General features: G+C 52.4%; 3 protein-coding genes across 8 annotated transcripts; 2 read left to right on the forward strand and 1 right to left on the reverse strand.

The window, feature by feature from the left end:
- The first annotated feature begins 5,485 nt into the window (after nucleotides 1-5,485).
- Nucleotides 5,486-11,349, forward strand: ASB6 (ankyrin repeat and SOCS box containing 6). Its single transcript, XM_037797907.1, has 6 exons — nucleotides 5,486-5,741; nucleotides 7,395-7,576; nucleotides 8,643-8,749; nucleotides 8,848-8,956; nucleotides 9,476-9,562; nucleotides 9,733-11,349. Exons 1-6 carry the CDS (start codon nucleotides 5,629-5,631, stop codon nucleotides 10,398-10,400), a joined length of 1,266 nt encoding a protein of 421 aa, XP_037653835.1. The 5' UTR covers nucleotides 5,486-5,628; the 3' UTR covers nucleotides 10,401-11,349.
- Nucleotides 11,350-12,072: 723 nt separating this feature from the next.
- On the reverse strand, nucleotides 12,073-21,009 carry NTMT1 (N-terminal Xaa-Pro-Lys N-methyltransferase 1). 6 transcript variants are annotated; one of them, XM_037797910.1, is made up of 5 exons: nucleotides 20,638-21,008; nucleotides 19,465-19,552; nucleotides 14,557-14,772; nucleotides 13,425-13,677; nucleotides 12,073-12,463 (listed from the first exon to the last, which is right to left on the reverse strand). In XM_037797910.1, exons 3-5 carry the CDS (start codon nucleotides 14,716-14,718, stop codon nucleotides 12,207-12,209), a joined length of 672 nt encoding a protein of 223 aa, XP_037653838.1. In that variant the 5' UTR covers nucleotides 14,719-14,772; nucleotides 19,465-19,552; nucleotides 20,638-21,008; the 3' UTR covers nucleotides 12,073-12,206. The 6 variants fall into 6 exon arrangements, with proteins under 6 accessions (XP_037653838.1, XP_037653836.1, XP_037653837.1 ...); XM_037797908.1 differs by having other exon boundaries at nucleotides 19,465-19,555; XM_037797909.1 differs by having other exon boundaries at nucleotides 19,465-19,555; nucleotides 20,533-21,008.
- A 3,405-nt stretch (nucleotides 21,010-24,414) lies between these two features.
- On the forward strand, nucleotides 24,415-31,906 carry C10H9orf50 (chromosome 10 C9orf50 homolog). The gene is made up of 6 exons (XM_037850787.1): nucleotides 24,415-24,943; nucleotides 25,231-25,321; nucleotides 28,947-29,110; nucleotides 30,785-30,953; nucleotides 31,145-31,319; nucleotides 31,680-31,906. Exons 1-6 carry the CDS (start codon nucleotides 24,415-24,417, stop codon nucleotides 31,785-31,787), a joined length of 1,236 nt encoding a protein of 411 aa, XP_037706715.1. The 3' UTR covers nucleotides 31,788-31,906.
- The last annotated feature ends 19,031 nt before the right edge of the window (nucleotides 31,907-50,937 follow it).

Raw genomic sequence — 50,937 nt, forward strand, 5'->3', positions numbered from 1 at the left:
CGGGAGGAGGCTGGCCCCAGGAGACTCTGCTCAGTAGGGGCAGGTGGGCACGGGAGGAGCAGGGCAGGCAGTGGGAGCACTGGGGCCCCTGAGGCTTGTCTTCTCTAGGCATGGGGGTCTCCAAAGTGCTCCTTTGTGCTTCTTGGGAGGACAAACAGAGTAAGGGAGGGGACAGGAGTCTTCCCCTGGCCCAGCCAGTGTCCTGCCATCGGGCTCCTGCTCCCAGCCTCCCCCATCCCAGTGGGCTTCTCTCGCATCCCACCCCCACTTCCGCTGCAGGGCCCAGCCTGCCCCCTCCATGTCCGTCCTGGGCCTTGCCTGGCATCTCAGTTTTCCCCTGGAGCCAAGAGAGCACTGGGCTTCTGGGATCCTGAGAGTCTGGGCCCTGCCCTGTGAGCATGAGGACTGTGGCCAAAGAGGACCAAACAGACTGGGTCATGAGGGTCGGGGGTCAGGGTGGGGTCATGGGGTGGGGAGGGAAGAAATGGGGAGCCGGGGCCGGGACAGACGTGTGGACAAGAGGGAAGCCAGACGGCGGGAGTTCCATGACCGCACCTAAGAGATATGCACAGCCCCTCAGTCTCTGCGCCGCCGTGCCCCTGGGACCTGCCCCTGGGCTGAAGCTGGAGGCTCTCCATGGAGCAGAGAAGCAATATTCCTTTTGGTGGCTTGCTAAGTTTTACAACTATCTTATTTTATGAAAGCTCTGCCAAATCGAAAAAGGAAAAATAAAAAGAGGGCCTCTCCTCCACTTTCCCCCTCAAGGGCATTATAAGGGACAGACCTGGCTGCTGACAGCCCCTCCTGGGGAGAGTGGGCATGGGGAGGGTGCAGGTGCTGGGACGGGCCAGGGACACTGCCCACCCCTGGAGCAGCCCTCCCCGGGCATGTGTGTGTGCGTGTGTGTGTGTATAAGTGTTGAGAGGGTGTGTGAGAGGATGTATGTGCCCATGTGTGTGTGAGAATGGGTGTGAGTGTGTATGAATGTGTGTGTTATGAGAGTGTGAGTGTGTGTAAGAGTGCTAATGTGTGGGGGGTGAGTATATTATGAGTGTGTGAGTGTGAGAGAGGGAGAGAGTTAGAGGGCAGTGGTCAGGGAGGTGGTGAATCTTTTGAAGTGAGTCTCCAAGGGGAGATGAAAAGCCAGGCTCTGTGTTCGAATCCCAGCTGGGCCCCTTAATAGTTCCCTGACTTTGAGCTGGTCGGTTACCTCTCTGAGCCTCAGTCTCCCCAACTGTACCCTGGGAGTGCCAATATTGCTTACTTCCTGGAGTGTTATGATGAGTCAATGAGATGATGCATGACAAGCTTCTAACCTAACTCACAGGACACACTCAACGAATAGCCACTGTCATCAATTTGATCACTCAAACAACCAGGCCAGCACTGTGGTACCCCAGAGGACTCAATGCTGCTGGGGAGGGATGTGAGTGACGCACTAATTAGGGCTGGGAGGTCCCAGGGAGAAGGATTCAGGAGGGCCTCCTGGGGGAGGCCTGTGTGCTGGGGAGGATGTCTCTAGATGAGGTTGGGGAAGAAGAAAAGATTTTGGACATACCTAGACCCTGCGCAAGTGTTCAGCTTGGGGCCTTCAAGAATTATCCCTGCATGCTCATGTGCTCACACACACGTTTACTAAAATGGGTTCATGCATTGCGTATTGTGTAACTCACTTAGTTGAATTGCTACAGAACTTGCATTTAGCAAGCTCCATGAGTTAGCTTTGATCGTTGTAGTTACCAAGCACAACTTTTTTTATATCAGTAAATAGTAGAGTGACCCACCATCCTGGTTTGCCTGGGGCCAGGGGTTTCCCAGGAAGTGGGACTTATAGGGCTAAAACCAGAACAGAGAGAGAGACAGTGTCCTGGGCAAATCAGGATGGTTGGTCACCCTGGACATAGGTCTAAACCATTACATTCAATTATTGGTGTGGTAGACAGAATAACGGCCCCCTGGAGAGGTCTGCACCCTAATCCCTAGAACTGTAAATGCATTACATGGCAAAAGGGACTTTGCAAATAGGATTAAGGATGCTATGGACTGAAAAATAGGAAAATGATGCTGGATTATCTGGATGAGCCCAATCTAATAACATGAGCCCTTCAAAGCAGAGAACTTTCTTTTGCTGGAAGCAGAAGGAGAAGTCAGAGAGATTCCAAGCATGAGAACGATTTGATGTGCCTTTGAGTTTTGAAATGTAGGGGCCCACATGAAGGACCAGAGAAAGTCCTCTAGGAGCCAAGGGTGACCCTCGGCTGACAGCCAGCAAGGAGACAGGGACCTCAGTCCTACAACCATAAGGAACCGGATTCCGCCAACAACATGAATGAACTTGGAGGCGGATTCTTCTCAGAGCTTGGTGATAAGAGCCCAGCCAGCCCACACCTTGAATTAGGCCTTCAGAAACCAGGAGCAGAGAAACCAGTTTAGCCAAACCGGACTTCTGATTTACAGAACCGTGAGATAATAAATTGGCGTTAAGGCACTACATTGTGGTCATTTGTTATGGCAGCATTCCTCTGCATGGATGTCCCTTAATTTATTGACACATCCCTTGTGATAGATATTTGGGGTATTTCCACCTTTAGTCATTGTAACCATCCATAATTATTCCCTTGGATAAGTTAAATTGTTAACACAAAATGGTTTTTTTTGAAGCTTTAGTAGCTATTGTGAAATTGCTCTCTGGAGAGGTGTAGCCACTTTATCTACCATCCCATTTTCCCACCACCCCATGTGTGGATATATGTATAGCGTCCCTTCACCCACACTGAATTCCATTATTCTTTTTAAATGTTTGTCATTTAGAAAGGGAAAACTTTCATGTTTTATTTGGATAGCTAGATATGGTAAATAGCTCTCCTTTTGTTTGTTGACAACTTTTCTTCTTCTTGTGACTTGCCCTTGCCCATTTTGTATTGGTGTTTTTGCCTTCTTGTTGATTTTTAACAGTTCTTTATATGTTGAGGTTATTGCCTCTCTGCACATGGGAATAGTCAGAGTGACTCCCAAACTCCCTAGGCAGTAGGAGGCAGGGACAGACCCTGCCAGGACTCACTGAGCCCAACTGGGTGTTTGGCCCCAGGACCCACGTCTTGCTGAGGAATGCTGGGAGTTAGATGGCAGGAAGGGGCTAGGCTGGCCGGGCAGTGAGGAGCAGTGACAAGGAAGGCAGAGTAAAGGTTCAGAGCTGAAATCAGAGGCTCTAAGTGACAGAGAGACTCTTAACGGGAGGCCGATGGAGGAAACAAAGTTGCCTTTGGTGACAGGATGGAGGTCAGGGGGCATGGAGTTTTCCAAAGCTCCTGGGTGAGGTCAGGGGTCAGATCTTCTCTCCTGCACGCCCAGACCCTCCTGGGCCCAGGACTGGAGGAGCTGTGAGGACAGTAGACCCCTGGGGGCCAGTTGTATGAAAGAGTCCCACAGACCTGGGTTGAGGTCCCGACCTAGCTGTGTGACCTTGAACAAGCCTGTAAACCTATCTGAGCCTGTTTTCTCATTTGTTAAAATGGGGTAATAATATCACCCTCTATAATGAGATCAATATTTCAAGCATTTAGCATACTGCCTGGCACATAAGAAAGGGCTCAGTAAATAAAAATTCTCCTCCTCTCCTTTGGCACAGCAATCAGCAGCATCAAGGAGCTCTTCATTGAATCTAAGACTGACCGAGCTGGAAGGGCCCTCAGATAAGGAAACTGAGCCTCAGAGATGGGAAGGGCCATACCTGAGGTCACCTCTGGCCTCCAACCCATGTTATCCCACCTCGCTCTGCCTGTGATGCTGTTCTGGACCCCCCTCTAGAGGTGCTGCCTCTAGCTACTTGCTGTGTACCCTTGGGCAAGTCAGGGCCCTCTGGGAACCTCGGTCTCCACACCTGTGTGATGGAGCAAGCATCCCCGGATCGAAAGAGAGAGAGGCTGTGACCCGCTGTACCATTCTGGGCCTTGGAATCAACTTGGGGGAAATGGGCTACAGGGGGTGGGGTAGGGGTGGATAAACCTTAAAGCAGAGGCAGACATTCTAACCTCCTCCAGGGTAATGTCTGGGGAAACTGAGGCAAACCAAGAACAAGTACCCTGTCCAGATGCTCACTGTTGCTCAGTTTCTGAGCTTCTGATTTTACAAGGCAAGCTGAAAATCCCCATTTCTGTGTGAGCAAAATTTCCTGATTTCGTTCAAAAAGAAGATAGTTCTTTCCTGAACCAAGGTAGACGTGCTGATAGCTGTGGACCTTGTAGTACAGACTTGGTTCTGGGAAGCCCACGCTGGCACTGCCCTAAAGGGGCTTAAAGCCCAGCTGCCCACCCCCCACCCCTCATTACTGCTCCTTTAGGCAACAGAGGTAAAGGCAAACCATGGTGTTTTGAGTGCTTGATGGGGTTTTGATAGCTAGTCATTTACTCTGCACAACAACCTTGTAAAGGTAACAATAATAATGGCCAGCAATTATATACCCCCTACTGCATACTGGACCCTGCTGGGTTGCCATAGCTGTATCCAAGCAGCTTTGGATTGATTTTTCTTGTAAAGTTTGTTTTGCTTCTGGTGGTGCGGACTTACTCTGCCCATTTAAAATGGTTAATCATAAGACTCATGGGGTTGCCTTTAAATGTGTCTTCCCCTCCCCCCAGGCTCCACAACTCTTTCATCTGGCAGGTACAAGGCCAGAGAGACTCCCAACCCAGCATGGTGGGTGCTCATGGCCAAGGCTTGATGTGAACTGCTGGGACGGAAACACCAATCTCCAGACTCTCAAAGACATCAGGGCTCCGCTGTGGGACCGAGGTTGTAGAGACTCAAGTTCGTGGCCTCAGAAAAGTGGTTCCAAGGCTTGGGTTCCTTCCTGCTAAACTCGACTTCAATCGACATTTACAGAGCTCTTGACCCTGGCTCTTAAGTGAGTGCGATTATCCCTATTTTACCGACGAGGAAATTAAAGTTCATTGAGTGCATCCAGGCAGCAAGTGGCAGGAGCCGACAGCCGGCATGGGCCAGGTTCTCCCAGGGTCCGAGGATAAGGAATAAGGAATTGTCCCCACCGCGGTGGACGTGACCGCAGACCCTCCTCGGGGGCAGGTGAGCGCTAGACCAAGCAGGAAGGATCCGTGGTCTGATTCAAGTCCAGTGAGGATCGGGGGCATCAGGGACTCGAGTCACCTCCCCCGCCCCGGGCGCGTTGGGCAGTGGCCGGGCCGAGGCTCGCAATGGGAGGAACTCGGACGCCGCCCAGCGGCCGCGGACGGGATCGCAGGGCCAGACTGGGACAAAAAGGGGCGGGCCCGCCCGGGAGTTGGGCTCGCGCGGGGCTCCGGGTCCACGCCCCTGCCCTGTCGCGGCCTCTCGGCTGGGTCAGCCCCGCCAGTCGCGTTTCCGGACGTGCCGCGGTCCTCCGAGTGCGCAGGGGGCGCTGTCACCGCCCCGCTCTCTTTCCTGGGCGGGCGCGGGCCGGAAGCGCTAGGATCATTTCCGGTGCCGAGCAGCGGGCTGGGCGGTAGACCCTGCCGGGCGCGGGGGCTAGTCTAGCAGAGGCCAGGCCAGACTCGCGGCTACTGGAACGCCCTAGTCAGCATCTCGGCCTTGGGGAAAAGGGCGGCCGCCTTGCTGCGCCCGGGAGCGGCCAGGATGCCATTCCTGCACGGCTTCCGGAGGATCATCTTCGAGTACCAGCCGCTGGTCGATGCGATTCTTGGCTCCCTGGGGATCCAGGACCTCGAGCGACAGGATCCCCTGGACGGGTAATTTGCTCCTTTCCCGCCAGCGGGCGGGGCCGCTCTTACCTGCTGCTGCTTTTCACTTTAGTTGTCACTACAAGGTGGCGAGGTCGGGGCTGGAGAAGGTGTGATGCCCCACTTTAGAGATAAAAAGATTGAGGCGACAGGCCGAAGTTGCGTGGCTTCGAGCTCGAGCTTATCTGCACCGACCCATAGTCTGCTCCTTGAAGGGTGGAGGCTGCTCCAGGCCAGTGCCGGTGAATGGGCAGGGAGGACCGCAGGGTGGGGTGTCTGCAGGGCCTCCGCCTCAGGGCCCCCACCCTGTGCCCTCCCTATCCCATGTCCTCCACCCGGAGGCTGACCTTCATGATGTTTGTGTTCCAGAGGAGAGAATGACAACAGTCATGAGTAAATAGTATAGTGTATTAGGTGTAAAGGAAAAAAGGGAGATTAGGTGTTTGGTTGTTGGGGATCAGTTGGAATTGCAAACACAGTAATTATTATGAGTCTCTCCAGGAGGTTTGGTGGAAACAAGGTTTTCTTCATCGATGCATCAGTACTGCTCACATTGAGGCTTGCTCTGAAAATGCAGTGCAAGGTGTTTCTTTGACTCTGAAGCCATTCTGGGGTGGGGGGTAGGGCAACAAAAGAGGGAACTGCATGGCCTTTTAGCGGGCATCATGCAAGATCTCTGTCCACAGCGTTTGCTTTCCATCCATGGGCACTTGCCAGGGCTGGGGTGGGTGCAGTGGGGATGAGATGGAATCCTGCCCAGTTGGTAAGGATCAAACCTTGAACCAGCCAATGAAGGGGTACAGATGGGTGAGATTGTGAAGAGGAAAGGAGGGGTGGGAGCACCAGTGGAGAAGGAAAGCCTCACCAAGAGGAAGAGGTGGCAGCCTATGAGGATCCTGGGGTGTTGTCAGAGCTGCATGCAAAGGCATGGAGCCAACCACAGGCTTGAGCTTTGGGGGAAAGCCACAGCAGTTCTTAGTAGTTAGTGCTGGCTAGGAGCAGAGAGGAGGATTTGGGGGAGGTGAGGCTGACAGGTAAGCGGGTTGCAGCTGGGATGTGAAGGGCCTTGGGTGTACATACCTTCAGAGGACTGGCAGGCTAAATGTCTCTGTATGAAAGGGGAATGAGAGAGGGCTGAAGGAGGGCCACTGCTCTCCTGGTTGGAGGAAGAGGAAAGATTGCCCAGGCTACTCTGATATCCTCTGCAGCTTGGGGAGAGTACATGACTTTTGAGTTTGAAGGGCTTTCTGAGGAAAGAGCCTCAGTGTCTGTTTCCTGCTTATAGCTCCAAGGGTTTCTTTCAGTCCCTACAGCCCAGGTGTGTAGGGCTTTGTACCCACACCAGGGACCAGATTCTCTGGGCAAGTTGGGGACCAGCCTGGGAGGAGCCTGAAGACAAAACCAGTTCTTTGTCAACAAAGCCAAGGACTCTGCTCCAGTTTGAGAGATCTAGCATGGCCCTCCCTCACCACAGACCTTGGAATGACCCTTCTTCTAAGAGAAACTTTCTGCACCACAGGGCCTAGGCCCTGACTTTGGTGGGTGGTTATGGCAGGAGAGTAGGGGGAGCCTGATGGTGGGGCTCCATGCCACAGGGTGCCCATGCCCACTTGTCTCACAGCTCTTCCCACTCTCAGTTGGTTGGCCTCTCTCCTGCCCCAGACCCAGTCATGTTGCCAGTGAGGAGAGCCGCATCCTTGTTCTCACCGAGCTGCTGGAGAGGAAGGCCCACTGTCCATTTTATCAGGAAGGTGTGAGCAATGCTTTGCTGAAGATGGCTGAGCTGGGGCTGATGCAAGCAGCTGATGTTCTCCTGCAGAACGGGGCCAATCTCAACTTTGAAGGTCAGCTGGGGCCTAGCGGGGGATAGGGGTGGGCAGGTAACTGAAGCGTGATCCTGTCCTGGCTGCATGGCCAGGCCCTCGGCCCTGGTTTTACTGTTCTCTTAGGAGCTACTTTACTTATTTATTTCATGGGGTGATGACTAAAGAGGCCCACACTGGGCTGCCTCCCACCTCCCCTCCCAGCTTTCAGAAGACCCTTACCACCTCTCTTCCTAGACCAAATTTGTGGCTGCTTCTACCATGTGACTGATTTAGCAAACTCTCCCCAAATCCCAGATAAATCCCTGCATCCGTTAATGTGAAAATGTGGCTGCTGGCACTGTGCCCAGAGCTAAGGGAAGGTAATTTTCCACCACTTATTCTGAGCCATCTTGCATTTTTGTTCTTGCCATAGGGAGAGGAGAAAATAAATAAGCTGTATTGGGCATAAGTTAAGGCAGGACTGCGTTGATTTCTAGCTTTTAAGTGCTGGGGGATGGTGATGGAGTCATTCTTTCTTCTCTGGCTTTTTCTTGGGAAGTGCATGGTTGGCCAACAGACAGGGTCTTTCTGCTGACGCAGGATGCAGTCAGGCATGCTTCCCCTCCCCATTTGAGGACAGGCTCCAAGGTTGCTGGGCTCCTGGAGAGTCAAGGAGCTGAGAGAGGGCCTGGTTTTTGAGACCTGGTTTCAAAATCGTGGCTATTATTGCCAGACTCAAGGAACAGAGCAGCCAAAGAGCTGCTACTCCAAGTGCTCCTCCCAATAGTGTTGAGAAGAGATGCCTACATTTTGTGTCCGCATTTTACAGAAGAGGAAACTAGGGCCCAAACAGGTTAAGTACTAGGCCCATTAGAACTCTCCCAGGTCCTGAACCCCTGAACCTAGATCTGACTCCTAGAGTCCTTCTCTAGCATCTGGTGAGCACAGTTCTGGCCTGACCCCTCACAGTGACTGCAGCCTGGGCCTGCAGCTTCTGGAGACTTCGGGTATGAGTGCTACAGCTGGGTTCTGAGGCCAGGAACTGGGCCTCTGCAAGAATGTGCTGATAGGCAGGACTGTCCATAAGCTGTGTCTCTGCCTTCAGACCCGGTCACCTACTACACAGCTCTGCACATCGCCGTCCTGCGAAACCAGCCCGACATGGTGGAACTGCTGGTGCGCCATGGGGCTGACATTAACCGGAGGGACCGGGTAAGAGAGCCAAGTCCAGCCTACTCAGAAGGGGTGGGAGTACCCCAAGTAGTCTCACAGGCCCCCAGGCCAACCCAGCTTGTGCTGTCTTGGCTCAGATCCATGAGAGCAGCCCCTTGGACCTGGCCAGCGAAGAGCCAGAGCGCCTGCCCTGCCTGCAGCGCCTCCTGGACCTTGGTGCAGATGTCAATGCAGCTGACAAGCACGGTGGGTACCTCGCATAGAAAAGCAGAACAGCCCTGAGCCTCAGGTGCCTTGTGAGGGGAAACCCAGGGTCTGGTAGCTAGGTAGGCAGGCTGGAGGCTGGCCTCATCTGACAGGCACAGCATGGCTGGGTGCGCAGATATTTTGCTGTCTTCCCTCTGAGTTCCAGAATTCAGAGGCTTTAGAGAGGCATTGCTGTCATTATTCTCCAGGCTGACCCCTCAAGGGCTCCCTTGGTAGGTGGAGGTGTGATAAGTGTGCACACTTGACTTCTGAGGGAATGAAGCCTTCCTGTCAGTGGAGGAAGAGTCTCAAGTAGCATTTCAGGGTCTATAAAATTCCTACTTCTGGCCCTTCTTCCAGTTTTGTGCAGATGGAAAGAGAATAATCAGAAACCTGTCACCCTCAGCCCTAGCTGAGAAGTTGGTCCTTTTTAAAGTTCATCTTCTGCTTCTCTGGGGTTACCCTGACCTCAGCTTCCCAGCCTCCCACTCAACCTTATTCCTCTCACTCCTTCTCTAGGGAAGACTGCTTTGCTCCATGCTTTGGCCAGCAGTGACGGGGTGCAGATCCACAACACTGAGAACATCCGGCTCTTACTGGAAGGAGGTAAGGCTTGTCCTCTCCTGGAAGAGTAATCCCCAGGCTGGTTCCAAACCTCAGCCTGCCACATAGCACTTGTCTAGTTTCTACAGGCTCCCCACCTGCTTTAAAGTGTTAATTTCTAATGGTTTAAGGCCTTCTCTCACTTGCTATTGTTTTTCTATTGGCTCTTCTAGGGGCAGACGTGAAGGCTACCACCAAAGACGGGGACACAGTGTTCACGTGCATCATCTTCCTGCTTGGTGAAACTGTGGGAGGGGACAAAGAGGAGGCCCAGATGATCAACCGCTTCTGCTTCCAAGTAACGCAGCTGCTGTTGGCTCACGGGGCAGACCCCAGCGAATGCCCAGCCCACGAATCCCTCACCCACATCTGCCTCAAGAGCTTTAAGCTGCATTTCCCTCTCCTCCGCTTCCTGCTAGAATCTGGAGCTGCCTATAACTGTTCCCTCCATGGTGCATCCTGCTGGTCTGGCTTTCACATCATCTTCGAGCGGCTCTGTTCTCATCCAGGCTGCACTGAAGATGAGAGTCACGTGGACCTCCTGCGCAAGGCTGAGACCATCCTTGACCTCATGGTGACTAATTCCCAGAAACTCCAACTGCCTGAGAACTTTGACATCCACCCTGTGGGCAGCCTAGCAGAAAAAATCCAAGCCCTTCACTTCTCCTTGAGGCAGCTGGAGAGCTATCCCCCACCCCTCAAGCACCTGTGTCGAGTTTACATCCGGCTCTACCTTCAGCCTTGGCCTGTGGATGTGAAGGTCAAAGCCCTTCCTCTGCCTGACAGGCTGAAGTGGTACCTCCTCAGTGAGCACAGTGGTACCCTCGAAGATGATATCTGACAGGTCCCAGGCAACCCTATAGCTTTCTTCAAGCCCCCAGACTAAAGGGAACAGTGGTCTGGGAAACTTAATTCAACCTGTTGGTGGATTTTAGTAACTATCACAGGCTTAGTAGAGGGTTTTTTGATCCCATCTAGCAAAACAGTGCAGTCTGGAGATGAGACCTGGTCCTTCTTGAGTAGAGAGACAAAGTCGAGCAGCATAATCATTCCAGTGGTGACAGGCATGGTTCTTCATCTTCCAGGAGGCTGCCCTCCCTTCCCTCTGGCAGCACCCCAAGCTTCAACCCATGTTGGGAAAAAGAACAGAGTGTAGATTTGGGGACAGTTTACTCCCTCTTAATTTGAAGGGGACTCCAGGGCATTTACAGAAGCAGGGAAGCACTAAGTCTAAGTATTCCTGAGAGCTGCAGGAAACTGGTTCTTCCTGCTTGGAGGAGACACAACCAAAGCTAGAAGGCAGGGTTAGGTCCTATTTCAGAGCATGCAGCAGGGTAAAATCAAGCTGAGGCCCTTTATCCTGCCTCTTTCACTCCAGATTCAGAGCTGGGGTGGGTGGACATTTAAAGACCACTACAGACTCATCTTCCTGGTGTTGAAAGCTGAGCTGACCCTTGCCCACCAAGGCTCCACTGCAGGTACCAACTCATGCCTGGGGGCAGTGCTACTTGCTGTGGTGGCAGCTCTGCTTCTGCAAAACCTGGGGCAATCATGAGGGCAGACAGGGGACAGCTGTTTCTGAAGTCTTGTTTTGTGAGGGGCTCACCTAAGGGAGAAAGCTGCCAGGACTGGAAGCTTACTGTACTGCCAAAACTGAACTCTCATAAAGTCATTTCAGTCCCATTGGTCATTGTGAAATATGTAAACCTACATGCCTTTGGGAAGAGGCTAAGGCAACTAAATGCTTTATTTATATTATAAAATTAAACTGATTTCTCTTGGCCTTAAAATTACTTGTGTAACCTCCACTCCTTCCCTGGTTTAGAATAAAGGCGCCACCAGGATCCCACAGCAGCCAGGAAGGAGAGGTGGTAGGCAGGGGGAGGGGCATTTAAGTAGCAAAAGTCCATTGTCCCATAAAGAAAAGCAGCACCCAGACGGCTAGGGCCTTCACAGCACAAGGAGTCACCCTTTTATTTTTGACTGAAAATGCCTGCCAAGGATCCAGAAGGCACAGCAAAGAGGCCACAGACATCTCCCCTGGTACAGGCTGTTGTGACTGTCACCTGCCTTAAGGAAACCAAGGCCCTGTCACCAAACAGGACTTGGAGACATGAATATTCCCACAAACAGCACAATATAGCAGACTCCATGCTGGATTCTTGAAGGCCCCCACCAGCCCCACCAGCCCCAATCATTTCTCTCAAGGAGGCTGCTCCTCTCCTCCCTTGGTAAAGACCGTATTTCTTCATGTTCAAAACAAAGTTAAGGTTATTCTCTTCCTCTTAGGGCAGCCAGGCCTATGGTTGAATGGCCAGTTGGCGTTACTGAGACCCAAGGAATTTCAGCTTCAGATTGATCACCACATTCCCACACAGCACCAGGCACCAGTCCTGTGCTGCCCAATCCCTGCCTTTCAAAGCAGGCAGAACCAGCTCCTTGCCTCACTGCCTAATTCATTAGCACCCATGCCCACTTGGTTCAATTTTGCATTTTTAAAGAGAGACTGTATAGTGAGTGGATGGCAGACAGGTATATTTAGCAGCCTCTTTCAACACTTGTGAACTATCAACATGGAGCCTCTGGATCTCAACCAGCTGCCAGCTCCCTCCCCACCAGTCCCTGGGTTTTTCCTGCCAGCCCAGGTTCATCTCAGGGCAAAGCTGTAAACATGATAAATCTCTTCAGGGAGGTTCTCCTGCCTCTCCTCGGCCAGAAGGCTGAGGCCTGCACTGCGGATGATCCTGTGGACAACCTCGAGGTCCCGGCACACGCTGCTGTCCACATCATCCAGGATCACGCCCTCCTGGGCCATGTTGTCTTTGATGACGATGATGCCATTGGGGCGAAGGGCCCGCTTGCAGCGCCGCAGGAACTCAGCCAGGTGCTGATCGGTTAGGTGGCCTGGGGAAGGCAGAGGCCTTGGTTACCAGGGGAAAGATGCAAGCATGTACATGCCCCTGGATGTTTAATCAGCCACCACTTACTGAGCACTTAATCTGTGCAGAGTACTTCGTTAGGTGCTTAACGCCCAGTACCTCACTGGCTTTCACAACAGTCCTGACATTTTTTGCTAAACCTCATCTTGCATAAGAGTAAACTGCAGCTCGGAAGTAAATGCCCCAAGAGCAGGTAGCCAGTAAGTGTAAAGCTAGGACTGAACCCTGATTGGCTGACTTCCAAGTCCTGTCCTTAACCCACACACTATGCCACCCACCCTTTGTAGGCCGGGATCAGGGGAGAGTACCTGATCCCGTTTTGGCATTACAGGGGCTCCCAGATTTCCTATGCTACATTAATGTTCCAAAAGCTTCTTGGGACCACAGAATACAGGCTGTGGACACAAGTGTCCATAGCTATCAACCCTGGTAGTGGAGGCTGGCCTCTGGACAGAGGCCTACCACCAGGTCAGCAGGCCCTGGGAAGAGCATCCTGGGTCAGCACCAAGTGTGCTGTTAAGCTAAATGGGTGCTGGAAGGGATCTCAAAGAATGGCTCACTCATGGGAACGGCAGGAACACCTTTCATTTTGTTATTTAAAAAAACTTTATTTTTAAGAGAGTAACTAAATTTCACTTTCTTTAAAGGCAGTAAATCACTGGCCATTTAAAACTTGTCCACAAAAAATTGCCCCCAAATGAACTGCAGCAGGTACTGAGTTGAAACAAAGCATCGAAGGAGATTCTGAGAAGACCTCTTTCAGAGAGTCTCCAGTACAGCCCTGGGGAAGCACAGGGGAGGATACAAGGAATCCTGGCTGGCCTGCATGCTGCAGGAGAACCAAGGCCCCAGCTCCCTGGGGTTTGAGGGGCACCTCAGTGGTGGGAGCCAGGCAGGAAAGTGGAGAAAGGAAGCGGAATCCTCACCTATCACCCACTGGATCCAGATAACATCATACGAATTGGGCTCTGGGCTGAAGTCCTGAAGACCACAACAGAAGTAGTTCCTTACCCTCTTGCCCTCCTCACCCAGGTAGGTCTTAGCTTTAATCAGAAAGTCCTCTGTCACATCAACCATATCTACCACTTTGAAGAGTGGCAAGAGTAGACGCTTGGTGATCCTTCCAATGCCAGCTCCACAGTCCAGAGCATAGGAACTTCCGGTCTTGCTTGGACCTTCCTAAAAAAGCAGAGAAGGCACATAATCTATAAGGAAAGATTAGAAAACCATAGAGACCCTGTCACTCCAAAGGGCCAGGGCCAGTTCCCCATTAGCCCAGAACAGTTAGCCCTGGTAGGGACTGCCTATGCATAGATCATTCTCCTTTATCTGGGCCACACATTTCTAAAACAAAAGCTGACTTCCACTTAAAGGTAGTAACATGAATACATGCATTAATCTCTCCCTCCTGAAACCTCATTAAAATGACAACACAGGGAATAAAAAGAGTTCAAACAGTGAAAAGAGTGGAAGAGGGGCAATCAGTGAACAAAGGATTTCAACAAATTCAGGAAGATGGAAAGTAGATGGGGGAGACACAGGCTAGAGCTGTGGGAGAAAGCAGTAGCTTCCAGTGTTTGCCAAGGGAAAGAAGGGAGCAGGGCCCAGGGAGGCTCCAGCCTTGGAGACACCAGCCTGGTACAGAGGAGGGCAGGGGTGAAAGAGGTAGAGCTACAATCATGGCAAGTAACTAGGAATCTGTATACAGCAGAACAGCTAACACCCACAGCCCCAAATGCCCAGAAAATAGCAAGAAGACAAAAGTTTAGTCTTTGACAAAACTGAACAGTTTGAGAGAAGACTTTTAAATTCTGGCTCCTGAGAGTCTCCCACTTAAAAGCCAGCTTCTATCTGGTAACCTTAATGCAAAGTCCAGAGTCCAGAAGTCTCACCCTCCCCACACAATCCTTCTACTCAGCTTTCCAAGACCTTTGTATTAAATACCAACAGATAACTGAAGAGCCTGCAGTGTTACATTTAAAAGATGGCCCCTCACGCAGACCAGGCAGTGCCACCAGAGCTACATCCTCTCCTGGAGAGCACACCAGACCTGCCTACCCTCAAAAACCTCTGCAGGAACTTCCGGGAGCTGTTGATGTCGATGCTGGAGATGTGGCCATACCCCCCAAGCATGCCGTCCACTGTGGGTGGGATTTCTTTCCAGTACGTCTTGGCCTTCGAATAGAATTGTTTCTCATCTTCTATCACCTCGCTTGTCATGCTGTCACCAACCACGTCTCTCTTCAAATACCAAACTCAGCAATGGCACCTCTCCTGAGCAAGAAAAAGAGTGAATCAGCCAGCAGAAACTCTCAGGTAAAGGGACACAGTCACACACCATGCTTCCCGGGTTCACACAATCTTGCCTGGCATGAGAAGTGTTCAATATCCCCAAATCTGCTTCTACCTTGGATAACAGTACCTCTGTCTCTTGCATTTAAGTCAGTCTGCCAAGGCTGTCTTCACATCAAAGCAAGAAAGGTCCTAGTTTCTAGTTCTTTACTTGACCCAAAGGCACAGAGAATCCCGATCTACATTTAAGGTTAGCAAAGCAAGAAACTCATGTCTCTTACAGTGGGCATTCCAGCTGATCCTGGGAGGGGTTTGAGGAGCTCCCAGGCCTCCCTTCCCTGTCTCACTCATGAACACAGTGGGGTCCATTCATTAACAATGAGCTCAGACTCTGAATCAGGCCATAGGCTGTGAACAAGGGATGGAGACAGTAAACAACTATATAGACACACATAATTACAACAGTGGCGAAGGTGGCGAAGGCTGTAAAGGAGAAGTACAATATGCTAAAAGAGCATACACTAGAGGAACCTAACTTAGTTGAGAGAATCAGGGAAGACAACCCTGAGGAAATGACACATGAGCTGAAACTAAAGGATGAGGAGTGAGCTAGGCAAGCAGGACAATAACACCACTCCGGGAAGAAAAGAGCATGCAAAGGGCCCTGGCAATTGGAAACTCAAGGTCATATTTCGCAGTTTAGACTTTACCCTAAAGAGCAATAGATTTGAACCACTCTTAAGATTAAGCAGGGGGGTGACATGAGATGATCTGTGTTTCTGGAAGACTGTGTTGGCAGCTGTGTGGACTACAGGGGGCAAGAGTGAAAACAGACAACCGAGTAGGAGACTATTACCATGATGGTGGCAAGAGACCTATACAACAGCAGACAATGCCCTTAGCAGAGCTAAGGTCCACGATGTCCCTATGGAGAGGGATGACAAGTCAGCAGCTCCACACTCAGCCAGTCTGGCCTCCCCAAGGGAGGGATGGAAGGTTCACATCTCAACCCGAAGACACTGGCACTAGTCAACAAACCTTTACCAAGCATAAGGCCACTGTTCTGGTTCCTGTGACACTGACCAAGATAAAGTCCTGACCCTCAGACAGGCAATAAAAATGGGAACAACGAAAATACAAGGCAGAAAAAATTAGGACTCTCAATGAGTCACAAAGTGCCATGGAAACTCAAGTGACGGTGGAATCTTTTCTGAAAGGCAAATGGGGGAAGCAGCCTAGAGCAAGCAACCCCTGAGCTGGGCCTTAAAAGATGAGGAATGCCCTGGACGAAACAAGGGGTTGGGGGGAGGGGGGGGAGTGGGCACAGGCAGAGGTGGCATGACAGTGCATGTCACTCAGAGGACTGGTGATGGCCTGGACTAGCTGAAATGTGGAGACAGGAGAATGTTGTGGGAGATGACCATGGAAAGCAGGTAGGGTCTGGATTATGGTGGGCCCTGAGTACATGCTAGGAGCTATGGGCCTATCCGTCAATAATAGGAAACCAATCAACCGAGAGTTTCTGAAGAGCAAGGGGTTCACGGTGACCCAAGCTCAAGGGAAGTAGAGAGGTAGAGAGATAAGAATGCAGTAGCCATGCTAGTAGGCGCAGAACAAGTAACAGCAGGAGCAGTGGTATAATAATAACAGCAGCAACAGTGGAGGCAGCTTTTGTTCTGTTGGCAATGCTAAGCCCTTTTCGTTTATCAGTGAATCCTCATAAATAACCCTGTGAGCACAAGCACCTCCACTTGGAGATCAGGGATCTGATGTATATGGAAGTGAAGTAACCTACCCAAAGGTCAAATGGCCTGTATACTTTGCCTAACCCTAGGCCTTGACTGCTCTTCCCATACAGTCAGCTCATCATTTGGGTCTCAGCCTCCTCAAAGGAGTCTCCACCTCGGAGGCCTTCCCTGACCAGCCTACTTCAAGTGACTTTTTCCAATGCCCTTATCCAGTCACTAAGTTTTGCTGCATTCTTAATGTGTATGTCTATCAAAAATTATATTGCTACTTACTGCCTTTCAGCCCCCACTGGAATATAAGCTCCAAAGGCCAGGACCTTGCCTGTTCACCACTGTCTCCCCAGCACCTAGCCTCAGGGAGTCTGTCAATACAGTGTTTGATGGAAGAATGACCAATGTGATCACTGGCCTATAGGCTCCCTGCAGGAGGGAGTGTTTGTGGGTGCAGAAGGAGGGGATCCTGGAGGCAGGGGTGCAAACTCTCTAATCCTCCAGGAAAGCCTCTCACTTCTGTGCTCCTGGAATTTCATTCCCCACCCATTTTGACACAACTCTGTTGGGCTGTATTAAGTCCAAAAGGACATCACTGACCCCTGAAACTATGGTGTCAACACAAAGACTCAACATGCAGAAACCTGGTATAATCCTAAAAACAAAAAAACTAAAACCAAGGACTACTTTAAGGGCTTCAGAAGAAATGAGAAAATAGAAAAACTGACCTGAGGACAAGTAAAATATGTTCAATTCAAAACTCAGACTCTAAGGAGAAGGAAGGGGAACACAGGGAACAATACATAAGAAAATGAAACAATTTTTCATTGACCACATTTGTTAATAGCACCCAACATACTACTTGAACTTGTCCTGAAAGAGAAGGTACCCTCCCTAAGCAGCAGGCCCATCCCAGAAGCACAGCTCAAGGACACTCCTGATGGCAGCAAACTGAGATGGGATGCAATTCTACTTCTACTACTAATCAGTTCCTTCCAGCGAACCCAGCCAGTCAGTGAGGGACACACAACCGCCAAGAGCAGATGGGAAGGGGCCCCTCCTCTCCATCCCCAGACCTGACTTCTGGCACAGATTCAAGACCTCGTCATAGATAAGGTCAAACACTGGCCCTCTGAGGGACTAAGCAAGAGCTGATAATGCCCACATGCTCTACCAGGGTCCAGTTCCCCTTAGATCTGCTGCTTGGATGCTATTTCAACCTTCAGTAGAAACTTTAGCTGTATCCAGAGAGAATCCTACTCAAATCCTTGTTCAGAGTCTAGAATCATTACTCAGAGTGATCCCCTCACTTCATGGTTCAGATACCAGATTTGGGGCCATTATGAAGATGAGTACAATCACTGCATCAAGCGTGTAGCCCTCTGGAGTAACAGGCTATGGGGGACCTTGATTCTAAATATAGCACACAGACACACACACCACTTGGTTCACCATGATGTTCCCACACCAGTGTCCCAGCACCTGAAGATATACCTCTCAGAAAGAAAGAGCAGTCAGTGCACTGCTTAGAATAATAAACTCTTGCTTCACACCAAGCAAAAGAACATGGAGACCAATAATGCTAGCCATGGCAAGGCAGATGTCACTGTGGTTCCCTGTGAATTGATGGGAAAGGGGGCCACCAGCCTGAATGTCACCCTGTATCTGGGATTGAAAGCTACTCTTGTGGTTGGGGTCTGGAGGCCAAGTGGCTGTCTGTCCCCCGCCAATGGGCCCTACAGCAAGCATATCACAGCCCCTCCATTAATCACCCAGAAAGGACAGCCTTCAAAGGCTACTCTTCCACACCACCCCAGGAGTGCCCCGATGCAGACTGGAGCTCAATGAGCTCAGGCCTGTCCCAGCCTCACTGCCTGCCAGTCTCGGCAAATTTCTGGTTTTATATTCAAATCTATCTCCCCCACTGGACTGGTTACTCCTTAGAGAACAGTGGTAACATCCTAGAATTCATCACTGTGTTTCTTGTGCATCCTACACTACACATAAGTATTCAATAAAAAGTTCACTTCTGATCAACTGAACAGAATACATTTGGGGCCAAAACACTTAACAGGCTGTATTCTGCCTCTCCTTCCAGACTGTAAGCTGAGGTGGGGAGGGTTGTAGGCAGGAACATTATCTTGCACAGCACCTGATATAAGGTGTTTACTAATTAGTTGTTGATTAAATGAAAGGATGAGCTTTATGCAGCTACCGCCATTTTCTACTTTTAAGAAAATACTACAGACAAAAATCCAATCATTCAAAACTGCGAACACTGAGAGCCATTACTGACAATATAATTTTTTTTGCTTTACCAAAAGCCATACAACATGATTCCTTTAAATGTCAAGGCCCCTGAATAATCTAATTTACAAGAATTCCATTTGCACACAGATTCTAGGAAAAAGTCAGAAGGCACATCTAAACCGGGAAATGGCAAGTATAACTTTGACATTTGTTCTAACAGCTGATTCATTAATAAATGTGATTCCTGGGATTCTGTCTGCTCTTAGCCTCCCTGCATCCAGATCTGAGCAGGGCAGGAGGTCCTGAGAAGTCAGAGGGAACAGCAGGGTCAAACAGCAGGTAGTCCTTCTACACTCTGCTCCTGGGAAGGGGTCAGAAGCACAATCTGGCTGTGTGTGCACTCTAGGCTAGCCCAGAGTTGAAGAAAAACCCTTTGCTCGTGGTTAACTTCTGCTCCTCAGCAAGCAGAGTGTGATCTGAGCATCCTCTTCCTTCTTCCTCCTCCAAGGTGTTTTGGGTGACACCTGGGCTACCCAGCTACTACTATTCTTCTCCCAGCATCCATGAAAGAGAATGGCACTTGAGCTGCCACTGTCAGTTCTTTGCCTAGTCATCTCATTTGCATTTAACTGTCTCCAAGAAAAAGCCTGAAGGCAATAGGACTTAAGAGCCTGTCTGAAGTTACCTCCTCCCTCTGGCAGCGCTGTGGACAGGACCTGTTCTCCCTGGATCTGTGTAGACAGCAGCTTGACATATGAAAATGGCAGAGTGCTCTACTGGAAAGGGGGAATAAAGGGAAACAAAGAAAACAAAAACAAAAATCAAAGTATTATTACTGCTATGTGGATGGTCAATCCAGCAGACCCAAATAGCTCTGAAAATCAGCAAGGAAGGGGTGTGAACTTCCCCTCCACCACAAGCATAACCACTACAGAGGAGATTTCTGAGAGGCTGGACTCTATGGCTTCCGGTCTCCACCAAAGAATTTGACGTGAACCTCCAAGGCTCCCAGTCCCCAGTTTACAGATGGAAAACCCAATACACTAAAGGAAAGTGAAGTGCTTTAAAACACACACAGGAAACCAGCAATAGAACTAAGTAGGGAATCCAGGCTTCTTTTCCCAGTTAAAGGCTTGGTCTCTTCCAGAGGCCCATCCCATCTGATTGGACAACTCATTCTAGACATCAGGACATCACAACCATCCCTACACTGTCCTACCCCACCCTCGGGGCCTCTGACATCAGCTTCAATTCCTTATTGTACAGACCAAGGAACCAAGGTCCAGAGAGGGAAAAGGTCACACAGTTGGTGGGCAGTGAAGTCTGGGCTTTTGCTATGGCAGCCTCCCTACAAACAGGATGACCTTGGCTCCAAGGGCTAGTGGCAGCAGGCTCTCTTTAGAACTGCACCTGTGTCGGACCAGAGCTGGGGCTGGGCCCAAGGTTAAATATCATAGCAACTCCTATTAACAGGCACTTAATTGTGCCAGGCTCTGAACTGGGCATTTTACTGAATCCTCACACCCACCTTCTGAGGTGGAAGGGCCTCACGTGTTCCTGCTTCTCAGAAGGGAAACTAAGGTTCAGGGAGTGAAAGGGACTTGCTGTGGCCTGGGGACACGTGTGCGGGAGTGCCCGGCCCAGGCTCTGGGTGCCTCGGCTTTCCGCCTCTACCCCTCGCCCACGCCGCCCCCTGGAGTCTGCGCAGATCTGGTCAGCGGACCCTCTGGGTGCGCACACTGGAGCGGCTCACCCGGTCACGTGACGAATCGGGGCTTCAGGGCAGCGGGGCAGTTGGGGGTCGAGGCCTCCCCTCTCTCAGCGGCTGCCGCCCCCGGCAATGCCTCGTGCTACTCACCCCGGGCGGAGACTCCCGGGACCAGGGAAAAGAGGCCGAGAAAGAGGGAAGGAGGAAGAGGGCAGCGGCGAGCCTACAAGCCGACAGCCTGCTCCGCCAGACGACGACGAGACGCGACAGGTCAACGCGCGCGCTGCCTTTGCCCACTCGCGTCACTTCCGGGCGTCAGGAGGGAGGGCGGGGCCGCTGTTGGTTCCGCCCCGCGGGCTCCTCACGTTGTTTTACTTTTCTGTACAGGAACAGCTTCCGGGACCGCAGCGTCTCCTTGCAGCCTCTCTCTTCCTCCAGCATGTGCAACCAGTTAGTTTGGAGGCTGCGAGGCTGGGCTTTTAAAAACTAGAGTTCTTTTGATTTTTCACAGGGTAAAAAGCATCCTAAGCCTTTATTCCTCTAATCCCACCCACTCCTATTAGCATCTTAAAATAATACACCTACCAAAAAAGTAAAGAAAAAAAAGAGATAACTTATGGCACCACCACACCAAATTAGAACAAATACATTCTTTCCATTCCAAACAGGTTGCCCACCCCTAAACCCCTCCCATTTGTAGAAACTCTGGAATGCCGCTCCAACCCAACTGCAATGGGAATGGGAGCTTGCGGGTAGGCATACCCTGTTAAACTCTCCTAGCCTGTCTTCTCTTCTGCCAGGCAGATGCAATAATTACTCACCTTCCGATGCTCTGAGGGTTAAATTGGTGGGATAGTGAATGTTAAGCTTTCAGCCACGCAATTTGCACAGTGGCCTCTCAGGAAATGGAAGCTGTTATAATGACAATATTCATCATTAGTAAATTAATTTTTCCTAAACTGATATCCTGTCATAGATTTACAGCACCTTCTGCTGGGCATGTACAAAGGAGGTGCTCAACGTGTGTTTGCTCTAATGAGGTGAAAGCTGTGGGATGCAGGGTACTGAAAAGTCCTGCCTGCAGTCGATTCCCCATATCTGTTTACATACAAATTATTTGGTATCCACTCCAGCCCACCCCAGGTTAGACTTGGTTGCCTGGGCCTGTGCCCCTCTTCCAACCTTCATTTTCCATGTCTCTAAGGAAAGGAGAGAAATGTGGGCAATCTCTGCTGCTGGGGGCATCATGAATCCTCTTTTGGGGGGCAGCTCTGATCACAGCTGTAACATGCTTAAAAACCCACTTCCAATTGGAACTCTCGGGCATTGCTGGTGGGAATGTAAAATGGTGCCATTTCCCCAAAAAGCTAAACATATAGTTAATACATGACCCAGCAATTCCACTCCTAGGTACTGTATCTACCCCAAATAATTGAAAACAGGGACTCAATCAGATATTTGTATGCTAATGTTGATAGTGGCAATATTCTCAATAGCCAAAGGGTAGAAACAACCCATGTTCATCAACAGAAGAATGAATAAACAAAATGTGGTATATTCATACGATGGATATAATTCATTGTTCATGTGGATGTCCATACAATGGAATATTAATTGGCAGTAAAAAAACATAATTTTCATATATGCTACAATGTAGATGAACCTTGAAAACATTATGCTAAGTGAAATAAGCCAGACACAAAAGACAAGTATTGTACGATTTGAGTCACATAAAATACCTAGCATAGACAAATTCATACAGAAAGAAAGCAGATTAGAGGTTACCAGGGGCCAGTGTGGGAGGCAGGGCAGAATGGGGAGTTATTGCTTAAGGGGTACAGAGTTTCTGTTTGAGTGATGAAAAAGTTTTGGTAATGGATGGTGGTGATGGTCACACAACACTGTAAATGTAATAAAAGCCACTGAATTGTACACTTAAAATTGTTAAAATGGGAAATTTTATGTTCTATATATTTTACCACAATAAAAAAAAACTATTTAAAAATGCTCCCACACCCATCTTTTTTTTGTGCCAATGGAAATGAAATCCCCTTCCCCATGCTTGGTGCTCCAAGGTCTTTCCAGGTCTGGCCGGCTCCCTGACCTCAAAGCTTCTCACATCTCTGAATTCCCAAGCCTAACACATAGTAGCTGCTCAATAAATGTTTACAGACTGCAAGTGCTACAGGGCTCCTCAGAAATCATCTATTTAGTGTGGTGTTCTTACCTAATTCTTTAAAATTCACATACCCTTTGGATAAACAGAAAGATTACTTGCCACCCTCATTTGATACTCTAACATCCCAAGGAGATGTGCCCCTCCAATCCTGGTTGAAGATCGTTTGCAGAAAATGAAACACATCTTCTGTCATGCCTCCTCCAGGCAGCCGTCCTGTAATTTGAATTATTAACAGTCAGTTTTTCATTATCAAATTGTAAAATTATACCACGACAGTGAAATTATTTGTTCAAACTACTCTTGACCTCCCCCTGCCCCCGATTTACACAATATATGCCTCCTCCCTGTCTCCTCCCAGTCAAGAGTTCATCAGTCCATTTTACAATGGAGCTTAGAGAAGGGAGGGCCTGTCCCTTGTCAGACAGCAAACGGTAGCAGGGCAGGGACTCTAAATCGGATCTCTTCGTTTCCCAGCCCACTGCATCCCTCACTGCCCAGCCTTGCAGTGGAAGTTCTGCTTTCAAAAGCCTCCTGACCCACCTGTGCCTCCTGGATAAGGAGGGAGTAGTGGACCCCTGGGCCCTGGCTCCTTGGCTTGGGCCTGGCTGCTCTGGTCAGGAGTGCACCCCCCACCCCACCCACCATGGACACAGTTATGGCATGCTGGGCACAACAGCCGCGCCCTCTGCCCCCAGACCTCAGTGCCCACTGCTCCTCAGGTGGGTGAGGGGCAGATCACAATGACCCTGAAGAGGTCCTGGAGGCAGCAGGGAGGGGCAGCAGAGGGACCAGGGCCAGGAAGATGGGCTCTCTCAGGGACCAGCACACCTGTTAGGGGGCTCTAAGTTCTCAGGACCTTTTCTGGCCCCTCCCAGAAGCCCGATCAGGGTGAGTGTGACACCAGGCCCCAGCTCAGAAGTGAAACAATCTGGGGGGTGGGTGGTGGTGGAGAGGAAGCAGGCTCAGAGATGCCCAAAGTCAGAGTTGGGGCTGGGCTGGGGCTCTGGCTCCCAGAAGGGGAGTTTGTTAATAATGTGTGTCTTGGCCCCTCCCCATGCCTACTGGATGGGAATCTGGGGACGGAAGTGGGGGGGAAGTCAACTGTGTTTTCAACATGTCTGGGGCTCCACCAGGATTGGGGAGCTGCTGGCCAGGCCACACTCTCCTCCCTTGGAAGGTGGTTCCAGATTTCCTAATTCCAAGTAGAGTGCTAGTAACAGTAATAGCCTCCGTGCTGAGTGCTCCCAACCGCTGAGGTATCTCCTCGCAAAGAGGCAGGTACTCATGTTATCTCATTCTACAGATGGGGACACTCAGAGAAGGTGGAGACAAGTCTATTACTTGCCTTGCCCAAGGTTATACAGCTAATAAGTAGTGGGGCTAAGCCTAAATCCTAAATAATAATTTTAAAAATATATAAGACTAGAATCTAGTCTTTATTGAGCACTTATAGTGTGCCTGACACTGTTCTAAGAGATCTACATAGTCGTTTTTAAACGTCACAGCAACCCCAAAAGGTGAGTACTCTTGTCACCGTTTCTCAGAAGAGGAAACAGGCTCCACCAGCTCTGTCTGGCCCGAAGCCATTGTCTCCAGAGCCCGTGGCGTTTACCCCCAAACCACGCTGCCCCCATCTAGGCACTATGGCTTGGGGATTGAGGACCGGTCTGTGCCGTCCCCGGCTTCACACGGCACCCACCACGCCCTGGCTGACGTGAGGGTGCCCTGAGCTGAGCGCAAGGCCAGACATGCCCCGGCGTCACCCCAACCCGGAGGCCCAGGAGGTGGCGCCCAAGTGGTTTCCCGGCGACCGAGATCTCCGGAGGAGACAGTCGCGGCTGCCCAAGCTGATTGCGCCCGAGCTCCGAGAGATCCTCCAGCAGCATGGCGCGAGGGGCTCGGGGGGTTCGAGGGTCCCGGGAGGCGGCGGCGCGTGCTGGCAAGACCCCAGGCGCGGGTCCCCGGACCCACAGGTGCACCGGGTTACGGTGCCTGGGGTGGGCGTCGAGAGCTTCCCCCGGCTCGCGCCCGCCACGTCCACTGCGGCCCGGCGGGGGGCGCGGAACGCCGCAGCGCTGAGGTCCCGGCCGCTGCCGCCCCTGCTCTCGGCCGGCGCGCCCCGGAGCCTCCGGCCCGAAGAGCGGGGGCCTCCCCAGAGGGGCTTGGACAGGGAGACCTCGTGCTCCTTGGGCGCCTTGATAGGAAAGTTCCTCCCCAGCAAGTTCCGAGAGTTCCTGCGCCAGCTGGGGGCTGAGAGCCGGGAGCAGCCGCCGCTGAGTGAGGCCCGCCCGGGGCCCCGGGGGGGCGGGGCTGAGTTAGCCGCTGTCGGGGATGGGCCCCGCGGTCCCTCCCCTCCCCGCCCCGAAGCTTAGAATGAAGCTAAGGTTAGTTGAGCGTCACCTCACCAAGCCCTCACAGCCACCCCGTGAAGGCGGATTTATCATTGCCCCCGTTTTATGGATAAGCAAACTGAGGCCCCAGGCCATGTAACTAGGAAAAGCATGGTAAGGACTTCCCCAGAGCTAGAAGGCCACTAACTACTTCCATCTCATCCTCGTTCCCAGCATCCTCAACATCGGAACACCAAGGGGGTGTGGCAGAAAACCGCCGACGTTCTCCTCAGTGTCCCCACTGCTCATTCCTTCCAGACCTGCGGTAAGTATCAGGGACGTCCTTGTTGGGGAGAGGGTTGCCACCGATGCACCAAGAGGGTGGGACCCTGACCACTCATGCCAGCCTGGCCTATTTGTCTTCAAGGAGCCAGTCATCGAACTTTCAGGAACTATCTGCACTCTCAGACAATCTTTTTTTTTTTTTGGCTTTTGTAAAAAGGGGGTTTATTTGGCTACACAGTTACAGTCTTTTTTTTTTTTTATCTTCATTTTATTGAGATATATTCATATACCACGCAGTCATACAAAACAAATCGTACTTTCGATTGTTCACAGTACCATTACATAGTTGTACATTCATCACCAAAATCAATCCCTGACACCTTCATTAGCACACACACAAAAATAACAAGAATAATAATTAGAGTGAAAAAGAGCAATTGAAGTAAAAAAGAACACTGGGTACCTTTGTCTGTTTGTTTGTTTCCTTCCCCTATTTTTCTACTCATCCATCCATAAACTAGACAAAGTGGAGTGTGGTCCTTATGGCTTTCCCAATCCCATTGTCACCCCTCATAAGCTACATTTTTATACAACTGTCTTCGAGATTCATGGGTTCTGGGTTATAGTTTCATAGTTACAGGTATCCACCACCAGCTACCCCAATTCTTTAGAACCTAAAAAGGGTTGTCTAAAGTGTGCGTAAGAGTGCCCACCAGAGTGACCTCTCGGCTCCTTTTGGAATCTCTCTGCTACTGAAGCTTATTTCATTTCCTTTCACATCCCCCTTTTGGTCAAGAAGATGTTCTCCGTCCCACGATGCCAGGTCTGCATTCCTCCCCGGGAGTCATATTCCACGTTGCCAGGGAGATTCACTCCCCTGGGTGTCTGATCCCACGTAGGGGGGAGGGCAGTGATTTCACCTTTCAAGTTGGCTTAGCCAGAGAGAGAGGGCCACATCTGAGCAACAAAGAGGCATTCGGGAGGAGGCTCTTAGGCACAACCATAGGGAGGCCTAGCCTCTCCTTTGCAGCAACCGTCTTCCCAAGGGTAAAATCTATGGTAGAGGGCTCAACCCATCAAACCACCAGACAGACAATCTTAAGAAGACACCTGTCCTAGGTCCCCTGAGGGGCGATCATTCACAATTCACCACGATCAGGAAGACCCACCAGTGAGTTATAGGAGGGTTGAGGGTAGGGCAGTTGGAAGAAAGAGTATTTCTTTATTTTCTTTTTTTCCTCTTTCACCCATCCATCCATGAATTTATCCATCCATGAATCAGGTGTTCTGTCAAAACATTCATAATTGAGCTATGAATCCAACCATCCATCCACCCATCCATTGTTACATAGATGTAAAACTGAATTAAGTCTTCCACCAAACCATTCATGGATCACCCATCAATTCATCCATGAATCCATTCATATATTTATTCTCTCATTCACCCATCCGTCTTTGTGTACATCTTATCCACATAGCAGGTCTTCTACCAATCTATTATGAGTCTCTCTGTCCATCCATGCAGTTATATATCTATTCATGAACCCATGACTCTGTCCACCCATCCCTCTACCCATGAATCAGGTCTCTTGTTGATCCATCCATTAATCCATCCATCTGAATATCCATTTATTCACCAACTCCCATGATTCTAACCATCCTTGAATCTAGTAATCAACTACAAATCCATCCACTTACAGATCGAGCACACAATCCATCCCTATTCTAGTCATGAAGCCATTCACAAATCTACAAACCCATCTACATAATCATCCATCCACCCATCCATCCATGATTAGGCCCATCAAACCCTTTGATTAATTCTTTCATCAATCCATCCATTCATCAACCCACCCTCTCCCCAGTCTTCCATCTTTTACCCATCACACCATTCATTCATCCATTTCTTCCTCTAATTTTTTTACTGGATGTTCACTATATGTCACATATTGGGGGAAATGAAGTAAGGGATGGAGGGAAGAGAAGAGCCTGAGCATTGGAGCTTACGTGGGCCTGGATGTCTTGGCCCTAATGGAGGGGGTAGAGAAAGCAGAAAAAATTCCTCTAGCTTAAACAGCCTTAACAGGGGTGAAGGGTGAAGCTCACTGCATGGCATCCATGCCACTCTCCCTAAACCTTTACCCAGGGCAGCCGTTCTATCTTCCTGATAGAATGCTCCAGGCAGACACTACTGATGGATCAGAGAGCATAAGAAATAAAACACATTCGCCATCCCAGGAACTTTCAACCTATCAGGCCAAATAAACAGAAGATGTATTTCTCACAAGATGTAATAAAAATATGGAACTCACTATCTCAAGTATGAACAAAAGCAGAGACTGACAGATGCACACATTTTCATACTCAGGAGACAATACTTGAGTGCCTTACTTCATGTGAGAGTCTCTGGTGGACCCCTGGGGGCCAGTGGAGTGCCCTTAAATGGAGAAGCCAAGACATTGGACTTGAGGCAGACCTGGGGTGCTTCCCACACTGAGGCCAGCACAGAGTAGACATTCATAAGCAAACAATTGTTGGATAACTAGCTCCCAGTGCCTGTAGCCAGGCAGTGTCCTGGTCACCTCCAGGATGCTTAGCTCTTTAGTGAACTGATGAAAATCAGCCCCACTGTCTGTACAGACATACAGATACAGTCAGGTGAATGGATGCAGATATATAAATATGTACATATTTAAGGTCAGACATGGCATTTCTGAGAAACAGAGCCATGTTTGGATCAAGCAGACCCTCCTGCAGTCTTCCACTGAAGTGGGAATTAATAATAATAAATGTAACAATAACAAGTACCCTTTAATGCTAGGCCCTGTATTAGATGCCTAATGTGAGTTCTTTGATACTCATCAAACTCTTAAGAGAATGGTGTTATATAACCTATAATATATACTATACAATATATTATATATATATAATATATTATGCAAAATGGAGACTCAAGGGAGGTTGAGTTCTCTGCCCAGGGTCACTACACCACAGGGAAGTGACATAATGGAGACTAACGATTATAATAAGAATGGCTCCCAGTTGGAGGTGTTTACCCTGGGCCCCACAGACCCTGGACTGAGCGTTTGCAGACATTAGCCCATTTCACCCTTCACAGCCCTATGCAGTGGGCACATCGATGATTTCTATTTTGCAGATAAGGAAACCGAGGCTCAAAAGAGTCAGAATTGAAATCTAGGACTGCCTGACATCCACGTTTGTATTCTTTTTCCCTCTGCTACATTGCTTGATCTATTAGCAAGAATATATAAAATACATAAGTCAGAATCAGGATCCAAATCTGGAATCTTGGCTCCACCCCTTACCAGCTGTGTGACCTTGGGCAAGTCACACAATCTCTCTGTGCCTTGGTTTCCTCCTCTGTAACATGGGGATAGTAGTGTCTCACAGGGTGGTGTGGGTGTGGTGGATGAAGCCTGCTAGGCTGGATCCACTGCCCGGCTGGTAGGAAGTGCTCAGTAAAGGCCAGCTACTGAGATTGTGAGCATCTAACAGCCTCCTCTTACAGATGAGGCAAGCTGGCTCATCCAGGATCACACAGCGTGTCCTGCGTTGGTGGATGTGTGTTGTCGGGGTGGAGTGGGGGGCTGCGGGGCTCAGTCCCCATCCCTCATGGGCTCCTCTGCTCTCTCATCCTCTCTCAGAAGGCCTTACAGTACACAGGCCCCCAAGCTCAAGGCTGGCCTCACTCACAGCTCATCGGGGGAAGGCTCGCGGCCCCGCAGGCGGTGTTGCCCTTTCCGAGTGCGATTCGCTGACGAGACCCTGCGGGACACAGCGCTCCGCTACTGGGAGCGCAACTGTGCTGGTAAGCAGATAAGGTAGGGGAGCCCGGGCCTCCAGGAGAGTTCTGGAGCCGGTTGGGCAGAGGCTGTGGCCCCAGGCCCCGGGAATGAGGTGAGGGGCTGGCCCAGGAGCGAGGGGGCTGACTTGTGAAGGCTGAGAGGCCATTGACTCTGCAGAGGAGGTGCCTGATCTGGCCTCTAAGGAAGATGTCAGGATGGCATGCAGTGACCAAGGAGAGGTCTGAGGTCCAGCAAAGGTGCCCTAAGGCAAGTGGTTCCAGGAGGGGATGGCCACCGGGCCTGGCCACCACTGAAGTTCTAGCTGCCATGGGGTCCTTACCTCCCACCTTGGAATCAGTGCCCACAACCTTCTGACCCCATGTTGCCCCCATCTCCACTCCCCCAAGGCCTACAGGGACCGAAGAAGATCCAGAAGCCACCAGAAGCATCTTCCATCTCCACGAAGGCAGACCTCAGGGTCCTGGCTCAGGTGGTGCCCAGAAATGTCCAGAATGAACCTCCCCTCTTCTAGGGAAGACGGGAACTGCCTGGCCAGACAAACACGTCAACTCCACCAGCTCTGAGAAGGTTCCCCAGAAATGGTTTCTGAGATGACATAATTGTGTCCTGCTTGGCACTGCTTCCAGCAAGTTTTTCTGAGGTGGGTGGCAAGAGGAAGGTGGGAAGAAGTGTACGTTTTCTTGCTCTGCCACAAGGGTATGAAGCTCCACCTTTTTTCTGCTTGCCTGGCCTCTTCTCTTCTCAGCCCTGCACATGGCAGCGTCCAGCAGGTCTCAGTGCCTCCAACAGTCAGCATCCTGCATCTCTTTATTGAGCACCTACTATGTGCAGTTTCAGGAAATGGCTGCCCCAAAGACTAGCTGCGGTAAAGCTCTATAAATCCAAACATTCACAGATTAAGGAGGAACCCAACCTCCACACCATGGGCTCAGCTAGAAACTGGATCTTCCTAGATTTAGAGGAAGTCAAAGATAGAAACTGTGATTTTGCTCAACCCTCTGATTGTTCGGTGGGGAAACTGAGGTCCTGAGAGTGGAAGGGGCTTGGGAAGATCACATGGAAGCCAGGAATAGAAGCCAGAGTGCTCCAGAGCCACTCCTGGGGATCCAGAGAAAGGAGGACATCCAGGAGAAACAATTTCCTGTGAACTGCAGTTGTCACACACTGCCTAGCCAGCCACTGGCCAGAAGGAGCTGGGGTCTGTGTCCTAGTGCCCCAGGGTGCACCGGAGTAGAGATGGGGTTCGGCCTCCTGCTTCCAAACTCTTTCCATCCTGTGGCAGCCCTTGGGGAATTTGGGGTCCCTGACCAGCCAGAATGACAGCTGCTGGGTGGGAAAGGCTCCCAGCCCAGAAACATCAACCCCCACCCCCCCAACTCAGATTTCCAAGGTGGGGCGACTGTGCTTCCCACTGTGGGAAAGGGGGCCCATTGGGGTTGGAGCAGGAGTAGGTATATGGGAGGGGGAGGTGCATAGTCTGGGTAGTAACAGCAGAAACAGTCACGCAAGAGTTTTAAAACCCAAGCCTTTCCTGGAGGCAGCTGGAAGGCACAGGGGAGACTTGGGTTGCCATGGAGACGAGGATCTGCCCAACCTTGCCTGTCATAGGGGAGGAGGAGAGGGCGGGGACACCCATGTCCCTGGGTAGGGCCTGACTCACGCCCTCTCTCCCCCAGTCCAGCAGTGCCTCCTCAAGGAGCGGGCAGCCAGCCAGTCAACAGCGGCAGAGCAAGTGTTCGGGAGTGTGGGAAGATGGCTGGAGAGTTTGCCCAGAGTGCTGCACCCCAAGACCAGAAAGGAGAAGGCCACAGCCAGCTCCTTGGGCAGTTGGGACTGCCCCAGCCTGTGAGGCTTCCCGGGGAAGGGGGTGGACCTCACACGCATTGCCAGGGCTCCCCCGGCTCCCCCTGCAGACCTCCCTGTCTGTCCAGCAGCAGGGTGGGTGGGCTGCCGGCCTGGGCCCTCAAGAGCTCTGCCAACTGGCGGTGGGCCTGGGACTCAGGGTCCAGGCAGCTCATGGCTCCTGTCTCCCTCAGGCCCCCCCAGGAGCTGCAGGGCCACCTCTCTGAGAATTCTTCCATGACCAGCAGCCTGCCCTTCCTCCCCAGAGCCACCACCCAGAGACAGAGGAGGGACCTCCAAACCTACCTGGATGCCCACAACATCCTGAAGCAAGTGGGCAAACCACCACGTTCCTGGAGCCAGAAGTTGGTGAGCATCTGCTGGCAGCTGGCCGGCACCACCTGGAGCACCCCTGCCTGGTGGAGTGGCTGGGGAGCACAGGAAAGCCTCCCCGGGCTCCCCGTTACTGCGTGCCCTTGCAGTGGCCAGGCCCTGGAGCAGTGGTCAAGGGAGTGTGGGCTCTCAAGGCTGGGCTGCCTGGGTTGCAGGCTGTGGGGCCAGGAGGAAGTCACTTTGCCTCTCTGCATTTTGGTTTCCTCATCTGTAAAGTGGGGGTGGAAATAGCGCCTGCTCTATAGGGCTGGGATGTCAAATCCTGCTGGGCCTAAGGAGCCTGTCTCCTGCTCCAAGGCCCCCACAGCTCCCTGCTGGTTGTCCCCCTTGCTCTAGGAGTCCTTCCTGCCCAAATTGGTGCTGCAGTCTGTCCTGAAGCGAGGCCACTCTAAGGGGTACCAGCTCCTGCTGTCTTCTACAACACCACAGCAGGCTCAGAGGTGAACTGCTGGAGCCCACGCCCACAGGGGTGGACCCAGGTCAGAGATGAGGAGAGGCCTCTCTTGCCCCGCAAATAAATGCACATCCCAGGTGGCTGGGACCTGCTGCTTGGTCTCACAGTACAAGCCTTTCCTGGTGTCTGATTTTATTTCTGAGGGCTCCTGGGCTGGGGGAGTGGTGGTGGTGGTGCATGGAATCACTGCTGGGACAAGGCTGAGGGGTGGAGGCAAGGCATCCTCAGGGTTCGGGAAGGTGCCATGCACCTTGAACCCAAGCCTCTGTGGACCTAGATCAGCCCACACCTGCAGCAGACACCAGCCATGAACTGGAGCAGGGGTGAGTGGAGTCCACCCTGCCCCCACCGTCACCCACCCTGCAGCCTCCATCTTTGACTGGAGCCAAAGGCTGCTTTGGTGACCTACCCTATGGGTGAGGGCATCCAGCTGAGGGGAAAGAGACCTCTGTGGGGACAAACTTTTTCTTCTGTGTTCCCGGGTCAGGTTCACACTGTCTGGTTCTGGAGAGAAAGCCTGTGGAAGGGCTGGGGCCGGATGTTTCTCTCCTTGTGTGTGTGTGTGCTCGGGAGAGGGCACGGAAGGAGGAAGAGTGTTCAAACCCAGATGAGGTGGTGGAAGGCAAGGTGGCAGGCCCTGCCTGGAATTTCATCCGACCACTGGACTGACCCAGAGCCCCCAGTGCCGCCAGCATCCACCTGTCTGCAAGGTTTGGGCTGGCCACTCGGTGTGTCAATCCCTGGACAGAGTTTGAGCCTCCCTTCTTCTGGAAGCTGCTCTTTGCCCCCAGTCCCTCCCCAATACCCGGATTCCAGGCCTTTATCGCCACCTTCTGGCCAATGTGGAAAATGCCGTGGAATCCACACGAAAGCACAGCGTCTGTAACACGAAAGGAATAGGCTGCTAATGGTGGGATTTGGGCTGGGTAGCAGTAGATGATCTTAGGGCCCCATAGGTTGTGGATGGAGAAGGCCTTTTCTGAAGGGTGCCCTGAATGCAGAAGAAAAGTGTCAAATCTAGGCACAGTTTAGACAAACCCTGGGGGGTAGGAGGGGGGGCAGTACTACAATCCGTCTTCAGGAGGGACCGCGGGGGAATTTCAGTCCCTGGGATGACCACCCTCCCCTTCTTTCTGGACTTCCTGCTTCACCTCCTGTGCAGGTTTGGATGTATTATGTCTCCCAAAACGCCATGTTCTTTAATGCAATCTTGTGGGGGCAGACGTATTAGTGTTGATTAGGTTGGAACCTTTTGATTGTTTCCATGGAGATGTGACTAGTAACACCTTTGATTAGGGTGTGACCTGTTGATGGGATTGTTTCCATGGAGGTGTGGCCCTGCCCATTCAGCTTGGGTCTTAATTTAATTACTGGAGCCCTATAAAAGCTCAGAAACAGAAGGACTTCAGAGAAGCTACAGCCAAGAGAGACGTTTTGGCCATCAAAAGCAGACTTTTGCTGACACTTTGCTCCAGAGAAGCTAAGAGAGAACTGAACACCCTAAGAGCAACATTTTGAAGAACACACAGGAGCTGAGAGTGAGCTGGAACACAACCCGGGGTAAGCTGATGCCAGCCGCGCGCTTTCCCAGCTAATAGAGGTTTTCCAGATGCCACTGGCCTTCCTTCGGTGAAGGTATACTTATGCTTATGCCTTGGTTTGGACACTTTATGGTCTTAAGACTAAGTTTGTAACCAAATAAACCCCCTTTATAAAAGCCAATCCATTTCTGGTATTTTGCATAATGGCAGCATTAGCAAATCGAAACACCTCCCTACGCAGTATTTCTATTTCCTGGAAAGCTTACGGGTCTCAGAGAAAGCCGGATTCTTCCCTGTGACCTAGCGCAGCCCACCTTGCCCTCTCTGAGCCACAGTTTACCCGGAAGGGCCGGCTGCAGCTCCGCCCCGTGCCCACACGGGGGCAGTGTTGGCCTGGCTTTGGCGCCGCCCGGCGCGGCCGAAACTTCTCAGCCTCTTGCTAAAGGGTCGGAAACTTTTCCACCTCAGGCTCGACTCGCATCCTCCCGCCTCCATCACCCTCCCTCCCGCCCCGCGCCGCGCCGCGCTGCGGGCGGCCAGGCCAGCCCCGCTCCCTTTCATTTGCCCGGAGTTCGCGGCCGGACCCCAATGGGAGAAACACCCCGCTCCCAGCCCCCCAACTTCTCTCTTTCTCGCTTTTCTTTGGTGGTTGTTGTTAAACCAAAAACTGCTAAGCTTGCAACAGCGCTGCCAACAACGAGCACTAGAAATTGAGTCCCGCGTGGAGCGCACAGGAGGGTGGGGAGGCGGCTGGAAAAATTCTTGGCAGCGTCTCGGACCCCACCCAGAGCCGGGTCGGTCCGGGTCGCGGCCCCCCACGATCTCAAAGCGCTTTCCCAGCCTCAGCCGGGTCCTGGCGGGGAGGGGGCGGGGAGGGAAGCTCCAACCCCGGGCTCCTCCAGGAAGCTCCGGCCCGGGCGCGGGGGGCGCGTGCGGGGCTGCCGCCGCCCCTCCCTTCGTCGGCCTTTCCTTCCCCTCTTCCGGCTGCGCTCTCGTCCTCTCCTGCCTCCTGCTTTTACTCCTTCCTGCTCGCACCATCGTTGGTCTCTGGCTCCTCCTCGTCCCCTTCCTTTATTTGTTCCTTCATTCATTCTTTCCCTGCGCCCCCCAGTTATTCTCCCCTCTCTTCCCTTCTTTCCCTCCTCGACAAACATGGATTTTGTGTCAAGAGGACCTTGAGCGTCAGCCCTTAATCTCACATCCTGCCATCCGCGCCCAGCACAAACACACAGAGACGCGCAGACACCACAAACACCACACACAGCTCACCACACGGACCCCACACACCACACACACACCACACAGACACGCCTGCACCAGGACACACAGAGAAACACACCCACTCACACACAGGCACCACACACAGTAGGCACAGACACACACGGAGACACCACGTGCTCAGACGCGTGCACACATCACAAAGATGCCCCCCACAGATACATGCACCAGACCCTCACCCTTGCAGACCCAGATCCCCATGTACACACATGCAGACCCACACCATACACACACACAGAAACACCACACACTCATACCCTCCCACAGTTGGGGTCTCCCAGTGGCCCCAGCCCCCACATTCTAAGGTCCTCCTGATGACCTGGAGGACACAGACACCCCTCTGTATGAGCCTGTCTGTTCATCATTAGTCCAACGTGCTTCCCCGCCCCCCACCCCCTCCCAAAGCCTGAACTTGGGGTGACCAAAGAGAGGGGAGGGGGAGGGAGTGCCATAGTGAGGGAATGGACCCCTTTCCAGCTGTTCCAAGCTCCCCAGTCTCTCAGCCCTCCCTGGCCAGGACCTCCCCCCAGAGGTCCCAACAGGCTCCTCCCGCCCACCCTTAGGATTCCACTCCTGGTCTCCAGGGAGCAGCAGAGCTGGAAGGCCAGGAAAGCGGCCCTGGCACTGCTCCGGCTCCCCTCAACTGCAGAACCCCTGAGCTGCTGCGGGGAGGGGGCCAGGCAAGTGCAGTTCCCACCCCCAGCCCGAGGCTCTGTGAGTGCAGATTTGTCCTTGGCACTCTGAGAGCTCACTGCCTACCCCACTCCACCCTCGCCCCACAGACCCTGTGCTGTGGTGCTGGGGTGGGGGGCAACGGGAGCTGGGTCTAGTTGCAGGGGCAGAGGCAAGGGAGGAAGGAATCCTGACCTGGGGCAAAACAAGGCCACGAGAGAGGCAGGAAAATCACTGCTCCTTTCTTCTGAGCGTTCCCACCCCGGGCGAACTCTTCAACCCCTGCCGGGGCATCTCTTTAGCCCCCTGTGCAGAGGTCAGGGTGTCTCCCCAGGTCCTGCCGGCCACAAGGAGCGGCAGCTGGGGCTGGGCCCACACGTGGCCCTCAGCGGCACAGGCAGGCAGGCTCTTGCAAGCCCCTCTTAGTACAACCATTCATCGGGGAAACTGAGGCCTGGGGAAGTAAACTCTTTCTCAGGGCCATAGTTAAGTGTTGGAGTCCAGGGCAGATTCAAACTTGGTGCAATGAGACCAAAGTACAACAGCGACTCTGGCCAGGAGGCTCCCCATCTCAGGGGAGAAGTCTGCTGTGGGGGCTCCCTGTGCCCAGGGTAAGCGGGGTGGTCTGGGGGCTCCAACCCAGCACATGGGGAACCTTGGAAGCAGGGAGAACCAGGGCAAGGTCAGGGAGAAAGTGATATACTTGGAGAAGGGGGAGTTTGGGTGAAGGGGGAGGTGGGCGAGCAGAAGAGCAGGAGTGAAGGGTCGGTGGGAGCAGGAAGCCGAGAGGTTTCCTCTGGAGGCCGGGCCGGACCCCTGGGGGATGTTCCCGGCAGTGCTGGCCCCAGATGGGAGCCTTTAGGAGAAGAAGGCCCAATTCGGGTCAGAGGGGCAGGCCCTGAAGACATGGAACCTGGGTAAAGTCAGCCCCAAGAGGGGCTTCAGGGGCGTACACTGCCCCATAGACTCATCCAGTTCCTCAAGCACCTACTGTGTGCCAGACACCTGCTGGGTCCTGGGCACACCTGGCACTGGAATGGCCACCTGTCTTCAGGAGCCTATGTTGGGTGGGGGACATGGACTCAAACGGGCAATTCCAGGACACAGTGACAAGTGCTACAATGGGAGGCCTGGGGTTTTGGAAGCACAGAGGGGGGGCACTGGGTGGACACCTGGGCCACCTGACAGCAGCGAGGTGGGGGCAGGGTCCGACCAGGGCAGAGGGATGGGAAGCGCAGGAATGAGGCAGCTGCTACCATCCCTGCAGCAAGACTGGCGTCACGGTGCCAAGCATGGACCAGGGGGCAGGCAAGGGGCATGGGGGGCTGTTGACCAGGCAGGAGGATGGGCCGTGCCCCTCTAACCAGGACACGCACACCCGCACACACATGCTGTGCCCCAGCCACGTGCGGCTGCCCACTGCCCCTTCCAGCCACTCTGCCTTTGTTGTACCATTTATCCAGCTCCCACCCCCAAACGCCCTCCCTCTTGCCTTCGATTCTGCCCCCTCCGCGTTTCTCTGTCATTCCCTTCCAAGTACCCTCCAAGTGATAGGTGGGCTCCAGGGGCTCCTGTTGGACGCCATCAAACCTCTCCATGGAGGCACATGTGCCACCACCTCCAGGCAGTTCTACAAGCCTCATTCCCCTATAATAAGCTCCAGGAAGGGGGAGACACAGGTGATGTTTATTGTCTCATTGGACCCATTGGAGCCAGCTTTGGGTGCTAGCTAGAATTCAAGGTGCAGGGAGGGGTTGGCCCCCATCAGGACCCACCGAGTCGGGCCAGGTATCTCCAGGGCTCTGAATCATGGGACTTAGACCCCAAAAGCAGCAGCCGGGAACAACTCATCAGCCCCCTCCCCTCACGGGGCCTCCTCCTCCTCGCCTTAATGAGTTACCAGCCAGGGTCTCCCCAGTTCACTGTCTGCACCTGGCAGCCATGGTGGCTTTGCTGATGCCCCCTAGCTCCCAGGCCTCCCCACGAGCACCCTGCTCTGCTCTGGGCAGACTTCCAGCTCTCATGGCTGCAGAGGCCAGCAAACCCTGAAAGAATCTTCCTACAGGAACCTGCTGGCCCAGGCACTTTCCAGCAATCTTGAGGACCCTAAGTGTTCTCTGGAGGAGGAAGACACTCCCCAGGCTGGCTCATGAGTAAGTAAATTCTAACACAGCCATCCCCATAATGTTAATTAGGGACCAGGAATCAGTGTGAGCAAGACAGACCTGGCCCTGTCCGCAGAGCTCAGATCCCAGCAGAAAATCATAGAATAATGACTAAAAGCACTATTGTATGAATACTATGTGCAGGCACTGGTTTAAACCCTTCCACACTTAGAGCTCGCTTATCCATGAGCAAGGGCACAACTCTGTGCAGTAGGCACTCTCCTTAACTCCATACTACAGACAAGGAAAACAAAGCACAGAGAAGTTAAGTAACTTGCCCAGGATCACACAGCTAGGCTCCTTTCACCTAAGAAAGTGTGGTAAGTGCGGTAATGGGGAAGCACAGGTGGCAGCGGAAGGGAGCACAGAGCAGTTTCCTTATCTGGGGTGGGCTTCCTCCTCCAGGGAGCTGTCCCAGATTTCCTCCAGCCAAGGGCCTCCTCCAGACTCCTGCAGGGCAAGAGAGCAGTCTGTTCGAGGGCAGGGCCATGGGCACTGTATACAGCCTGGTTATCACTGATCAGTTCTGTCCGTTCCTCCACTCCGTTTCTTCACTCATTCATGAAACACACTTATTGATTATCTACTGTGTACATTATCTCTGTGCTAAGCCTGTGAACAAAACAAACTGGGTTCCTGCCTCAGAGAGACCCTGTTTTGGTGGGGGAGATGCAGACAAGGCTACCCTCATGTGCCTGCAACGTGTGTACCCACCCAGTCAGAAGGGCCCCACAGTTGGTTCAATGCTCTGCTGTTGCCATCTAGAAATTTTAATATTTTTTTTAACAAGGGGCCTCACATTTTCATTTTGCACTGGGCCCCACAAATTGTGTCACCAGTCCTGGACACAGACAGTAAACTATAACAAATGCTGGGCTGGGGGCCACACAGAGACCTGGCAGGAGCGCCCAGAAAGGATTCTCGGAGGCCACCACAGATTGGCCTGGGGACCTGGGAGAGGAGCGGAGGGGATGGCAAGTGCACTGGCCTGAGAGTAGGACTCAGCCTGGCTGTTCTGGGACTGGGGGGAGCTCCAGCTGACTGGGGCAGAGGGGCTGAGAGGCCGGGTGAGGCTGGTGGAATGGCAGAGCCTGGGCGATGGTGGCCCTGTGGGCCTCACCAAGGAGTGGGCTTCATCTCGACCCCGAATCCTTCAGCACAGCTCCCTGAAGCCGGGCCAGCGGCAGGCAGGAGGTCAAGACCAGCCCAGCTTGCAAATACCTTTAAAAATACCTCTACATCTATTTATTGACTAGATAATACAAGCATGCGGCACAGCAACCAGAAAACTCAAGCAAGAAATCAGGGAGAAGAAAGCCCCTCCTAGCCAGCCCCCCTACCCAGCCCTGGCCCCCCCACTAGGCAATCCAGACTCCTGTGCACCTTCCAGAGATATTCTGTGCATATACAAGAAAGACATACACACGTGTATTTTTATATTTTAAAGTATATTTTAGATAGATTATTATATATACCCTTCCGCACCTAGCATTCTCACTTCACAATCTAACTTGGAGGACATGAAGGCGCTTTCAAGGTCATTTAATTGTATGGAAGGGGACACTGAAGTCCAGCAAGTGAGTAGCACAAGAAGGTCTAGCCCCTAATGTCCTGGATCTCCTGTCAAGATGCCAAGGCCTCCTCAGAGCCTCTCTCCCATCCTAATCACAGAGGCTGCCGTGGAGGGAGCCAAAGCTCTGCCCCTTGCAGGGGAGACTGTAATGATCCCCATTTCCACACGAGGCTCAGAGAGATGCAGCCACTGTCTCAGGGTCACACAGCCAAACCCATAAAGCCTCACCATCTCCCAGGAACAGGTTCACATTCCGGAGAGGCACAGCCCCTCACCACATGCTCATGACCTCCTTGATGCCACAGAGACACACCTCCCACCCCCCAACTTTAGCAGGTGAGACAAAGGACTCTTCTGGCTTGACAGAGCCACAGGATGTAGCTGGTGGGAATCCCAACTACATCTGGAGGGGGGTGCTGGGCCAGGTGATCTTCCGGGTGGGGAGGGGGCAAGCGTGGGTACTTGGTCCCTTAGCTGCTCCCAGGCTCCTGGCACATCTCTGGGCCTGTGCTGGCTCACAGGGAGGGCTAGCATCAGTCAGTTGAAAGGGCCTGGGGCCATGAGGCAGCATCTGGGTTCAAAACTTTATTTTTATTGCAGGTTGTTTATTCAATGCTTGCCTTTGAAATCTGCTTTCCCCCCTCCCCATCCCAGAGAAGGGAGCTGGTTTGGATAAAATGTGCGGTGTTGTCTCAGCCTTACAAATGCGTTCCTCTGATTTCGGAGCTCATTTTCTCTGAACTGGTGTGTCCCTCTATGTGTGGGTACCTGCAGGGGGTCTGTAGGAAGGCCTGCCACCCACCTGCCCTGGCCAATCTGGCACAGGCAACCGTTGTCCCTCCAAAACAAAGATGGACCTTCCAAAGCCATGGGGATGTCCACTCTGCTACAGGGAGGCTCAGCATTTGGGGGGGTCATGAGAACCCTGTGATGAGAGCTAAGGACCTTCTCTGTCCACAGAAATATACCTACACTGCTTTACAGTCAGTTTCAGGTGTTCTAAGGCCTCCTGAGGCCCATCCACGGACCCCTCCCTCCAGTTTAGAGACTGTTCCCAAAGGCATCTCATATCAGCTAATGTTAAGTGCTTATTCTGAGTCAGGTGCTGTGCTGTGGGATTTTGCTGTTTAACTCATCTACTCATAATTGAGGAACAGAGAGGTTGGGTCACTTGCCTGAGGTCACACAGCTGGTAAGTGGCTAAGCCAGAATCCAAGCCCAGCCAGTCTGACCCAGAACTGCATTCCTAACCTTTCTGCCCAGAAACATACATGCACACACCCTGGGGTCCAGAGTAAACCTGCAGGGAGATCCCCAGAGTTAAGCACCCAGGCTTGTTGGCATCTGGCCCAGCTGGGTAGCCCAGTTTCAGTCCTTTGTAAGAATCAGGTAAGAACCATCTGGAGACCCCCTGGTTGGGGCCAGAGAGCAGGGGACGCCACAGCTGACATTATTGTGACAGGAAGTAACACACTGGGAGGGTCCCACAGTGCAGAGATAGCCCTCATCAGTCCTTGCCTTCCAGGACAGACTGCCTCCTCCCACTTCCTCCTTCCTTCCTCCCTTCCCACATTTTTCCTCTCCCTCCCCCTTCCTCATTTTCCTCTCTCCTTTCTCCCCCACACTCCCCCTCCTCTTTCCTTCCTCTTGTCACCTATTCCCTCCCCCTCCCTTCTTATCCCCTCCTTCCTTCTCCCTTCTTTCCTTCCTCATCTTCTTCCTCCCCTCCCCTAACTCCCTTCAACCCTGCACCCCCCTCCCTCATCCCTCCTCCCTTCCTCTCCTGCATCCTTCTCCTCCTCTCTACCATCTCCCTCCCTCTTCCATCCTCCCTTCATTGCTTTCTTCCTCCCTCCCTCCCTGCCTTTCTTCTGCCCTTCCTCCTTCTCTTCTTTTCCTCCCTCCCTCCCTTCTCTCCTTCCCTTCTCCCCTTATTGCCCCTTCCTTCTGCCTCCCTCCTCCCCCTCCTCTTCCTCTCCCCCGTTTCTCCCTCCCTCTTCTCGCCTCCCTCCGTCCTCTTCCCTTCCACCTCCCTCCCTCCACCTTGCTTCCTTCTCCTCCTCCTCTTTCCTCCTTCCCTTCTTTCTCCCCCCATCCACAGATGAGAAAAAGACTTGTTCTCCCCTCGTGCATCCTATGGTGGAGACAGCGCCACCCTGTAAACAGCCACTGCTGAGAAGGGCCAAACCAGGCTTAGGGGAGCCACTGGGTCTCCCGGGCCTATTTGCCTACAGAAGGTTGGAAGGGGACCACACTGGCTGAGCTCACAGTCTGGGCTGCCCAGTTCGGAGTTCCTCGTCCCCCCTTTCCATCCTCCAATGCTGAGGGGACAGGGAATGGCCCCTGTCTACCTTCAAGGCGGAACTTTCCCCGCCTTTGAGGGGTTAGGACCCTAATGCTATTTTCTAACAGCTTTTGGTGCTTTAATAAAATTGAGGGTAAATCTAATTTGCAAATTTTCCCTTTTGATCTCCTTCCTTTCTCTTTTAGTAGCTCAACAGAGCAGGGACAGAACTGGAGACTGCTCCCTTTCTCCTTTTCAGAGCCAGGGCTTCCCCTACCCAGAGGTCACCTCTGGCCTGGGGTTTGAGGTCCTGGGTTGCCCCTGAGGGTGTCGTGCCCCTGCAGGCTGGATTCCTGTGGCCAGCCTGACTCTCCCTGCTTGTCCCTTTCCTCCACCTGGCACTGACCCCTGCCTCTGCAGCCTACTCCAAGACCCAAGGCCCTGCCGCCTCCGCCTCCCCCCCCCCCCCGCCTTCTCTCTCCATACCCCCCTCACTCTTTGCCCCTGCAGCTCCCTAACTCTGGCTCCTTTCCTCGGGGAGTGAAACTCCTTCATGCCCCAGGGCCCTTGCACATGCTGTTCCCCTCTGCGTGGAATGCTCTTCCCACCAGCTTTACTGACTCCTACTTAACCTTGGGTCTCAGCTTAGATGTCACCTCCTCAAGGAAGCCTTCCTCGATGAAACCAGGTCCCTGTGGTTCTCGCAGCAGAATTAGGGAACGGTAGTGTTATTGGCGTACAGATGGCCACTATCAGCAGACCCTGAGCTCCCTGAGGCAGGGACTGAGCAGGCCCCTAACACCCAACCCTCCAGATAGGAGACCCCTGAGAAATTCTGGGCACAGGACCCTATCTGTGGGAATCTCCATACCTCAGTTTCCCTAATTGTAAGATGAGGGGGTGGGCCCCCCATTCTCTAAAGCCCGCCCACACTTGCACTATGATGATTCTCCGATGCTCCCTCTGGGTTTCTAGCAAGGATCACACTCATTTCACGGTATTTGACTTCCTTGATTATCTGATTTTCCAGGGAGGAATTTTAAATCTCCTGGCTGGGGTGGCATCTGCTGGATACCCAGGCACCCAACCGGTCCCACCAGCCCGGGTGCACCTGGCATCCTGGGGGAGGTTCGTTAAAACTTCCCCCACTTGGCAAATAAGACCTCACACAGAAAAGTCCTTCAAGGGCTCTGCAGACTGTGCATTGTTTGACCCATCTTGGAGGGTAGGTGGGAGGGAGGGATCAGACAGCTGGAGGGTAGGATTGTTCCTGTTCTCTGAAGCTGAAGCTATAATGTCAGGCACTTGGGCTCAGGAGGCAGACAGGCTGTGTTCAAATTCTGACTCTGCCACTTCCTGTGAGATGGGGTCTGCCATTCACTCCTCTGCCCCCCCCCCCCCGCCCCTCAGCTGTATAACGGGCATAATAACAGCACTTCCAGCCAGGGTTTGTGTGTTGGATGGTCCCTGCCCATCCCATCTGTCACCTAGTGAGTGCTCTGGGAGCCCTGCCCTTCCTGCCCCAGAGACAGTGGCTAAGCCCCAAGACATTGGGCCAAAAAACCTGGAGCAATACCCAGCTGTGCTACTCAGTTGGCTGTGTGACTGTCTTATGCCTCAGTGTCCTCATATTTAACATGGGGGTGATGTGTACACCTGCCTTTCAGGGTAGCTGCCCACACTTGGTGCTCTGTGAGTGTCTGCTTTCATTATTCCCAGCCTGGCCTCACCCACCCAGCTGCCTTGCAATCAGAGGGCGCCTCACGCATGAAGGGCAGAGGAAAGAACTCAGGAACCCTCTGGAGGTATAGGCACCAGGTCCCACTGAACGGCTGTTGACCTGGGGCAAGTCACGTCCCCTCTCTGAGCCTCAGGCTTTCACCTGACAAAAGGCCATGCCCTTAATCTACTGCATGGGGCATGCATAGGGTATGGTGTGTGGCTGGCCATGGCATGGCTCCTACATTATTATCACTGTATTGCTTTTTAATGACATATTATTACTACTATTGTACTGTTGTTGTTTTTTATCAGAAAGGCGGAGCCATTTCCCTCCATCCTTATTTTGCCGATGGGGAAACAGAACTGCAAGAAGGGTTGTGTTCAGTCTCAAGCCAGAGGAAGAGCCATGCCCAGCCCTCTGCAGTGGAACAGTAGGGGAAGCCGAGGCCCGCAGAGGGGAAGGCCGGGACAAAGGGTCTCACACAGCAGGGTGCAGGCTGGTCTGAGGCCCGAAACAGGTCTTCTCTGGGACTCTCCTCTTTTAGGATGGGCAGGGGGTGAGGCACAGGTGACTCAAGGAAGGTCTCTACAGGACGCCGCCAAACCCGGCCTAATCCTCCCCGATGCCGCTCCCCAAGAAGGCCTCCGCCTGAGGTGCCACGGCCCAGCCGGGGGCCGGAACCCGGGTCCCCCGATTCCCCAGCCGGGGCTCTTTCCTCGCCCGGGCCCAGCGACCGCCGCCTCGCGGCCCCCGTCAGCGCCTCCGTTCCCGCCACCAGACCTGCAGGGACTCGCCCAGCAGAGACGCGAGGGCGTCCCGGAGGTCTGCGCCCGGGCCGGCGCCGCGGGATGAAAGGGGAATCTGCCGAAAAACCTGCCTCCCTTCCCGGCTCCCCCGCCCCTTCCGCAACCGGATCTCGCCGGGGGCCGCGGGCTTTGATGTCGGCGCAGCCGCCCCCGCCCTCGGACCCGCGGGGGAGGCTCCTGGGGGCCGACTTGAAAGGGCGAGCCGCGCGGCGGGACCCGCCTGCCCGGGGCCGTGGGGGTGTGCGCAGGCCCAGCGCCCTCTCCCGGGGCTGCAGGGGGCGCAGGGAGCGAGGGAGCCCGGTTACGCCGCGTCCGAGGCCCTGCGCCGCCGCCCCCTGCCAGTCTCTTTGCCTCCCGGCCAGGCAGGATTCTTGTGGCTCCCTGCTGGTGCCTCATGTCGGGCTAGCATACGCCCATCATCTTTTCAGTTGGGGGCGTCATCTCTTCTTGAGAGCCTTGCCTGAAACAGAACCCCCACTCCTTTGCCAGGAGTTCGCGGACCCTCCTGGCCCACTGCCTCGGAGACCCCTGTCGCAGCACAGACTAATAACTCACCATTTGAGCCTCTGGCCGTGAGCTCTGTATCCCCAGCCCTGAGAGGCTGGGGAGAAGGAATCCTCTAACAATAGCAATCACGTAGGAAGAAGGCTTTAGGGCAAGCGCCTGAGAAATGCCCCGAGAGAACTCCTGGGTCCTACAGAGTTTAGGCCTGTCTCACAGAGCACATTACAGGTGCCAGGTAGACTGTGTACTCTTTCTCTTCTTCTTGCTTTGATTAGAGCTTAGAGAGCAGGATGACCCTTCTCCCCACCTCCAGCCTGGAGCCCTTGCCCTCACTGGACTGGCCCCCAGCTGCTTCCTCAGCCCTTGGGCTCAACCATTAGCAGCCCCCAGAAAGCCTCCTGCTTTGCAGCTGCCTCCTTGAACCCTTCCTTCTGCTCCATCAGCTATTTTCTGAGCTCTCCCAACCATCCCAGACAGCAGGCTGGGGACAGAGTTTTAGTCTCGAGTTGCAGATGAGGGTACTAAGGCCCACAGAGGGGCCCAGGACCCAGAGCTGGCTGCAGGTGGCAGTGCTAGACATCAAGGCCTGGGGGAGCTGAGACAGACACCCCCCTGCCAGGTTAGAGTCAAATCTAGGACCCCCTTCAACCAGGGATTCCTGGGAGGGTGAGAGGGCCCAGCCTCCATCCATTTTGGGGGCTTCAGGATATTAAACACAGAAGAAATGCCAGTGTTGGCCACAAGCCTCAAGGTAGTTTCAATGTTACTTCTCAGTAATTGATTTGATGCACACACAGGGCCATGTAACTGGGTCACACACTCATACACATACAAGGGCTGAATCTGCAACCAGCAAAGGGTCCTCTCTTGCCTCCCCAGAAGGGGGAAGGCAGGGGTGGGGGGGTCAGGTGGGGTGGAGGGGTATGGTAGCAGGGTAGGAATGGTCATGCTGCCTGCAGTTGCTGCAGCCTGGTGGGTGGAATCAGATGTGAGTTTCAGCCCTCCCTCCCTGCCAGCTCCTGCTGTTCTGCGGACCTGAGAGTTCAGCTTTCCCATGTGATCTGCCACCCAGGGGTCTTCTGGGGCTCTGCATGTAGAGGGGAGGGGGAAGTGAGGACTCGACTCGGGGGTCAGCAGGCGGTATACCTGATGCCCCTGGGCCCAGCCTCGCAGCCTCATTTTCTTGTTTGTCCTGGAAGGCTGGACTGACTCTACTCCTTCCTTCCTTCCAAATGTTTATAAAGCACCTACCATGTGCAGACCCTGTGTTAAGTGCTGCAGATACCTCTGTGAACAGGATAGAATTGCCGTTTGGTTGGGGGGAAGCAGACATGAATCAAATGGATCCCCAAATATATGCATGATGGAAGAACTACAGGCAGCTCAGTTAAAGGCTCTTATCCAGCCACAGATATCAGGGAAGGCTTCCTAGAGGAAGTGACATGGATGAGCTCAAAACCAAGGTCGGGGCCTAGGGAGAATGGGAAGAGAGTGGGCGCAGAGGGAACGGTGTGTGGGCTGGGTTGGAGAGACAGGAAGGACGTGCTGGAGGAGGGAAGAATAGGTTAGTATGGCTGAGGCAGGGGCACGGCAAGGGGTCTGGGAGGATCAGGCCTTTACCTCAGGGCCATGAGGAACCTCTAAAATGTTCCTAGTGTGTTGTTGCTGGCTTTCCCAGTGGGGAGAATCAGAGGGAGGAAGTCAGATTGGGCGCGGGATGGGAGTGGTCAGCGGGAGGTCAGGGGCCTGGAGCAGTGGATTACCATGGGCATGGACCGGGGGAAAGGAGGGTCTGTGACAGCTGGTTCTGAGCCCAGCTTTATCCCTTCCCATCCAGCTGCCCTTCCTCTCTATGTGTATGTGTAGGGGAGAGGTGACTGGGGGCCCGCCCCAGCCTCTGTGCCTGGATCTGTAAGAAGAACATCCACACTAGGAGAGCCAGTGTGGAGGAGTGGCCAGAGGGACAGAGATTCTCCCAGTTGAAACCCACAATTCCCTCCAGGGGGAACCCACAGAATCCAGCCCTCTCCTCAGTTGCAGGAACTCAATGGGTGTGACCCAAAGAAGCCAGATGGCTTGAGTTGGTGTTAGAAGAAAACCCCAACCTGGATTTCAGACTCCATCAGGAATGGACTGGCCAAAGATGGAGATGGAGGAAACCAAAGCCAAATTGAGAAGGTGCAATGGGTGATACGGGTACAGAAGAGGATGGAGAGTAGAAAGGGCCTGTGGCCTATTCTCCTGGAATTCCCTTCCTTCCCACTATCTTGGTCAAACTCCTACACATCCCTCAGGACCTGACCTAAATGTTCCCTCTATTGCGAAGACTTCCCCAACTCTCCCAGGCTCTGCCCTCTCTATGATTTCATGAACTTTCACCTATGTCTTCTAAAAAGGTAATCTTTCATTAAACACCTACTATGTGGCAGGTCCTCACTGAGCACTTTGCCTCCCTGAATAACCTATGAGGGAGGAATTATTAGGCTCCACCGTTTACAGACACAGAAACTGGAGTTAAGGGAGGAGATGGCCTGCCCAGGTCCCGCAGCTGGGAAGAAGCAGAGCCAGGCTAGAGGCACGGGAAAATATGATTCCAATGCCTGTGCTCTGCGTCTGCTCTGAATTGCAGGGCTGGGCCGCCTCCTTCTTCACTCCTGGCTGACTGGGGTCCTTCTTTGTCCCCTTTGCAGGGATGCTCCTCCCATCTGTCAGCTCTCAGCTCAATTGTCCCCTCCTGATAGAGACCTTCCTGATGGACAGTCCTCTGAGAGTCGTTCAGTACCTTCTTCACTCCCAATGGTATTCTCCATCACATTGGTTTATTTCCTTTATAGCCCTTTCCACAACTGGAATTATTTTCTTGTTTGTTTACATGGTTATTATCTCTCTCCCCAACTAGACCGAGGTTCCCAGAGGGCAGGGACTGTGCCTCTTGCTCACTGCTTTATCCCTGTGTTAAAAAGGATTCGGTTCAGAGGCAAATAGGGCAGACTTTTAATAACAGTGACTTATGTAAGAAAAGGATTTATTTCTCAGTAAAGTGAATTGCAGATAAACCAGAGCTGGTATGGGCTCCATGGTCCTTGGGGACCCGAACTCCTACTCTCTTGTTGCTCTGTCATCTTCAACATGTGGCTGCAACCTCACAGTGCACAGCAGCTGCTCTAGCCCCAGCCACTATCACATTTCGCTCAACAGAAAGGAGAAAAAAAGGAGTAGGTGTCTCTCCTTGTTCTTTAAGGAATCACCAGGAAGTTGCCCACGCCACTTTTGCCTGCATCCCGTTGGCCAGAACTTGTTCACATGGATGCAGCCAGTTTCAAAGGCAGCTGGGAAATGTAGTCTCTAATCCAGGCAGCCATATACCCAGCTAAGGATTGGGGTGCTATTCTTATGGAAGAAAGAGAAAACAGACCTAGCAGCCTGTGCACAGTCCCCACCTCCTGGATTATTATAATAGTAATAATAGTTTATGCATATTTAGTACTTTACTTTTCAGTCATTCACTTAATCCTCACAATAACTCTAAAGGAAGAGTTTAACAGGGGAGGAAACTGAGGGACAGTATTGGCCAAATTGTATGCCCCAGGCCACACAGCTGGTAAATGGCAGAGCCGGGATTTGAACCCACGGCCATCTGGCTCCAGAGCTGATACCTCTCTACTTTTCTGCAGCATCCACTAAATAGCTGTAGAATGCACGAGTGATCTGACGAAATTTGCTCTTATCTCCTTGTGCCCCATAGACGCACCTGGCACCCCTCAATGTGGGTTCCTCCTCTGTCCCTTGTACTGGCCCAGGGCCTGGGCTGTGGTCTCCAGGACCAAGCCTTGCCTAATCCAAGAGGACTCAGGAGAGGCCAACTTCTGGATGGGCAGGTGGTTTTGCCACCAGGAAGAGAAGGAGGAGTAGGATGGAGGAGACAGAGGTGATGGAGGATTCCAGAGAACCAGGGATAGATGGGGACACCAAGGCAGCTTCTGTACTCCTTCCAAAATTGAGACTGAGCCCACTTGAAAACATGACCTTTCCAGGGCAATGGGAAGCCTGGGGTGCCCTGCCTAAGCTCCCAGCTCCTCGGGTGTCCTGATCCAGGTGAGGGGGCAGCAGGAAGGGATCTGGAGGTTGGGGGAGGCTCTTGCCAAGCTCCCCCCACCCCCCAGCAGCCCAAGGATGTTGCCTGGTCAGTGTGAGCCTCAGCCTACATTTCTCTAGCTCCTTCACTTAAGAGATAATTGCATCCCCTCTCCCTAATCCCCCATTCCCGATGTCTTTGGCAAGGAGGTCTCCCTGATGACATTTTCCCTCTCAGCCAGTCTCAGTCTGGGTTTGGTGCAAAGACAAAAGGCCACATAAACCCTGGAAAGGCCCAGCCTCCAGCCTATGGCACCATCTCTAAGGGAGAGGAGCCAGAGCCAGAGGGTGCTGCTCTCTTGTCCACCCAGTCACCCACCTGCCAGGCCTCTGCCTGTGGCTTCCTGGCGGCACACCAGACCCTGCTTCTCACCCCTGTAGCCAAGTCCTAATGCCTCTCTCTGCAGCAGAGGGTCACAACCTCTTCTGTGCCATGAATGGCTTTGACATCTGGAGAAACCTTCACATCCTGTCTTGTTCATAAATACATAACAAATATGTAAGCTTATATAGGAAACCAATTAGTTTGATTTACAGTTATCAAGATGTTTTTAAAAACCACATTTATGATATAATAGTAAATATGCTTCTCTATTAAACATTAAATAATATCTAGCAGCAGGTCCAAAATGAAGTCGTGATGAATGAAAGACAATATTTTGAGAAATCAGTATCAACTTTGATTGATCTAAAGAGACCAGTCATTTCTACTGGGGACAAAGTCATAGGTACAGCTGACTACTGGATTTGGGGGCATGTTCATAATTGAAGGAAATGCTAGACTGCAGTAGTGAAAATGAAAGTGTAATTTTTTTTCCATCCAAGTTCATGAATGTTCTGAATTCTATCCATAAACCCCAGGTTAAGGATCCCTGCTCTACACCAATTAGGGTACAGATATTATACCCTCCAGGCAGGGAGGTCTGGGAAGACATGAAAGTGAGGTTGACCATAGGACTGGGGAAAGGTTGGGAGCTAAGGGGGAGGGATCCTGGACAGGTAAGTCACCTGGCCTCAGGGACCAAGATATGTGGAAATCCAGGGACAGGGAGAAACAAGGAAGCTTTCCAATTTGTCCAATCTGGGCCACTGGGCAGTAGAGTCCCTGACAGAAGAGGGAGGTGAGAAAGAGGGCAGACACTGAGTAAATATATCAGCTGGAATTGGGTTAGCTGGGAGAAAGAGTGTATTAGTCTGCTCTTGCTTTGTTGTGCTGAGTAACAAATACCCTCCCTCCCTCATTTCTCAGTGTCTTATAACCACAAAGATCTATTCTTTGCTTGTATTGGTTGTCGACCAGGCTGCAGATGGACAGCAGTTCTCCTTTCTGTCATCTTCAGGCTGTAAGCTGCAGCCTGTTGGGGACATTGCTGTTTTCAAGTTGGAGGGAAAAGAACTTTGGCTTTTAAAGGTCCACTGGTAAGTGGCACATGTTACTTCCACTCAGATTTCATTGGCCAAAGCAGGCCACCTGACACCGAAGGGGTAGGAAGTAGAATGCCCTGGGACACGTGGGCCCAGCATGGAAGAATAGCCAACACTTGGACCATCCTCTGCAGAGACCCCAAATAACAGGGCTGAACAAGAGAGGTTTATTTCTGACTTATATAAATGTAGTCCAGGGCTAGTATGGACTCCACAGTGTGGGGACTTACCTCCTATCTTGTTGCTCTGCCAGCTCAGTGTGTGGCTTTTACCTCGGAGTCCAGGATGGCTGCTCTGGCTCCTGCCATCATATCTGCAGTTCATCCAGGAGGAATCACTTCCCTGCTAAAGCCCTAATGTCTTTTGTTTTCTTTGTAATACTTTATTTTTCAGAACAGTTTTAGATTCGCAGGAAAATGGAAGATCTAGTACAGAGTGCTCCTGTCTACTCCATACTCAGTTTCTCCTATTAGTAACATCTTATATTAGTATGATATATTTTTACAGTTAAGGAACTCATATGGATATACTATTATTAACTAAAGTCCATAGTTTATGTAACTTCCTCAGTCTTTGCCTCATGTCTTTTTATGATCCCACCCAGGATCCCACATTACATTTAGTCATCAGGTCTACCTTAGGCTCCTCTAGACTGTGGCAGTTTCTGGGAACTCTTAACTTTGTTTTTGGTGACCTTGACATTTTGGAGGCGTGCTGTCAGTGCTCCTCTTGTTCTTAGAATAACACCCAAACCCTTCCCCCTGCCTCAAGGCTCTGCCTGAGCTGACCCTGTCCCTCCTCTCCTACTTCACTGCCTGCACATCTTCCTTTTATCCACCACTCCAAGCAGGTTCCCACCTCAGGGCCTTTGCACTCGCTGTTCCCTCTGCCTGCTTGCTCTTTTCCCCATTATTGCATGTCTGGCTTCAATCTCAGCCCAAATATCCTCTACTTAGAAAGGCCATCCCTGACACCCCACCCCTGTGGCCCATGCCTCTGCCCCATTTCGGTTGCTCACGGCACTCCATTATTGGA

This window comes from Choloepus didactylus, chromosome 10, assembly GCF_015220235.1.
Source record: "Choloepus didactylus isolate mChoDid1 chromosome 10, mChoDid1.pri, whole genome shotgun sequence".
Classification (NCBI taxonomy): Eukaryota; Metazoa; Chordata; class Mammalia; order Pilosa; family Megalonychidae; genus Choloepus; species Choloepus didactylus.

Excerpts from the sequence above, each read along its gene's own strand:
- ASB6 (XM_037797907.1), top strand. The coding sequence starts at position 5,629 with ATGCCATTCCTGCACGGCTTCCGGAGGATCATCTTCGAGTACCAGCCG. Across the intron at positions 8,957-9,475 it reads CAATGCAGCTGACAAGCACG|GGAAGACTGCTTTGCTCCAT; the intron begins GTGGGTACCTCG and ends CTCCTTCTCTAG. Across the intron at positions 9,563-9,732 it reads CCGGCTCTTACTGGAAGGAG|GGGCAGACGTGAAGGCTACC; the intron begins GTAAGGCTTGTC and ends TGGCTCTTCTAG.
- NTMT1 (XM_037797911.1), bottom strand. The coding sequence starts at position 14,718 with ATGACAAGCGAGGTGATAGAAGATGAGAAACAATTCTATTCGAAGGCC. Across the intron at positions 13,678-14,556 it reads TCCTGCAGAGGTTTTTGAGG|GAAGGTCCAAGCAAGACCGG; the intron begins GTAGGCAGGTCT and ends CTGCTTTTTTAG. Across the intron at positions 12,464-13,424 it reads CTGGATCCAGTGGGTGATAG|GCCACCTAACCGATCAGCAC; the intron begins GTGAGGATTCCG and ends TGCCTTCCCCAG.
- C10H9orf50 (XM_037850787.1), top strand. The coding sequence starts at position 24,415 with ATGCCCCGGCGTCACCCCAACCCGGAGGCCCAGGAGGTGGCGCCCAAG. Across the intron at positions 24,944-25,230 it reads CCGGGAGCAGCCGCCGCTGA|CATCCTCAACATCGGAACAC; the intron begins GTGAGGCCCGCC and ends CCTCGTTCCCAG. Across the intron at positions 25,322-28,946 it reads TCATTCCTTCCAGACCTGCG|AAGGCCTTACAGTACACAGG; the intron begins GTAAGTATCAGG and ends ATCCTCTCTCAG.